General features: G+C 37.4%; 1 protein-coding gene across 1 annotated transcript; it reads left to right on the forward strand.

The window, feature by feature from the left end:
* The first annotated feature begins 3,998 nt into the window (after positions 1-3,998).
* Positions 3,999-43,239, forward strand: Tespa1 (thymocyte expressed, positive selection associated 1). Its single transcript, XM_078053369.1, has 12 exons — positions 3,999-4,155; positions 6,344-6,399; positions 14,327-14,534; positions 15,348-15,390; positions 21,307-21,356; positions 21,937-21,990; positions 22,728-22,764; positions 23,027-23,125; positions 24,694-24,902; positions 25,402-26,207; positions 27,264-27,363; positions 42,691-43,239. Exons 3-12 carry the CDS (start codon positions 14,372-14,374, stop codon positions 42,882-42,884), a joined length of 1,755 nt encoding a protein of 584 aa, XP_077909495.1. The 5' UTR covers positions 3,999-4,155; positions 6,344-6,399; positions 14,327-14,371; the 3' UTR covers positions 42,885-43,239.
* Positions 43,240-72,089: the final 28,850 nt, after the last annotated feature.

Raw genomic sequence — 72,089 nt, forward strand, 5'->3', positions numbered from 1 at the left:
TCTCCCCTAGGACTCTCACCACTCCCCACTTTTAAGCCTTTGGTACAGGGAGGAAACAGATTCACTAAAAACCCCACATCAGCAGTTTGGAGGAACAGAGTCCTTTATTTAAAAATGGGCATTTTCAAACCCCAGAATCTGCAAGCTGAATGGGAGCAGATGACCTGCATCTGGGCCTGCTCAGAGGGGCCCAGCTGCTCAGTAGAGCAGAGGCTCCGTGCCGCAGCCTCTCTATCCTGGGACAGCCTTTGTGGGCAGCTGTCCTGGCTCTGCCCCAGGTCTGGGCAACCTGCCAGCTGAGCTCTCAGTTCTGCCGCTTCAAAACAGCACCCAACCCCGTCCATCTGTTTGATGGGCACATCAGTGTTCAGAAACTGTTCAGACTTATCAGAGTTCTCAGGTTACATGTCTGAAGGATAATATCATTCAAAAGCGATTTTTACTTGGATTTGCAATGGGCAAGAGACTGTTAATATAATTTCTATTATTTTCACAATGATTTCTGTTATGGTTTGCATTTGAGGTGTCCCCAGAAAAGCTCATGTGTTAGGCAATGCAGGAATGTTCAGAAATGAAAATGCTTATAAGAGCTGTAACCTTGTCATTCATTGGATTAATTTATTTATTTGATGGACTTATAATTTGAATAGTACTAGGTGGTAACTGTAGGCAGTTGGGGCGTGGCTAGAGGAAGTAGGTCACTGGGGGCATGCCCTTGGGAATTTTATCTTGTCCCTGGCTCCTCCAAGGCCTGCACATACTCAATCACTCTTTCTCCGCTTCCTGGATGCCATAAGCTGAGCTTCTCTCTGCTACCCCCTTCCGCCATGGTGTTCTACCTCACCTCAGGCTCAAAGCAAGGGACCTCTGTGAACTGCTGAATCACATAGATAATAGAGAGGTCATTTGTTATCTCAGTTGGTATAGGAGTTTTCATTTTCTAACAAAGGGGAAGAAATAAGCAAAATCACATAAAAATCTTGTGAAATCCTGAAGTACACCTGGTACAAAAAGCACAAGTAGTGGGCTGGGCTGGAGCTCAGCGGTAGAGCGCTCGCCTCCTTTGTGTGAGGCCCTGGGTTCGATCCTCAGCACCACATAAATGAAATAAAGGTATCGTGTCCACCTACAACTAAAAAAATATTTTTTAAAAAAAGGACGAGTGGTTATGTTTTCATGAAGCACGTGGACACTATGATCATAGAAGTTTGTGGTGTGAAAGATACAGAGGAGAATAATGTTTTCAAAGGATGGAGGAAAAGGAAATGAGAAAGAGAGAGCTTACACAATGGAAGAAGAAAAACAAAACAGAGGAATACCCTAGGCCTTCGTCTCTACCTCAGAACCATATTCTCCATCCTTGTGTTATTGCAACTACTTACAGAAGAAGATGCTTCTTTTAAAAAAAAATCATAAATAACAATTTTATTTATTTAATTTTTTTTTAGTTGTAGATGGACACAATATCTTTATTTATTTACTTTTATGTGGTGCTGAGGATCGAACCTAATACCTCTCAGGTGTGAGGCAAGCACTCTATCATTGAGCTACATCCCCAGCCCTACAATTTTATTTTTTATTAACAAAATATCTCAACATTGCTTGTAAAATATAATATAATATACACAGCATGCTGGAAAAATTGAAAAACATATTTCAGCTGGGATTAATCAATCCCAGCTAGTCAGAGCTGGGGCTGAGGTGGGAGGATAGCAACTTTGAGGCCAGCCTAGGCAATTTGGTAAGACTCTGTCTCAAAATTAAAAATGGATAGGGATATATATATATATATATATATATGTGTGTGTGTGTGTGTGTGTGTGTGTGTGTGTGTGTGTGTGTATAATTTATTTATTTATATTCCAGGAGTCTTAAAAAAATAGCTGTGATTTGTTGAATATTTTCTTTGAAACAGGACTGAACTAAGAAGTGTATATCTCTTTATTCCTATAGCCTTGCAACTACTCATTTAGGTTTAACCTTCTCGATTTCGAAGCCAGGAACACTGAGACTTGGAGATATTATGTGTCCAGGATTAAAGAACCACTCAGAGCCAGTCTGACTCCAAAGCCTGTTCTCCTAACCATAAAATTATCAGTGTTGACAAAATGTTGACATTTTGGTCAGGACAACTATTCCTTGTGCTATATGACCCCATGCTTTAAAAGACAGCATCTTTTGTCTCCAGGCATTAAATACCAGTATCAGCTTTCCATCACTATGAAAATGAAAATTCCTTCACATAGTTCCATCCTCCCACCCATGGAGGTGGTACTCTCCATGACCAAAACCTATCAAAACAACCATTAAAAGAAAATAACATTGAGCCAGGCACAGTGGCTCATGCCTGTAATCCCAGCAGCTCAAGAGGCTGAAGCAGGAGCAAGGCAAGTTCAAAACCAGCCGCAGCATATTAGCAAGACCCTAAGCAACTCAACAAGTCCCTGTCTCTAAATAAAATGTAAATTAAAAAGGCCTAGGGTCGGCCCCGTGGCACATGCCTATAATCCCAACTGCTCAGGTGGCTGAGACAGGATGGTTGAGTTCAAAGACAACCTCAGATAAGCATTCAGGGAGACCCTGTCTCTAAATAAAATACAAATATAGGGCTTAAAATGTGGCTCAGTGGTAGAGTGCCCCTGAGTTCAATCCCTGGTACCCTCCCCCCCAAAAAAGGGCTGGGAGGTGGCTCAGTGGTTCAACTCCAGGTACAAAATACAACAACAATAATATTGAATTCCAGAAACTTAAGGTTAAAAAGAATTTTAAAAGTTCCATTAGTCTAGTTTTTAACAGTTAATTTTTACAGAAAAAAAAATAGTAAAAAGAGAACCAGAGAATGTCAGGTTTGTATTTATTTAACATCTACTATATACTAGAAAATTGTTTAGACATTTTCATCCCTATGTATAAAGGAATGTGGTCAGAGGATAGGTGAGAGTTTGAGAGAGAAAAAGAAACAGAATATAATTTTCATTTTCCTACATTATACTTCAGAAAATAATAGCTATAATACTTAATCTGCTGAGCAGAAATTTTATTTAGACTTCTTTCCACCATATTATAGCTATTCTGTGGATATTCAGCAATGTTGTCCTATTGGTGATTAGAAATGGGATTTGGGGACAAAGTAAAAAGAGATCCAACTATGAAAAAGAAAGATAAGAATGAAAAGAGAAAAGCAGCCCCATTTAGCATATTAAAGGAGTGCCTTGTCTAATACACTTTGTGATAAATATTTGTATACAAATAATGCAAAGAAAGTAATGGAACAAAGGCAGGAAAGAGATAAGAGCTATCAAACCAACAAAGAGGAAAAAGAGAAAGGCACATCCAGAATCACTGGAGAGGTGGGGGAGCCCTGGATGACAACACTGAGCCACCCAAGGGTGAAAGTAAGGATGGGAGAAACCTTTTGGAGATGAATTAGGCTTCCTGGAACTGAAAGTTAAGAACTGAAGACATCTCTAGGGTGCAATTTTCAAAATTCAGCTTCCAACATTCCTTAGGAAAGTAGTCATTTACTTAAAAAAAAGCAAAACTTCCAAGTGGTTTAAACATGAAAACAATGTGTTAACAAATTAGCACAGAAAAAAGTATCTTTTAATGGTACACAGAATTCGAAAACAAGCTTCTGGGGAATTTTTTAAAGAGTGGCAAAAACAGATAGGCTTTGGACCAGCTACAGCAGTAAGCATCCTGTCCCAGACAATTTTTGAGAAAGTTCTCCTTTTAGACACCTCTCCTGATAGGGACAGCCAGGGGTTCAAGCTCACATCTCTCCATGGACTGTGCCTTTTTTTCAACAGGAAAAGACTTTGCATGGCCTTGGGGAGAGCCAGGCAGCTCTCTGAGAGGAAGGGCTCCCTATGAGCCCAAGGACTACAGATGTTTTGCTCTTCAGTCTCTTGAGCCAAAGCAAAGGATGTGGCTGGGGTAGGAGGCGGGGACTGTGCGATGCTATGTAGTTGTGCTCTCTCATTTCCGCTTCCCCTTTTGAGCGGGCAGCAGCAGTTGAATGAGAATAGAGAGAAAGCACAGTCTACAACATGAGACTCTTTCGCGGACCTCACCTATGTCCCCACACCTGGGGAGGGCTCAGCCCAGCTGTGAGAACTGCTTTGCCTCAAAATCAACTCTCTACTAGCAGAGGGGGTAAGTACAGCATTAACCTCCATTTTAAGGTGCACTAATCTAGGATGATAACAGGAGATTGAAACAGGTCAGAGAAAAATCAAGCTGCCAAGAAAAGGGAAAATCAGGGAGAAAATCTCCCACTTCCCTGGCTTTAAACCTGCAAACTTTATCATCATGCTGGGCCCTCTTCCCTGTTACCAGAGAGGTTAATCATCTAGGGTCACAATACACGGGTTTCTTTGATGGCCTGAGTTAGTATTTGAGAATTTTTCATCTTTCTCACCTGAGTTCCTCTCTGCATCTTGCTGAATTTACTTTTGTGGTTATTTCAGTCTAATTCCAAATTTGAAAAGTTCCCCAGGAGACATCTCCCAGTCTCACTGAAGGTCCTGTTCTGGTGTCCATAACTCCAGCTATTGGGCACACCCGGCCTGACTGAACTCGACCTTCTACGGGCAAGACCTCTTCAGAAGCTGCAGAAGAAAGGTGCTGCCGGGTAAACTTCAGCAAGATACACCAGCACGATTTACACAGGCGGACAACACCAGGCCAAATGAACTGGGCGCTCAAGATAGTTCATGTCCTGTTTGGATTTGTTGACAGACTCCACATCTCAGAAATGGATATGTTGGTCTCTCAATGACCTCCATAATGCTGGGGTGGGGGGTGGGGGTGACCTTCAATACCACCTGTCTCAGTGGAAGCCAGGCTGAGGGCGTCACCACCTACATGACATTTGGGTAGGGTGGAGAAGTGGAAAGATCCTCTACAATGGGGTTTTCCCACACCCTACAGTGCCACCCAGCTCACCAGTGGGTGAAAAAGAAGAGGTGGGTCTCAGGGCAGAGCATGGTCAAGATAAAAGAGTCTCATAGAAGCAGTTTGATAGGATGATGAGGGTTTAGAAGAGATGTCCTGAAAAGCACTCGTGATTGTCTACCACAAATATCCCAGGTAGAGGGGCAACAATTCCTAAACAATTCAGCCCAGGGCCTAGGATCGGCCGCCGCAGGTTGGTGGCTTATGAAGTGTGTCCAAGCTTCAGGGCCACCAGTTGTTCAGCCTGGGTGGTTAGAGCCAGAGATCTGGTTTCTCCTATAACATGAAGCATTAGTGGGAAGGAGGAAACCGGGCTTATTGTCTGTCTCTACTGAGAACCTTAAGAGAGATCACAAACTGAAGATATAACCAAAGGGAAAGAGTGGGGTCTAACACGTGATTTCTTATTCACAGGTACCCCAGGCAGTATAGAGACTATTTATAACCATAGTAATAACACATTCTCATGACTCCTTTGATCCTCTGGCAGTTAAGATCGAATCCTGAGATTAGGCATAATCTGTGGCCACAGAGACCCAACAGTCATTTTCAGTTCAAGGTTAATGATTCAGATTCTAATAAACTACGCAGAAGAGGTTTGGTCTCTGCCTGTGTCACAACCACAAGCTTCACTCTAGGCTACAGTAAAGGGGGAAAAGATCAAATATGCATTTCCACTTGAAAACTGACAGCTGTTCTGTTTTCCACCTGAGACAAGGCCAAAGCGGCTAACCCAGTTCCACAGCGCTCTGCCCCACCCTGCATGGGCCTAATGCAGAACGGCTGGAACACAGATTTGGGTTGAGAATAAAGTTCAGGCAAACAAGCCAAGGGCTGAAAAGAAGAGCCTGTATCCTATGAAGGCGGGGAAAGAAACGGGGAAGAATAAAACTGAATACATGAGAGAAAGAGCTTCATCACCAAGAAGATGGGGCCAGATTAATGATATAAATTCACAGAGCTAATTCAACCATCAAGAAATCTGCTTATTCTTCTTCCTATCTTCTCTCCACCAAACTCTCTGAAAACCAGGCCAGATGAACCACTGGGTCTTCTTCTGGGAGTCTTTTTTAGCCCATCCAGATGGAAAAAAAAAAAAAAAAAAAGAATGGTGTCTCTCTCAATGAAAGTACAGGATTACTTTTCACAAATACAGAGCTTTAATATTTCCTGTAGTAGTTTGTAACCCTTTCATAAAACACCCACATTCTGAAAGTGGAAATAAGGAAGAACAGGAAGGAGAGAAAAAGAGGTCTTTGATGGTCTTTCTTCGGTATTTATTCAGCTAAAATAATTTGTGGGAAGGAGGGAAATTAGTTGCATTGCTTAGTTGGCATTGTTCTGGTTGCTCTTTACCAAATAACATCCTTCTTTTTCCCTGAATTAGACTAAAGCGCTCCTTTAGACCCTAGAAGTCTCGGAACACTCAAGTGCTCTACTCAGGTAAGTTTTGTTCTGATGATCTTTCAAATTAAAGTGACACGGAAGAGGGTTAGAAGCCAAGAAGATGTTTCTCATCTATGAAAGGGTGTGAGAGCCTGTTGCAGATTGGGGGCATGGAGACTGGGGACAGCCAACCTGGCTGGAGGCGGAGATCATCCTGACCACAGATGGAACTGTCAGCCGTTCTGGAATTCCCCACAGCTCTTTACAGTAGGGAAGTGCATCTCCGCTGTGGATGCAGAAGGTCTCTGGCCATTATGGAAACTCCACTTCCTTTTTCTCTCTTCCTACGCGTGTTCTCGCTCTCAGGGCCAATTCGTGGGCTCTGCTTGGGGCATTGATAGAATGCAGTCAGGGGAGGAGGGAGACCTACACCATCCAGGTCCCTGGGCAGAGGCCCAAAGCACTGGAGGCCTGGGCCTTTAGGACCAAGAATGGCACAAGGAAGGTTGTCAAGGGAAAGTGCACACATCTGGGCCACAGAACCTGTGAGTTTGAATCCTACTTATAACCATTTACCTTTGTGACTCCAGATAAGTCTTCTGTCTGTCTCTGTCTCTCTCCAGTTTCCTGTACCAGAAAACAAGCAAGCAAAGTTAGATGATCCCTCCCATCCCTTTGGCATTAGATAAGAACAAGGGGTTTTCCCCTGTTCATTGTTCCTCTCTGCCTGCCAGCAACACCCCTCTTTAGCCTTCTGGATTAGATACACTTAACTGCTCATCTCTCCCGCTTCCTTCTTTCCTTATCGCTAAAAATGTCCCAACTTTAGTGACTATCTTAGATGAAGACAGACTAAAAATAATCATAGCTATCATTATTATACATTGCCTGATTTTACCCTCCAATAACCAAAAAGAAAAAAAATAGGAAGAAATTGGCACATTATTGGTTTAATGTATGAAAATCTTAGGTATAGAGGGAACTAATAATTTTATCAAGGAAAATTTGTGTAAGTAGACAGAACTTTTTTTTTTTTTTTTGGCTGCTTACAGGGTTTGTTTTACTTCTATGCAAACACGTCTCCCCATTGCACATTCCCATCAGGGTTTCCCTGCTGGCTTCCTAATCTTCTTCCAGTTTCTGGTAGCTCCAGGGACCGTGGCTTATGGCAGCATACAGCGATCTCAGTCACCATCATTTCAAGTCATCTTCCCTCTGTGCTGAGTCTCTTCTTTCTTTATAAGGACAAACTCTACTCCAGTATAACCTCACCCAATGGCTATGACCCTATTTCAGATGCCAGGATTTAAGACTTAAAAATATCATTGTGGGGGCCGGGGGGAGACAGTTCAATCCATACCATTGTTACATGGTTAAATCAGCACATTTTAGAATAGATATTTCATTTGTGGGGTAAAAGGTGATGACTATCTTTTTACTGTAGCCCTGGACAGAGCTGCCTCAGAGCTGACCTGTACTCATTTCAACAGAAGCTGATTTAGATGCCCGCTTGCAGAAGTTTCAGATCTGTTTAGGAGAAAGGGCTGCAGCCAGGGTCTCTGGTGGAGTCCAGGCATTCTGTCTGGATCTGTGATAGTCAGGCGTCATGGTGCAGGGCATCAGAAGTTTCCAGAAATGGCTGCTTTTCCTATTCTCCCACTCATCATTCAAGCATCATGTTACTTTCACCAGGCTTTTGAAATCCTTCAGTTGCCTTTGGGCCTGTGGTGGGGGAGTATATGATGGCAGGGAACACATGGAGAAGGAAAACTGCTCACCTCATGGCGGTTTAAAACCAAATGTTTTCAAACATCTGACTTCCACTCTAGCCAAAGATGGAGTAGCCTGGACAGGATTAACCACCATGTCTTAAAAGAAAAGCAGAATTAGCTCTAGAATAAATGTAGTTCTAGTCCTTCCCAGAAAACCTTAAGATCCAAAACCCAAAGAATTGAACCATTTCTAGAGAACTTAATTGTGTACCAGAATAAACCTCATGAATGTTATGGTTTGGATAAGATTTAAGTGTGCACCCCTAAAGTTTATATGTTGGTCCCCCAATAGACAGAACTTTAATCCCTACTTTACTTCGATTCCAAGATCCAAGTTCTTTCTACAGTTTTTCTTCTTATGAGTTTCTAAATAAAACTCTGAACTTTAAAGAAAAAGCAGCATTGACTATTCTTACTGCGCCCCCACAAAAGCCCCATTTTGAGGCACCCATCAGCAGAGCTGATATTTGGCAGATGCAAATAGGTAGGTCCATGTATATTGAAATATTAAATGTGTCCATAGCAAATTATGATAAATACCCATTGCTCCAAGACTTCTGAGAGCTCATCAACTCAGTTATCCCCTTTATTCCCAAAAGATTTCCCAGCCTAGTTCCCAAAATTCAGTGCCACATCAGCCAGTCACTTACTTGGCCCACCAACAGGACTGTGACAGTTATCAACTCTGATTGTTCAGTGCCACCACATGACCATTGTTAAATGATCTGACTGCCACAACAACCAGAAAGCAGCTGGGTTCATACCTGCAATCCCAGCAACATGGGAGGCTGAGATAGGAGGATCACAAGTTCAAAAACTTAATGAGGCCCTAAGCGACTCAGCAAAACCCTTTCTCAAATAAAAAATAAAAAGGACTAGGGATATTGCTCAGGAAAAAAAAACTAAAGCAATAGAGAATTCTAGAATTTCTCCTTGAAAGTGGAACCTAACTAGGTCCTTGCAAAAATTTTTAAAAACTGCTTTATAAGCCTCACAAAGGATAAAAACTGCTTCATAATCTCTAGTAGGAGTCAAGAGGGAAAATTATACGAATAACACAAACAAAGCAAGTAATACTTACTTCACTAAAGATTATCACAAAGTCAAGTACAAATTACATTGGGTTTATGTTGCCTCTTCCATACGAGACTATAAGATGGAGAGTTTACACAGCCATGTAAAATACAGAATTTACTAAAACAGTTTCTCCTTTCCTTTATCCCTGATTACATCCACCACTGACACTTGGATGGTGACATTAGGCTATTTTCTTATTCTATAATTAGTGGAAAGACTGTGTACAGCACGGAATCAGGTCAACTTGAGTCTAAATCTCAGCTCTACAATCTCCTCCTAAATACGTGACCTTGGACAAGATAGGTCTCCTTCTGAGCTGCAGGTAATGATGATTAGCCCTAAAGTGTTTGTCAAGATCAAGTGAAGTAGTTTACAGGACAGATAAATATTAGACATTTCAGCTATTGTGAGTCCCCATTGCCTTGACTGTTGCATGTCAATGAATAGAAACTGAAAGTCAGATGGTGTCCTCAGTTCAGCAATAGTGACATACTGCTAAAGGTCTGCTTCTGCTGCTGCTGCGGTTTCTGCTTCTGATGATGATCCTTTGTTGGAAGTTCACAGCTCTTACACAGTTCCCAAATCCAAACCACTAGAGGCGATTTCTCTTGTCTTGCCTCCATTCTGAGTGCTACAATTTCCACTTTCACTATAGCATGCCCAGAACAGGGAGAATTCTCTCTTCCCCTAGTTGGTTGTAGTCAGATTGCAGAACTCTATAAACAGATTGTGGAAAAGGTTTCAGGGAACAAATCTCTAGAGAAATCGAGGGAAGTGTAGAGGACAAATGTAGAATATGATAGCAGAGGGAAAGGATAAGGCTTAGAGTAATTCATGCAAGAAGTAATGAACCCCAGGGTGAGGCTTCTTGGGTTAGTGGGGAAGTGGGAGAAAAGATACCTGCGGGCTTCAGATTTCTACCTTCATAGAAGAGGTTAAATACAAAAATATAATATAATCCAGAACCAAGAAGGTGATAGATTTCACCTTCAAAGGAATTTTTGACTATTCTTAGAATAATCAAAATAAATGGAAACTCGTTTTTGAAGATAGAATAATTTGTTAGCTTAAACTTTATAAATTTCATTAGACTTGAGGGATCTTTATGTTGTACCAACCAAGGACTGGGAAGACCATGCCCAAGCCTCTCTCTTCTTCACTATGAGGGAGGCAGCAGGTATACATAGGATCTGAGACCAGGAGGAAAATCAGGAGCACCTGTCCTATGATACACACCAGCTGAGGATCATTTTCTAACACCAACCTGATTCTTGCTTCTCTGCCCCTATAGCAATGACTGAGCCACACCCGCTGAAAAGCACTCCTATGTCAAGAGGTAGGGATTGGGGAAAGATGAGAAAGAGTGGGACATAATGACAAGAAAGGTAGCCCCTTGCTGTCATGTCGAGTATGACACAGTATGGCATGCATGCCAGTTGCTAGAGGTTGATCAGAGAAAGATGCTTTAAGTTGGCCTTTAAGAGGGAAATAGAAGGTGAATGGCACTGTGTAAGCTGAAACAATGAAGCAGAAAATCCAAGAAGTGCTGGGCGTTGGTGAGCAACCCCTGACTGAAACTCATTCCTCTGGAGTCCAGCTGGGCCTCCCTTGTCGGGCCCATCTCTTCCCTGGGTCAGTGAAATCTGCAAGTCTGGGATCCCCACAACTCAGTGTTCATTTAAAAGGAGATTTGTAAAGTGGGAAGTAACTCCAGAGACCACTGGATCATTTTCTATGTTTTAATGGGAAAAGTATATAAATGCATTTTTATAGATACCATTCCCTTAAATACTTCAAACTCAACTGGGATGTGTGAAAATAAATTCATCAATGCTGGCAGCCAGTGCTCTTTTCACTTTACATTGTGTTATAGGAATGTGCTTTTGATTAGCTTATTTGGAGGAAGTGTGTCTGTGCCCTTCTCCATATTGCAAGAGGCCCCAAGGACTTCAAAACTCCTATTTTGACATCCAAGTGTTTCTGTCTTTCAATTCTCTACAACAATAGTGATGTGCTTTTCTGATAACCATTGGTCACTTTCTCCAGATTTCCGCAAAGAATGCCCAGTTTCTTATCTCCCAGCAGTATAGCTTCCTCCTGTTACCATAAATAAGACAGTTCTGCTTTCCCCTGCCTCCCAACACTGCTGCTCTTATAGTATTTGTAGTTGTCTACAACCCAAGGGTGCCAAAGATTGGGGGAAATTAATTTAGTTCCCCACACCATGTCCAGTGCATCACAGTTGTGAAGACCCTGCATCTTTTCTCTCATACCCAAGACCACTGTTTCCCTTTCAAGTGAACAAATTATTCCCTTCTCACCAGAATTGCCTGGAATTTGGTAGTCCTTCTCAGTGGGCCATAGAGCATGCAACCTCTCTTGGTCTGTTTGTTGCCATTTATTCCTAAGTCTCTGTCTGGAACTCCCCATGAGCATTAAGGATTCTGTTTCCATAAGCATTTTATCTTAGGTCTTTACATAAATAAATCTATTATATATAGGCCATAAAGACAGATAGCAAATAGGAATAGGCATGCAAATACAACTTCTGTCCTCAATTATAGGAACTCCTAGGGCAAAAACAATTTATAAAAGAGCCTTTCCTTTTTCGCTTCAATTTTCAGTCCCCAATTTTTTTAATATTCTTAGTAAGCACATAGTGAAATCTTATTATCACGGTTTGAAGCTGCATGTGTCTGGGATGTCTCTAGAAAGCATTGAGTTCCCATGGAGAATGCTCAACTACTAAACACTCATTTAGTATTTATTAAACAACTACTATGTGTAAGATTCTGTGTAGGCATTAGAACACAGCAGTGAGCAATCTAAACAAATATCTCTGTCCTCTTGGAGCTCATATTCTAATCTGAAGGGTAAACAATCAATCAATCAATATATAAAGTACATTAGTGGTGATAACTAAGAAGGAAAGGGCCTTGGTGACAGGGTAGGTTGGGGAAAGCCCAGCTTGGCTTCCTGGGGGAAGTCAGTTAAGAGCTGGGATTTGCAGAGAGAGTGTGGCCAAGACTGAGGGAGAGGAAGAAGGAAGGGGACAAGAAAATTGGAGACTTAAAGGAATTGGAGAAGAAATTCACCTGTATGACTGTAAGGCAGTTTCAGACATCTTAGAGGAATATAAAATAGATTCATATCACAGAGGATGCTGAAGCCTTCTATCTATCATCTCAATTAGCGAGATGCCAGCACCACACTAGGCATTATGGGGATTTTGCTTTAACATGAGACATCCAGAAGTTTATAGTAGTAGAGACAGCAAATCTTAAAGCCATAATATCCTCACTGATAGACCGAGACCAGAGAAAAGGATTGAATTTTCCAAGGTTTTGCCATTAGCAAGGGGCAGAGTGTGAAAGTCAGCTACCCTGCCCTCCCTCTCTTCCTCTCCTTCTTTCCATTTTTTCCTTCCTGTCCTCCAGCCTTCCTTTTAAGTTCTTCTAAGCACCAAAAATGTTCTTCTCATGCACTGAAATGTCCCTATGATCACGTGACGTCCACTTCTTGCAGGGATTAAGGACAATAGGCAAGTCAGTCTTTGATATTTTCTTCTCTGGGCTGGCTGGAGCCAACCTATTAAATATTTTGGAGGTCAGGACTAGGAAAATGCACCGTGATCAAGGTTTTTCAGACTCTCTTGTTAAGTTCTTTCTGTTGGCAGCTTCATCCTTTCTTTATCGCCCAAGGACAGCAAGTCCTGTCTGCTACCCACCAGGTGGCTTCCCTCTGACACAAGCTTAATTCAATGATTTAATTTTCCCTAAAAGGCACAAAGGACCAGTTGCCCAGAGTAAACACAAAGCCTCATGGTGCTAACTGCTGTCTCCCCTGGGGGGAAAAATGCCTTGGACTGGACCTGACACAAAAGAATCTGGATCAGACAGCCATCATTCTGTATTATTTTTCTCTGGATATATTTTGTCTGCAGCAAGCAGAGGCATCTAAAACAATTTTATTGCCCCAGGAATACATTTTATGTTCAGGATGTTCTCTTCAAAAATAGCTATTTTAGTTCCTAAATCATTGACTGTCTCACTAATGATTTTGTTTTTAAGTCTTGAAAGAACAGAAGTCTCTGGAAACTGTTACTCTTATTTTTTTTCTTTTTCCTGACTCCAACAATTAAAAGTGTAGCTCTGAAGATAAAATAGTTCATGGCAGCTCAAGGAAATGGAGGCAAGACAGAGAGCCCTGGTCCCACAACTACTTCCTCGCTGAGGAGGGACACTAGTGGGGCTGGCCTGGAAGAGACAGAGGACAGAGCAGCCTCTCTCAGCCTATCTGGACAATTGAATGATTCTGCCTGTCTTTCTTCCTCTTTGAATCTGTGCCTAGAGCCGTCATTATGTATTTTTTAGAAGAATACAGAGGTGTTGATTAGGTAATGTTAAATGAAATCAATGCATTTGAATCAATTATTGCACTGATAAACTGGGTAAGTAACCCACAGTTATGCAGAAACACAAGTTGACAAATCAGAAAGTAATTATCTCAAAGGTGCGATCTGCTAATTGCTTTAAAATAGAATCTCCTTGTTTCTATCACAGCTTTGATTTTCCTGAGAAAAATCCTATGTGGACCCCTAATGTATCAAAAGGAAGCAAAACAGATCAAGAGAAATCAACAAAAAAAAATCCAGAATTACTGTAGGTGGGGTGACATTCGGGCTGTTGGGACCTTAGAAAAGCTGTTTGACTTCTGAAAACCGAAATTTTTTTTATATATCTGGATGAGGATAGAATTAAGAGAATTTCATGAATTGTAAATGTAAAGATATTTTGGTGTCAATGGAAGATTCTGGGAGACAAAATCCTTGAGGATTAAAGAAGACTGTTCTTTAATATCCATTTCAGTTACCATAAAAATACAAATACTTGAAGTCAGAAGAGCCTTCTCAATGTCCCTTAAATCCTGTGATGTTTGGAGCTTTTGGACTTACTGATTTCAAAGGCTTGCTCTGGTGTTTACATGTGACAGAGAATTTCTTTTTTGCATGGGGTAGAAGATGAGCAAGGCATCTCCTCCCTCCCCCTGCATGGGCAGAGATCAAGCTCCTCCCTGTGGAGATGGGAAGGAGTGGTTTCTGGACAGATGAGAAACATCGCTATTTCTACCCTCAGGAAAGCAATACCGTGCTGAGAGGCCCTGAAGTGTGAGCCTGGGCCATGGAGGCCTCTGTCCTGAGCCCCACGTCCTGGGAGAAACGGCGGGCCTGGCTCCGTCAGAGCCGAAACTGGCAGACCCAGGTCCTGGAAGAGGAAGCAGCAGCCGCCCTGCAGGATGTCCCAGATCCTGAGCCTTCCAGCCTGGATGATGTTTTCCAGGAAGGTAAGAGGCAGTTAGACATCACACAGACTCCCACATAGTCTGGTGGTAGGGAGAAGGTGACACAGGTCCACAGACAGGAGACATGGCCCCTTTGTTTAGACTAGGACCTCAGAGAGGCTCCTTTGAACAGATCTAAATGAGTTTAAGGGAAAGGGCATAAAGAAATACAAGATATAAATTATGCAAGAAAGAGGCAGTTATAAGATTAGAAAGGGGCACATTCTGCATCATCCTGAGAAGCTTCTGTGGGAAGCAGAGGTTAGGGGTAGTCTGTGAATGAAGGCTTTGGGAGGTTTTGACTTTGTCTATGTAACAGACTATGCTCAAGCTGTGCATGGACTCTTGACTGCAACTCTGTCACTAACAAGCTGTGTGACCTTTGAGTCACTTACCTGAGACGTGCTGGTCCAGTTGAAACAGTAGTTTCTTTCCTACATGCCTCTCAGAGCTTCTTGGAGGTTCAGATGAGACCACACAGAGGAAACAAAACTTCTGACTTAAATAAACCTATTCTTGCTTATTTGGTAGGAAATAAAAAGCACATCTTTTGAAAAAGAAGCCGTCCCTGTTCCCTGACCTCTTGGGCATTTCCCAGGTCCCAGGGGTGAAGGGATAACAGAACCAGAGAGAGAAGACATAATCACTACCTTCCTATAAGGGTATCCTCTCATATCATAAAGGAAAGTTTTATGGGGGAAAAAATGAATTGTGATGTGGCTTAAATGAGGTTAAACCTGTGGAATGGGTTGAGTTGCAGGGAAGAGGTCTGGTTCTCTTCAGGCCTCACAGTGATGTGATGTGTGACTTTTCTAGGGAATCCAATCCATAAGATTGAAGACTGGCTGCAGGACTGCGGGTGAGTGATGGACAAACCGTGGCCCGGGGTATGGTTGGGGGTCAGCTATGTTAATGGGCATGCTCCTCGGGAACTCGGAGAGGCCAAAGGGTTTGACCAGACTTGAGGTGATGAGGTTGACAGTGATTGACAGGGTGTTGAAAGGATTTGGCATCAGCTGCTAATCCAGGATGGGAAACAAATGCAACCCTGAAGTGAAGCTGAAGGCTTGTGAATTCAGGTGGATGTGAACTAAAAAATAGGCAGAAATGGGTATCTATGGGACATGGTGAGGCTGAGTTCCAGGCTCCCACTCCACTGCTTCCCCTTTCAGACTGGAGTCCCACACTGTGTGACAAAACAGGAGTTAGAAAGAGGATCAGTGCACTATTGTTCTGTCTCGGCTATAGATCAGGAGGAGGGCTCAGGGTAACTACTGTCATTCAAAGCAGTGAAGAGTTCAGGCCTTTCAAAGCAAAGTATGCCATCTCTTTGCTCAGAAATATTTGAATAGGAAACCCACACTCCTTCAGCCTCTACCGTCTTAGGTTCAATCTACCCAGACACAAAGTCGAAGCTAGTGACCTACTTAAGCCTGATCGCTTTTGTGAGAAAGAATTCTCAGAATGTATTAGCTCCTGCACATCCTTATTCTCCCTCCAGGAAGGCAGGAATGTCTCAAGCTTTATATAGACTTTAATCTAAATTCATCTATTAATGACATCAATAACCCACTCTTTATTCAGTAGGAAACAAATAGCACCAAATAATCCAAGGTTGACTAAAAATAGCCACATGCTTCTTCTCACAATCTGATTCCACGCACAACTATTTGTTTATGAATTAGACCTACAGGAAGAACAGTACCTTGACTCCTCTAATTCACAGTTGAAACGATACTAAGGGACCTTTCAACACAAGAATGAGAAGAGGGGAGCAGCTATGGGTCTAGTCCCTAGTGATTGAGAACTCTGCCCTAGAAGGCAATGTAAGGAGGATTTATTTTGTGCTTGTTTTTATAGTTTATAAAATGTGTTGTCCTTGTTATCCTAATTTTACTCACAGTTCATTGACTTCAAAGCCAACTAGTCATCCTCAACATAATGGAAGATAAAGGATGATGATAATAGGAATGTTTTGCAGGTTACTGGGTTTTAAAGTGCTGTACAGGTGTGAACAGGAGAAATCCTTGGCTCAGTTAGTGTCTTTATCTCATTAACTACTCTTGAGTCTTATCAATTTATGTGTGTATTTGGTAAATGTCCAGTTGTCTGACAAGGTGCCACATATTTTCAAATATGCTCCTTAATTTCAAATATACTACATTCTAGTTGAAATGAAAAAATTCACAGAAATACAAAATTGTAAGCTCAAGAAATAATATTTACCCATCTATGTTCTACAAAGATAAACTCTCATCCAAAACTTAAAAAAAGATGATCTGGTGAGTGAAAAGCCCCCAAGAGTCGAACCCAATTCTTGTGCTACTACCTGTGTAGCAAAGAGTAAGCAAATAAGTGAAATTCCATGGTAGATTCCTTCCCTATAAAGTATAACACTTGAATAATGAAGTGTCAAATAATAAAGTGTGAGGTTTAAATGAGATGATATATCGGTACATGCTTTGTACTCTAGAATGGTGTACAAATGGTCTGATTTAAAAGGATCTTGGCACTTGTAATTTCACAAAATCTATCTATTGGCCTACTGATCTATCTATCCTTCTATCTACCTCTATGTATTAGGAAAAATTATGACCAGAAATGATATACACCAACTATTGGAAAGTGGTTACCACTAGGAAGGGAAAGAGTAGATACAATGATAATCAATGAGACTTTAGTTAAATCTTTAATATTTTATTATTTTTATTTATTTAAGATTCTGTTATTGATTACTTAGCATTGTATTTCTTCCTGAAGCTAATATATGACATATGGTTCAATTGTGAAAGCCAGGTGGTAGGCACAGGGGTACCTGTCATAGTTCTTTTCTATGTTTTGAAAAACTTTCAATATTTAAACTCAAAAAGGCCATAAATCTATTGATGGCATTCTCACATTTGTCTCTGGAAGGGGATTTGTTAGATTTAGAAAACATTTCCAATTTTCTTATTTTCTAATTCTCTTTAGTACATATGTAATAGAGTCATGCACCTCTTATTGACACTTTAGTCAGTGACAAACTTCATGTACAACAGTAGTCCCCTAAGATTCTATCACCAAGTGACATCATAGCTGATCTGGGTTGTGTAAGTACACTGTATGATGTCTGCACACTGATGATATCATCTAATGGCATATTTCTCAGAACATATTCTTGTTCTGAGAAATAGGAAATGCATGATTGCACTTTTTAGTTGTAATGGGGAAATTAAAGAAATTGAAGGATGATAATGATGAGAATGATTGATGATGGTGAGAGAACACTTGGCCTTTGGTAAGTGGATAGGAAGAAGACAGGAAAAACACACTCTAAGCATGGCATTCTGAGGTGCCGTGGTCTTCAATTCTTAGGCAGCCAGGTCACAGATGCACCAGGTACGTACATTCACTATTTATCTGTCCACAAGGTTGCCCTGGAGGCACTTTGCAAATTTGATTCCAAGACCAAAAGTTTCCATTTTCTTTCCATTTTCAATACCAAATATCCTCTGATAGCAAGAAGGCTTTCTTTTCTCCAAGTTCTCTAAGAAAATCCACCACCTTCTTGGACAATTTAGTGTCAGTCTCTCAGTGCCACTGAAATCTAGTGGCACTCCTTTCTGCTACAGGATTAGAACATGCACATCTTTACAAATCATGGCTCTCCTGTTTTCTTTCTCCCCTTACACTGTTAAAGAATTTTCTGGGACATAAAAATCTTGCTCATGAATCATCAGGAGTAAGAGTTCAGAGCCCAGAAATCTTCATGAGGGCTTCGACTTAAATCTCTGCAGGCAGACATCTATGTAAACTGCTGGAAGGGGCTCAAAATAGCCACATGCTTCTTCTTACAATCGGATTCCACACACAACTATTTGTTTATGAATTGTACCTACAGGAAGAACAGTACTTTGGCTCCTCTAATTCACAGTTGAAATGATGCTAAGGGACCTTTCAACACAAGAATGAGAAGAGGAGAGCAGCTATGGATCTCGTCCCCAGTCATTGATTTTCTCATCTACACAATGACTTATGAATGTGTGGGACTTGGGTGTAGGCATGAAGTTTCAAATCATCATGCTCAGTAAGAAGGCATCAATAGATGCAGCTCATGTTCATACTCTGTGGTAGAATCCCCCCACCACACACACAGGAAAGCCCACTGCCCCAAGCCTGGTCTTGAGCTGGTCCCCAAAAAGAGAATACAAATGCAACTAGAGAAGAGAACTGTAGGATGAGAACCCAATAAAGACTGTGCCTACTGAATAGCAAATTTTATTGAAGTGTACATATCATCAGTTTTTGTTTGTTTATGTTTTGTTTTGCTTTGCTTTTGGGCCTACTGAGGATTGAACTCAGGAGTGCTTTACTACTGAGCTACATCCCCAGTCCTGTTTTTTTTTTTTTAAGACCAAGTCTTGCAATCCTCCTGCCTCCATCTCCAAAGCCACTGGGATTACAGTTGTGCACCACTGCACCCAGCACATGTTTGATTTCAATACAAATTATATTGAAGTATAATATACTTTATGGAAAATCAGTGAGCATTAAGTATAGAGCTCAGTGAATTTTCACAAAAGGAATGCAACCCAGAAACCTGAAGAAGACCATTATCAGCACTCCAAAAACCCTTTTTTGTCTCCCTCTATTTACTACCCCGCCTGCCAGGGTAATCAATATCTTGATTTATAATATTATAGACTAGTTTTAGAATTTTTAAACTTTATGTAATAGAACGTGCAATATATACTAATTTATCTGTTTATTTTGTTTAGCATTATACTTGTGATGTTTATCCATGCATTTACGTGTGGCAGTAGATCATTCTTTTTTATCCTTCAGCAGTATTAAATTACATAATTATCATTATAAGTTTTTCCATTTTACACTAAGCAGAGATTCTGGGGTTTCCTTTTTGGATTATTAATGACTAGAATGTGTGTGTGTGTGTGTGTGTGTGTGTGTGTGTGTGTGAGAGAGAGAGAGAGAGAGAGAGAGAGAGAGAGAGAATATGCACTGTCATTTCCATTGGGTACAACCTAGAAGTGGGTTAGTAGTCTGTTTTAATTGTAGTTCTGGTAATAGTATGCCCTAGGAATTTCATCTCTAATCCTAAAATCCAAAATGCTTCAAAATCTGAAATGTTTTGAGGGCTGACATGAAACCATTAGTGGAAAATTCCATATCTGACCTTATGGGATAGGTCACAGTCAAAATGTACTACACTAAAAATATCAAATAAAATTCCCTTTAGGCCATGTGTGCAGAGTGTATATAAAACATAAATGAGTTTCATGCTTAGAATTAGGCCCCATCCCCTAATATATCTCATTATGTATATCAAATATTCTAAAATTTTAAAAACCCAAATTCTGATCTAAAGCATTTTGGATAAAAGATTCTCAACCTATAGCGTATAGCAATAACACAAGCATAAAATACAATATAAATCTAATATTCTAGTATTAGATGACTATATTAGTTATCATAGCATTTTAGCACTCATAGTAAATATTAATGTTTATGAATTTTTTAAATATATACACACGTTTGTAGTATTACATTACAACACGTTTTTGTGTAATTATGTGAAAGGACAAAAGTATATATTTGTACTTCTAGTTGTACTATTAGAGTTACTTGTTCTTAATTAGCTTAAGCTTCAATACCTTTCAGTATTGAAGGTACAAGCAAAAGTTGTCTAGATATGTAATGATTTATCTTGTAAAATGTAAGTGCCACTTGATCTACGGATTTGATTAATTAATCCCATTCCTGTTGTTAAACATCCTGTCAAGTAATACTCCAAAAGCCTGAGAGGTATCTGAATTGCTGGAGATGGATAAAAGGGGAGGCTTGTTTAGGGCCAGCTCCAGTCTTTTTCCCTGCTAACTCATCATTCGAACCTTTTTCCTCTCTAGCCGCCACTTGAGATTACATTCAAAGCATCGTGCACAACTGCCGTTTTAAAAACTTTCAGGAAAGCAAACTCTAAAAATCTCACTACATATCAGTGCCTGAAGTGGACTTAGCTCATGATAAAATCTAGAGATCCAAGGCCTTTACACAGTATTTGAGAACACACTAGCAACAAGAGGCCAAGTCTGGAACCAGATGTGCTAGACCCAGTTCAAAGCTTTTTCACAGATTACTTCAATCACCTGTTTTGAAAGACAGCAAATTCCTTCCTTGTTTATAAAACTGAGTTGTTTCTTACCACCACTTATGCTGATTTCCGTTTGTTCTTCTGGTAGAGATGGTAAATGTTTGATAAGACCATATCTCAAAATCTTAAAAATAAGCAAGGTGCAGTTCTGCTGTTTCCTGAAAGACATGATACTCAGCAAGATGGTGGTTCCAAGAAAAAGGAGGTGTGGGTAGATAAGGTGATTTCCTAAAATCTTTAAGAAAAAAAAATGATGTTTGTATTTGTGATTTGGAAAATATGGCACCAAAACCCCTCTTCTATAAATGCATGTAGTTTTTCTTCTTTATTCCCTATTTTACATTTTACCTAAAGACGGAAGAATTATTCCAAACCTGGCTTTAAACAATGTCACCAGGACAATGGCAGTACCATCAAAATATAGTGCATTCCAATCCCAGCTCCTCATTGACACGTCTATAAATTTGTCCATCAAGTAACCACCGTCTTAGCTTTCTCCAAAAGAAAAGCAAATTAAGTACTGCTGACTCCCGTTGGAAAATCATATAAATATGTGGGATATCATTCAGGAAAAGTCCAATAAAAACTGTAGTGATTTCAACGTGTAAAATGATTTTTGGATTTTAGAGACTCTGAAGAGGGGCTTTGTGAAGAAGCAGGACAATCCATCTACAATGGTAAGTATGGACTCTGTTCTGCTCTACCTGAAGAGCAATACAGCTGTTGCGGGGGGTGGTATACACACATAACAATGCTTGCATATCTCTAAAATGTCTGCAAAACACCTTTTAGTTGTTACAAGGGAGTACAGAAGGCCCAAAAGAAAGTGCCAGCTCAGAGCCCACAAGCTCACCAACACTCAAAAATTATCTTCTGTTAGTGGTGCTCAGCCAAGGACCACTGCTATGGGAAAAGCGCTTTATAAAATGTGTGCATTTATATATGTGTGTGTCTGTGTGTGAGGGTGCACACCCTCATGTGTTTTCCGTTTGGCAAGGGACTGTGTGATATAAAAGACAGGTTAGTATAAGTGAGTGTATGTGTGATTCTGAATCAAAACATGAGTGAAATTCCCCAGGGTAGCTCTGGAAACATGTGGATGCCTAATGTCATATGCGGTTGTGCAAATCTAAGGATTTGTGTAGATGTTCAAATATGCAATTGTGTCTTTGTGTGTGTGTGTGTGTGTGTGTGTGCGCGTGTGGGTGTGGGTATTCCAGACTAATTTTACGTGACCCTCACCTGATTATTTGACAGAGTGTTACAGCCATGGGGCCAGTTTTGAGGATGACTTGACCCTTGGAGCAGAGGGTAAGTGACACAGTTCTCTGAGGTTGAGACAAGGGAAGAAGCTACAAATTGGATGAATTAAGGAAAGTATGGAAGGGGAAACTTCAGAAAGAAGCAGGCTCTCCCTGGGGTTCTTTCGGTAGAGAAAGAATGGTCTCATTATTCTCATGCAAAAACAGGAAGCGGGAATGCTCAGGCATATTTCCTCGCCAGCCTATCATGATTCCTAAAGGTCCCTCCCTGGAGCTTGCCTTTGACTCCTGGGAGATAACATAAAAATCAATGGAATATTTGTTGCCCACACATCTTTAAGACTGTTTTCTCTATAGAAAGCCTGAAGAAGACTGAGTCCTGTGTTTAAGAGAGATTGTTCTGCAGGAAGAAGGGACTTGAGTACAGCAAGAAGGCCCAACCACCTACCATTTCTCCTGGACCTATAGAGCGCCTTGTGGTGGGTCAGGAACAGGAGCCTTGAGAGCAGAATGACTGTCCACCTCAGGATGGGGGTTGGGGAGTTCTTACCTAGACATCAGTCATGGGTTAAAAGTTCAGAGGTCAGGTGTCTTCTGCCTTATCTGTCCCCCTTCTAAACTATGCTAAATAATCTTAAGGCCCACTAGGAGAAGAATTCTTGGGGTCCAGCTAGCCTGTAGCACTGGTGTAGGGGAATAGAAGGGCTGTTTTAAGTTCAGAGGAGCAACTCCAGTGATTTTCATTTTCCCTTTTAACATGTTCTTTGTCTTTCTGTTCCTGTCCAGCCACACTGCTGGCCGCCAATGGAAAACTCTTCCCCAGGTAAGTATTAGGGTCAGTCAGGGTAAATGATGTCTACTTTAGGAGACAGAAAACTAGAGTCAGACCAGAATCAAAGAAATTAACAACCGATTCATAATAGAGACTGAGATTTTCTAAGCAGCAATGAGGACATAGACTGCGTTTCTTCCACAAATAGTTCAAAGGCATCCAGCAGAGGGTGGATATACCCAGTGGGGGATGCTTGGTGCCAGGGTGCAGGCTGGCAATGAGGTTTATATGACATCAGCTTTGATCTCTGCAGGAGTTTTCTCCACACACCCAGGCCTGGACAGCTACTTGATCTTGGCTGTAGTTTGGCATCCAGCAGCATGACTGGTGGGACGAACAAGACTAGTTCAAGGTAAGTACTAAGTTCAGTAGGACTGGGAGGGTGAGGAAGATAAGAGGCAGAGGAGAAAGGACCTAAGTGCTATTTCCCTTTTTTCTGGAATGTCTCACTGGAGCTTTTATGCACTCTTGAAAAATATGACCATTTTTTGCTTTAAGAACAGTGGGGGATGCAGGGAACTGGATCCTATATATAAAATACAGGTATCTTCTCCCACCGAACATTCTACTCCAGGAGGTATAGTAATGTTACCGTCACAGTGCCAGCCAAGACCCACAGTAAGTACTCAATAAACAGTGTATTGATCCATCAACTAATTTGTTGATTGAATGAAGCAATAAAATATCAGTTAATGCTGGTCATTCAATCACTATAGAATTTAAAAAGCCGAAGCAGACAGACTGACTCTGAGGGGCTCAACTAGAGGGTGGACAAAACATATGCACAAACGTTAAACAAGAGGAAAGTGATGAAATATTGAAAATTGGAGTCAAATTTTTAATTCGAGACCTGGTTCTGAGACTTAAACTTTGTCACATGACTGTGTTTAGAGACTCATCCTCCCTGAGCTGTATAGCTTGAGCTATACCCAGTTCAACTCAATGAGAATGTCAGGAAAGAGGATTCAGGTGTCTGAATTATTTTTTTAAAGGCCCATATGCAGCCATGTCTGTGAATCACTCTCCAGTCATATGTCTGCAATTCACAAATAGGGACACTCAGGACCATGGAGATAAAATGAGCACTTAGCTAGTGAGCACAAGAGTAGATTCAGGATTCTAACTCTTCAGCTATGAATTAAGCAAGACCATCCCTATTTGGATCAAAAAACCCAGCATCATTTCTGAAATGAGTGATGATGTTTATCTAAAAACCTCAAATAATCCATAACTACACTGTCCCCATTGTCTGAAATGCATTTATTGACCACTGGTGTCACCAGCAGGACTCAGATTTGAATGTAGGTAGAGGTTGGTGCCAGAGAGAAAGAAAGAGAGAGTGAACACTTGATCTTCTGTGACCCAGGGCTTCTCTCCTGAAAATAGTGCTAGCAAGAGGTATATTTTCCATAATCAGGATTTGAATGCACCTACTGATTTGTTTTTGCCTCCAGAGTGAGAATAAAAGCAGGCCTATGTTTCTTAAGCACTCATCGTTTAACTCTTCCACATAACAACTACTAGGGCAAGTTGAGCAGCACGTTGCAAAGCAAAAGCCAGATATATCACAATATATCTAATTAATAATGCATAAGTAGTTCATAATGCAACCACATAATTTATTTGCATCTACACTGCTTTTCATTTTTCAAAATGTTTTCTTATTTATTTAAATTTTTTCAACTGTAATAAGTTGCTCACAGTACTGTGCTGAGATTTTATTCAGTTTTAGAACCAGATTGCAATTCCCATGTTTCAGACAGAGAATTTAGGTTCTAAGAAGTGAAAGCTTTTCTCAAAGTCACAGGGAAAGGTGGAGAAATGGCCAGAAAGAAATGTCTCCTGATACTTTTATTAGATATCCTAGATTTTCCTAGGTCTCAAAGTTGTTTCCTGTTTATCCAAACTCCCTCATTTCAGCATCTCAGAGATTCTGGACCAGGTGCAAGAAGATGCAGAAGATGTCCTGTTTAGTCTGGGCTTTGGCCAAGAGGACCACAAAGACACTTCTCGGATCCCTGCAAGATTTTTCACCAACCCCTCTCAGGCCAAGGGCATCGATTTCCAGCTCTTCCTGAAGGCTCAGGTGCGGAGGATTGAAATGGAGGACCCCTGCCTCATGTTAGCCAGTGAGTGTTACCATGGATGCGTGTTCCACTTCTCTGCCAGCCTCGGTTGTTCACAAAGGGGCCTCATGGCCCCAAATCCTACACTCTCTTGGTTAGATTCACTTGACCCTTTGTCTCTTCCATTTCCTCTTACATTGCTTAGGGAAGATGGATAACTTTGATGTTTGCTTCTTTCTCTTGAAGAAATAGTCTTCAAGAGATCTCAGACCACTATTGCTTTCTTTAGACTTTGTCTCGTTCAGCTGAATTAAATCAGTACAATGTCTGTAAATCTTAACCCATTTTCTATTTCCTATTTGGGATATCCTCTGAGTATAGAGACTCAAGAAAGTCCAGAAAGGGTACCCTGAGTATACAAAATCTAAAGGGGGAAAACACTAATGGGTAAATTGGTAGCTTTCTTTGAAGTTTGAGCTTTAGGAAGCCTTTTGAAGGGAGATATTTCAGAGAGAATTTGCTGATTGTGCTCCTGAATCACCATCTTTAACCCTTTACCCAGGCAGGTTCAAGCAGGTGCAAACGCTGGCTGTCACTGCTGATGCCTTCTTCTGTCTCTACTCCTACGTGTCTAAGACACCTGTCCAAAAATTCACACCATCCCATATGTTCTGGAATTGCAACCCAACGGATGTGCCATCCATCAGGATTCTGGCCCCAGAGTCTGAGCCCCACTCACCCAGAGAACGCCTCCGGAAAGCTATCTCCAAAATGTGCCTGTACACAGGTTCCCGGGATCGGTTGTCTCCACCCCGCAACACCCCCAAAAGAAACAGTTTGGACCAAGTGGTGTGGGAAGTCATGGACAGAGTGAGAGAAGAGAAGCTGGTTCTCCAGAAAGGCCCTGGGTTTGAGGAAGGTCCACAGGAAGAGACTGCCGGCCCTACAAGGGATTCACAGCTTCCTGCTTCCTCTCCATGCGTCTTCTACCCTAATGAGGAAACACAGCAACGGATGTCCACAGTTCTGGCATCATCACAAGATCTGGATTCTAACCCCAAGACATCCTGTTGCAATCATTATCTAACCAGAGGGAATCCACAATGGAGCACAAACTCTGCACAGGTAAGGAGAGAGCTGTGGGGTCTACAGGCTACCAATAAGGAAGCTCCTTCAGCCACGAATGAGATATTCTGGAAAAGAAAGAGCAAAGCAAGAAAGAGCCTATTTCAAAAGAGTTCCTTGGACAAGAAGGTTAAGTCATTGGACTTGTCAATCATCCAGCAAAAATGGAGGCAGAACCAAAACAGACCAGAACTGCACCGATCTCTAACCCAGCAGCCTCAACACACTTTGGACTCAGAGAAGGTAAGTGGGTTGGAGGTGAAAGAGAGAATGGCAGAGAAAATCTGTGGATTCTTACCCAGAAGGTGAGGGAGTCCTTCTGGGTAAGAAGGATAGAAGATCCAGGGTTTCTATTCTCCCTAGATGTGTCACTTCTTGAATTAAATTCAGAAACTTTTGAGAATGGATTAATATACAGGGAGAAAGAGAAACAGGCCTTGTTTCTTAAGATCATTCAGATTTCAAAGCTGCTTTTGTTATTCTTATCTGATCTGATCCCCATTGAAGGTTCTCATGAAACACACCTGCCCTTATCGTTTGCTGGGATCCTCATGAAAGTGCAAAAGGAAGTTAGGCATGCGCAAAGCTAGAAACTATTAACTAAAATATGTTCTCTCCTACCATAAGAAATGTGTAACCATTAAGACCTAAAAGTCCAGTTTCTAAATCTAGAAGTTTTATACTAAGGACTTCTGTGCTAGGAGAGGATAGTATGGGCAGAATGTCCCATAGCCTCTGATCTGTCCCCTTCCCTGCCTATATCTGGATATGTCCTACTGTATAAGAAGCTTTGCACATCCACGTGCATGTATATCCAAATGCCACAATCCCTTAACCACTCAGACCTGGGGTTGCATACACTAGCAAATAAGTCTCCTCCAAGAGAATAGACATGAGGCAAAACCAGTGCAGGTCCCTGGGGCCAGCTCAGGGCCACAGACTAGCAGATGGGTATATCATCTAAGTCTACCAACACTTCACCCTGTGGACCCTCTAAAACTGAGCACTCCTCTTACCTGGGTCTACAGGTATTACTGCCATTGATTGTATTCTTTAGAAAAAAATCTCTCAAATCCTTGTCACAGAGAGAGGCTGTGTTTATTTGCAATATCATTTGCATGTTTGTTGCCTCTCATCGAATGTAGAGCTCTACTCCTCTCCTATCTCCTATCCAAGATTCCTATCCAAATCTCCCAAACACTTAACCTCTTTCCCCCACAGGTAGGTGCCACCTTGCACCTTTTCTTGCCTCTGTGCCCCATTGGCTCTGACCATATTCTGCTGGGATCTTGGTTACAGGTTCAAAGCAACAGTGAGGAAGAGGAGGAGGAGAGCCACTGGCCCAGCAGACCCAGACACTCTGACCTCTACCAGACTTTCCCTTGCAAAAACTCAAGAAGTAAGTGAGCTTTTCTCTCCAGCAATGGTTTTCAAATTTGGCTACACATTGTAATCACCTGGGGAGATTTTTTTTAATATCCATGATGGAAGAGCCCCACGTGCTACAGTTCTCATTTCATTGGTATGGCATGGAAACCATGGCTGACTTGTTTTTAAGTTCCCCAGAGGAGGCTGGAAAATACTTTTCTAGATCAGTAGCACTCAGACTTTATCAGACATCAGAGTCACCTGGAGGGCTTGTTAAAATTAAAATACAAATGGCAGGTCCCCAACTCGCTGAGTTTCTGATTGAGTAGGATCCAACAGGGCCCAAGAATTTGCCTTTCTAACAAGTTTTCAGGTGATGCTGCTGCTTGTCTGGTGGTCAGTAATGGAGAGAGACTATCCCAGAGGAAATTCTGCATAATCTTAACATTTAAAATGCAGTACACAACCAATAGCATCAGCATCATCAGAAACACAGAATCTCAGTCTCCATCCCAGACTTACTGAGTCACAATTTTTTTTGCATTTAAAATGTTATTATTATAGAAAAGTTCAGACATATGTATAAGTAGAGAAAGTAATATAATAATGAATCCCTATGTACTCCTCCCTCACTCCCAACTGATATCAATTCATGTTTCCCCTATTACTCCCTTTTCTGATATTATTTTGAAGGAAATCCTGGTCGTCACATGATTTCTGCACACATGTCTAAAATATTTGGACTCTTCTCCTTATTTAAAACAAAACTGGGAAGCAATCAAGAAGTCTTTCAGTAAATGAATGGATAAATAACTGTGGTTACATTCAGACAAGGAAATAATTATTCAGCACTAAATGGAAGTGAACTATAAAGCTGTGAAAAAACATTGTGGAAACTATAAACATGGAGTGAAAAAGCCAATCTGAAAAAGCTTTATACTCTATTATTCCAACTATATGACATTCTTTTTTTTTTTTGCAATGTTCTCATATTTTATTCAGTGGACTCTATTCTGTCTCCATCCTGACTTTTTGTCTACTGTCAGCTTTTTAAAAAATTTGTTTTAATTAGTCATACATGACAGAAGAATGTACTTTGATATATCATATATAATGGAGTATAATTTCTCATTTTTCTGGTTATACATGATGTAGAATCCCATCAGCCAGAGTTATGTTATACAATTATATACATTATCACTATACACACTCACACACACACACACACACACACACACATACACACACACACATACACACGGTGATAATGTCTGATTCAATCTACTGTCAAGATCCTTAGGTTAGGTAATTCATTTACTCACTGAAGTTTAAGAACTATAGCTGTAGAAGTTGTCTAACAGGTAGAGACATCCTTGATGATCTGTATGACACCTGCTTGTGGCCATGTTCTAAACCAGCCCACCTCATAGGACTCAGGGCAGATTCCACAATGTATCTCACAGCTATGTTCATTTAGAGTCTGAGGGCATTTCTGCAGCTAGAGTCTGATAATCACAACTCTCCACTCCCTTCCTAGAGCAGGATAATGAACTTAACACACCTAGTTATTGCAGTTGAAATTTCTTTCCTCCAGAGATGAGTTTTTTTTCCACACTAACTCTTTCAGAGGTATTCCTTTTACCTTTGAACAGGTTTATTACCATACCCTAGGCAGAGACTGAATGCCCCCTCGCCCACAGAATAAATTAGCAAATGATGTTAAAAGGAAAAAAATGAATTTAATCACAGTTTGGCCAGAGATGGGAAGGTAGGGAACCTTCCCCTGCTCATCATATAGGAACATTAGAGTTTACAGGAATAAAAGCCAGGAAATATGTAGATTCAGCCAGGCTGCACTAGCCAAAGATATGTTACAATTCCAGTTTTTCAGTCCTTCCTGGCACCTGCCTAGAGTTTGGGGTCAGTTCTTCAGTTTCCACTCTCAGCATGAGCAAACTCAGTTGCAGAAAAAAATGATTTGGGGGAGATTGGGGCTTTTAATTTTAAAGGGATTCTGCTGTAGTCTGACTAGAAATTTATTATGTGAACTAAGAAAAAATTAATCTCTGATAGTTTTAACCTCCTCTGGACTACAGCCACACCAAAAAAAAAAAAAAAAGTGGCATGAGGGATCATGGAGTTTTTTTTTTTTTCCCTAGGATAGTAGGAATTAAAATTTTTCTTGGATTAAGTAAATGAATTTTGGTCAGAGATCCCTCTATTTTGGACATCTCGGTACTATCTACTGCACTTTCTGTCCCAATAGTTTTTGTTGCTGTTATTGTTAATACTCTAAACTCTCAATGATTTATGCCCAGACACACAAAGATCTTTGATTTTCTTTTGATGGTAATTCCCTGTGGGTTTAGGATCTGAATGAATCACTCTTCTTTCTCTTTTACCTATCATCTACACCTCTGGGTATGTAGGTGGTATGTATACACTTAGTCAGTTGCAAAAGAGGCAAATATTAGAAGGCAACAATGTGTTATATGTAGTATAAAAAGTTTAAGAAGGGGGCTGGGGTTGTGGCTCAGTGGTAGAGCGCTTGCCTTGCATATGTGAGGCACTGGGTTCGATCCTCAGTACCACATAAAAATAAATAAAGGTATTGTGTCCATCTACAACTAACTTAAAAAAAAAAAAGTTTAAGAGGCTTTCAGGTTCCAGTCTGGAATGTAAGGAGTTAGAAGTTACCCGTACATTTAAACAAGTAAAAAGCCCAACAGACAGAAAAACCTAATCATTCTTCTTAGGTTCATGAGAAAAGTGGTGTCACAGGGCAAATCATTGCTTCTGCTGCTGGAGAGATTGACGGGCTAATGCAGAGATTCATGATTTGCCACACTAGAAAACTCCCCAGCTGAAACCCCTCCAGGAACCAGTGGCAATTGCTTGAGGTTCGGCATGGACAGGGCTGAGAGGTGAAAACTCCAGGGGCACCCCACACTTGGGGAGTTTTGCCTCCAGGAACTCAACCAGGTTCTTACAGTAAATAAAACAAAGAAAAATCCCCTATGACTTCTGGCAGAAGAAGGAAGAAGGTTTGCCCTCAAGAAAAACTAATTAATCAAAGTATAAACTGTTGGGGTTTTATTAAAAACTAGCTGACCCTGGGGGGAAGGAAAGCACCTAACTCCTGTTCCCTGGAGACATCCTGTCCCACCAAAGTGGGGAGAAGAGGCAGAGACGCACATGTGGAATTCCTAGTCCAGAGGTACAACTAAGACTGTAGGAGACTTCCCCTCCCCCTCTTAGCTCACCACTACATTACTAAAGACCTAATTTTAGCATGGAGCCCATGTCTGGTTGTCAAGAAGAAATTATAGGATGTACTCAAAGGCAAAAAGAAAAAAAAAGGCACAGATTGAATAGATAATACAAACATCAGAACCCAAGTCAGACATGATTATCAGACTGGAAATTTTCAACAACTATGATTTTAATGCTAAGGACTCTAAAGATAAAGTAGACAGCAAGGAAGAATAGATGATCAATGTAAATAGAAGACGAAAATCCTGAAAAAGAATTTTAAAAATAAATGTTAGGGAACAGAAGCACTGTAACAAAAATAAAGAATGCCTTTGAGGGACTTCTTAATGGACTGCACATGGCTGAAAGAAGAATCCCGAGCTTGAAGGTATAGCAATAGCAACTATTAAAACTAAAAGCAAAGAGAAAAAAAAGACTGGGGAAAATAAAACAGAACAGAATATCTAAGAACAACTACAAAAGATATTACAGAACAACTACAAAAGATATTACATGTGGCATAATGAAAATTCTAGAAGAAGAGATAAAAGAACAGAAAAAAATATTTGAAACAATAATGAATATTTCTCCCAAATGAATGTCAGACACCAAATCACAGACCCAGGAGGCTCAGAGAACATTAAGCAGGATAAATGTAAAACAAAAATAAAAACAACTCTCCATATTAGTTTTTGAAGTACAAAATGTCAAAACTAAAAAAAATAAATAAATACTTCAAGAAGCTAGGGGAGGACCATAGACAATACACCTTACTTATAGAGATGTAAAGATAAGAACCACATCCAACTTCTCAGAAACCATGCAAGCAAGAAGCGTGTGGTGTGAAATATTTAAAATGTTGAGAGAAAAATAAATAAAAACAGCAATATAGAATCCCATTCCCTGCAAAATTGTTCTCCAAAAGGGAAAAGGAAATAAAAACATCTCGGACAAATATAAATTTGGTGCTAATAGACCTTCCCTGTAAGAAATGCTAAAGAAATTCTTTAGAGAGAAGGAAAAAGACAAAGGTCAGAAATTCAAATCTACATAGGGGAATATCATCAGAGAAAGAATAACTGGAGGTAGAATAAAAAGCTTTCATTTTTTTGTATTCTTGATTCATCTAACAGATAATGGTTTATTCAAAGTAATAATCTAATAGTGTGTATTATATATATATTACATGTAAGTGAAATGAATGACAGAAATTGTACAAGGGGCAGCAGAGAAGAATTAGGATTATTTTATTATAATGAGGTACTTACACTACCCTTTAAGTAATAGAGTATTTCTTGAATGGAGTTGGATTCATTACAAATTTATATCATAAAATCTAGGGAAACTGCTATAAAGTGAAAAAATGAGATATAACTCACGCCAAAAAGAAAAAAAATGGAATGATATAAAATGCTAAATTAGAAACAAAGGAAGCTGGGAATGGTGGCACACACCCAACATGCACAAAGCCCTAGGTTCAATCACCACAAAAGAAGAAGGGGGAGGCGGGCAGGGAGGAGAAGAAAGAAAAGAAGAAGGAGGCAAAGAAGGAGAAAAAGATCAACAACCTTAACAGACACCTCATCAAAGATAAATAGAAAATAAGGATATGACAAAATGCTCCACATCATATGTCACCAGGGAAATGCAAATCAACACAGTGAGATGCCCCATACATCTGTTATAATGACCAAAATCTGGAGCACTTACCCCACTTAATGAGGTGAGGACATGGAACAGTAATAACTCTTCATTTGTTGCTGATGGAAACAAAAAATTGTATAGCCACCCTGGAAGACAGCTTGGCAGTTTCTTAAAAATCTAAACAGACTTTTACCTGTTCCCCCCAAGAATGAAGACTTAATGTACACACAAAAACCTGCACATGGATGTTGGTAGCATCTTCATTCATAATTACCAAAACCTGAAAGCAACCAAGAAGTCCTTCAGTAGATGAATGGATTAAGAAACTGGTACATCAGACAGCTGAATCTTATTTAGTATTAAGGAGAAATAAGTTATTAAGGAGGAGACTTAAGTATATATCACTAAATGAAAGAAGTCATTCTGAAAAGCCCACATGCTGTATGATCCCATTTTTAAGACATTCTGGAAAATAAATTATTATGAGACAGTAAAAAGGGGACAGAGGGGAGGGAGTGATGAACAGACAGAGCACAGAGGACATCTATGTCTGTGAAATTACTCTGAGCTGTACTACAGTGGTGGATACATATCATCATACATTTGTCCACACCCACAGAGGTCAGCTCCCAGAGTGGACCCTAATATAAACTTTGGACTCTGGGGGATGATGTTGACACCTCTGGTTATTGGTGACGAGTTCTGCTTCCTCATATGTTGAAGTATAACATTAGAGAAGCACGCCAAGGCAAGCATATAAAGCAGGGTTTATTTAAAAAGGGGTAACGTAGATTTCTCCCAGGAGAGAGAAGGGGGCCATAGCTGGTATCCTGGTATCTCAAGAAGTGAGGTGTTCTGCCCTTTTATATGTCCTAGGCTTCCTTTGTTCTCCTGCCCTCTTCCCCTTATCTCTCTCCTTCCTCCATAGGCCCAAGAATGTTAGGTGGGACAGCCAAAAGGTGGGAAACAGGTGAGCTGAAGGGGGAAGGGGAGGACAGAGCAGCCCAGCACACATTGAGGAACAACCTTATAGTTCCCTGTAGGGAGGGGCAATTCCTGGGACAGGTTACCTTGGCAACAGGTTGGAGCAGGGGCAAGTTTTTGATAAAAGTGAAGGAAGGGCTCTGAAGGAATTAACATTTCAGTACCTCAGAGAGAAGTCTCTAACATCTAGGACTCACTCAAATTAGCCTCCTGGATCAGACCTGATTCGATTTACCTATCTATACTGACTGCCTGTCTAATTCTGACTTCAATGTGACAATGCAGGTTCATCAGTCAAAAAAAATGTACATCTCCTGTGGGAGTTGTTGACAACGGGGAGAACTGCACCTTTGTGGAGGCAGAGTATACACAGGACATCTCAGTCCCTCTGCTCAACTTTGCAGTGAACATAAAACTTCTCTAAAAAATAAATGTACTTTATAAAAAGAGTTTATGATGTGCAGTCAAGTTACGTACTCTATACTAATTCAGTGATCTTGGGAAAATCACTTCAGTTTGGTCCTATGTAATAGGAGAATAATGACAGTTTCTATGTATGCACAAGTACCTGTATATGGACTATACATTCACTGCACTTTAAACCCCTATAAGGAGTATGTGAAGGAAATGTAACATATTGGAATAAATATAATGATGTTGCTGATTGTACTGAATTTTATAAAAGTAATCATGGGCATAAAATACTTTGGTCAGTAGTTCTCAGTCCTGATGAGCTTTTTTAAAAACAAATAACTATTCCATGAGGTTGACCCAGTAGAATTAAATACAAATCTGTTAGGTCAAGATCTGGGCCTGGCTGTTGGTTCTTTTGAAGCTTTGCTCATGTGCTTCTTACCTATTGTTACTTAACAGCCCCCAGAACTGTAGTGTGTTAAAGGAAACATTGTTTTCTGGATTGACTAATAGGTTGGTTTCTTTCTTCCTTTCTTTCTTTCTTTTTTTTTTTTTCTTCCTCTCACTTGGATTCATTTACACAGTTGCAGCATTTGGCCAGTGTCTGGATTGGAAAGTCAAGTGGGCTCACCCATATGTGTGGGATCCTAAATGTCAGTTAGATGCTCTCTCCATGGGATGTGTTATCTTTCAGTATCTAGCCTGTGTTTCTTTTTTTTATTTTATTTATTTATTTATTTATTCATTCATTCATTCTAATTAGGTATATATGACAGCAGAATGCATTTTGATTCATTGTACACAAATGCAGCACAACTTGAAATTTACATATAAGAAACACAGATTTTCTAGCCTGTGTTTCTTACATGCAAATTTGACCCCCCCAAAAATGAAGCTGCAATGATTCTTTTGAAAGTTGTACTAAATTCCTTCTTCTATAAAGTATTAGTCAAGGCAAATAACAAACCCAATCTAGATTCAAAGGGATGGAAAATACGTATGCTACTTGGTTTTTGTTTTATTTTCTTCCTTGGTACTGGAAATGCATCCCAGGGTCTTGCACATGCTAGGCAAGTGCTCTACCATTGAGTTATATCCCCAGGACTTTTCATTTTATTTTGAGACAGAGCCTCACTAAGTTGCCCAGGCAGGCCTCGAACTCGCTATCCTCCTGCTTCAGCCTCCTGAGTAGATGGGATTATAGATTTTTTCCAACATTTTCATTACCTAACGTTTTTCTAGTATCGTATTTTTTCTTTTTCTTTTCTGCAGTGCTGAGGAGCAAACCTAGGGCTTTGCACATGAAACAGGCACTCTATCACTGAGCCACATTTCCAGCCCCAGACACTACTTTTTAATGGAATAACAAAGTCATATTGTACAAGGGCATATGGAATGGATTGGCTGTTGTGACCATCTTGATAAGCAGTCTAGCAATGACAATAAGAACTATCAGTTTAATTAAAGGGCTTTATTCTTCACATATTAAAGACTCTCGGAAAGTAAGCTCTCATTTTAAAGCTCATTCAAACTTAGACATGGCATACAAATTTTGAAAAGGAAATTAACTCCCAGACCCATCAAATTCAAATAAAAATGTGTACTACCTACCCCATGGCTAGGTTACCAAACCATACCAAGAACTGAATTTACTTGCAAATGCAGAGCTTTGCATAAGTGTTGTTTGTCCAGCAGATGTCAGCATCACACAAAAAAATGCCAAGATGGTCATCAAAGCAGACCCTGAGCAGGACATGTGTGAGTACCTCCGGAGCAATCCATGCAACACCCAGAGCACCAGTTCCCCTCATAAACCTGTCCCCACTCCGACTAAATTTCTAAGAATATTAGAATTGACTTATGAGAGAATTATACATTTCAAGTAAAATACTAGATTTAATTTTCTGCCAAGGTAATGAGATTTCATCTCTGCAGAGATTATTGTTAAAGTGCTATGTTTCACTTATTCTCAGGCACACAGTTTTCCACATTTTAACATGCTTGGAATCAGAATTTGTCTTACAATTGATAGTGTCAGACAATTGAATTATCTTTTTTCCTCCTTACATGGAATATAAAATAAGTATGAGCCTTACAAAAGGCAGTTCACCAGATTCAACGAAATATAGTAACTTTAGAAGTGAAATTCACTTAGTATCTCAAGTAAATGAGCAAACGATTTGGTAGCTTTCCTTCCTAATATTACCTAGGAGAATGAGAAATCTATTTTAACACAGTCTTTGGCTGAGTCTTTGAATCCCAATGGTTCCCAGGCCTCTGCAGTGTTCTGTGTGTGTGTCTGCCATCTTCCCACAAAGATGAAAACTGTCTTGCTCAACCCAGTTCCTCTATCATCCCACAATATGGTGGGATAGTTATGAAAACATCTCAGCAGCTGCCCTAATTAGCACCTCTGTGTTAAATGTACAAGAGGGAAATTCACTCACCAACTCCAAAGGCAGAACTGCAGAGGCAGAGCTCGATGGGACGGTTTCTCAGATATGGTCACAACATCCCATCCGTTCCATATGCCCTTGTACAATATGACTTTGACACTCCATTAAAAAGTAGCATCTGGGGCTGGGAAGAAGCAGCCCTGCATCTGCCTCTTCAGGAGTCTGCAATTATCTGCTAAAAATTAATGATTTCCTGTGATAGTGCCAGTCCCAGTAATTGATGTATGACTTGCAATCAGCTGTAGGAGGGTATGAGCTTGGGTAGGAAATGGTAGCAGCCTTAAACTGGCCACTGTGTTCGATTGGACAAAAGATACCCAGTGACTGCCCAAAGATACCCAGGTTGGGAGGAGAATGGGGGTTAGAATCCAGACCTACTGAGCTTGCCATATAAGAAATCAAGGGACTTCATCTTCTAAGAAGGAATTCCTTTTTTCTTATTCATCTACATAAAGTAAATGCCTTTTTTATAATCAGCACAAGGACTGCTTTTCTGTTAAAAGAGGACCTGATCCCCAGCCAGCCTCTCTACCTTCTCATTTAGTCCTTGCCAAGGAAGAGGACTTAATCTTCCTCCAAGTTCCTGAGACTCCTCAAGATTCTCATCATTCCTCCTATTCTCCACCCTGCCCAAGAATTTCACATTCCAGCCCTTTCTATTGATGCCCTATGGCTAAAATGTAAACTATCTGTTCTTTACCACATAAAAAAGAAACAGGGCAAAGGAACATGTTGAGTTAATTGTTGTTCTGTTTCTTTTACCAGATCTGAGGCATATATATATATATTTTTTTTCAGGCCAATATATATATATATATATATATATATATATATATATATATATATATATATATGTACATTCTATTCATGAAGAAGCCATATCTAGAGGTGGGAGGTTTCAACTATCAGCTCTGCTAGTAATAGTGGGAAGAGACAAGAGGGATTAGCTGGGAAGGCTGGTGCAGAGCACAGGATAAAGAAGGAAACTAGTCTTTGATAGCCACAAATAGCAGATAACGCAAAGCACTATTTTTAGCTAGGCATGGTAGTGCACATCTGCAATACCAGCTATTTGGGAGTGAGGCAGAAGGATCACAAGTTCAAGGCCAACCTGAACAACTTAGCAACACCATCTCAAAATCAAAATTTTTAAAAATCTTCTTCTGTCCCAGAAAGTCTCTCCACAAAGGTGTAAGAGAAATAAAGCAGTTTTGTTTTTGAGTAAGCATTAAATTAGAATATGATGTACACCACAGAAATTCTACTGAAGAAATTGGGGGAAGAAAGGAATCTCTCCCTTTTATATAACCAAGTAGATACAACTCATTGCATACATATTGTCTAAATAAATAATAGCAGATCCTCAAGTAAGAAGATTTCACAGTATCATTTGTAACACATGATTCACCCCAGATTCACCCAGTAATTGGGGTGGCCATCTGTGTTAGCTAAATGGCTTATTCCAAATAAATAAATAAATAAATAAACCTCTCTTATCTAAGACAGGAGATGGTTTTGGAAGTAGGAGGAACTTGAATAAGTTAGGCTTCTACGCTCCCACAGAGTCTAAGAGACAGAGCTGCTGTCTTCCCATTTCAAAGAGAGACTTCCAAGACATTTGCCCATTTTAAAATCAGGTAATTTGTTTGTTTGAGGTTTTTAAGCTATGGAAGTTGAAGAAGTTTCTTATTTATTTTTGAATAGTTGTTTCTCTAAGGTAGATATACAAATGGCCAGCAGGCACATCAAAAAGGGCTCAGCTTCACTAATCAACAGGGAAATGCAAATCAAAATCACAATAAAATAGGATGGCTAATATTATTTCTTAAAAAGAGGAGAGTTAACAAGGATGTGGAGCAATTGGAACTCCTGTATATTGTTGAAGGGAAGATAATAGGGTGCCATTGCTACAAGAAATAGTATGAAGATCCCTCAAAAATTAAAAGTAAAACTGCTAAAGAATCCAACCATCCCTTTTCTGGGCATTTATCCAAAAAAATTAAAGTCAAGATCTTAAACAGATATTAACACTTGTAGGTTTATTTCAGATTGGTCACAATGATCAATTGTGAAAACAAGCTACATATCAATAGAAAAATGAACGAATTTAAAAAGTGTGGCATATATAAAATGAAATATTATTCATTAAAAAGGAGGGGAGTATTAAAAAGGAGGGGAATCCCGTGATATGTGATGACATAGATGAACCCTATAGACATCAAGCTGAGTGAAATAAGTCACAGAAAGACAGATACTGTTTGATACCACCTGTATGAGCTGTATAAAATACTCAAATACATAGAAACAGAGTAGCATGGTGCTCCCCAGCAGCTGGGGAATAGTGATGGTCAAGAGTTGCTATTCAACTGACATTAAATTTCAATTACGCAGGATGATGACAGTCTGGTCATCTATTACTCAACATTGTCTGCAATTAACAACAATATATTATATAGTTAAAATTTCATTAAGAGGGTAGATATCATGTTAAATGTTTTTACCACAGTAAAAACAGAAAGAGTTTGATATTCCTGGGTTGTATAAAAGAGGCACAAGACTGTTTAGCCTTTGAAAAGATTTGCATACATTTCAAAGACATAGAGAAAGAATTTATGAGTATTCAGAAGAAGCTGTTCCAAGAAAATGAGGAGTAGGTATCTTTCCCTTTTTGCATCAGGAGAAAAAAAATTACTTTAAATTTTTATTTTATTTCTTATTTTTAATTTTTTACACCTCTGTGTATTCTCTTATTTCTTCCTCTGCTTTACCTGTATCTCCTGGCTCATTTTTCGGTAGGCTGCAGAAGGCAGAAGGATAATCTCTATGTACATTGCATGATGCCCATTTTCTGAGCTGTAGTTTGAAAGCCAACACAATGTCCAAAGCTGTCAAGCCATACAACTTCAGGTGTCAACATGCAATGCAATGCATGCATTGCTCCTGAAGATGTGCAGAGCAAGCGCCCTGGCTCCATCCTTCCTACCTTACACAGCCTTTCTGGTAAAAAGAGCCTCTAGTTCTTTTAGAGATACTATCTTTCAGATAGCACTTTCAGAGATATTATCCTGTGTAAATCTTATCATCATACAGAGAGTTACAAGTATTTGTATTTGAAAAGATTCAGAAAAGGAAAACGACTTGGCAAGATTGTGCAACCAGTTAGTAGACAAGTCAGAACTGAACTCAAAGCTCCTGACTCCATGTGAGTGCTCTTTCCATCCAAGCACAGGGCCTTGATTGTGCAGGGTATTCCTGGTATCAGAGCAAGCCTCTCTACCTGTACTTGGATCTGAATGTTATTAACTGTGAGCCCTGACTGTGCCCTAAAAGCTGAGAGCAATGTCCTCACTACCTTTATCACTACTGGATCTTGACTTGTAAATGTCAAGAAGAGTGTCACACAGGTTGAGCAGAAATAGCCACAGGATACTTTGAACTTATAGTGTAGGAATAATATGACAGGAAAATCAACAGTTACTTTTTATTAAATCCCATGGGACACAGAGTTCACTTCCAGGAAGATGGCTTTTCTAGGTGAGTCTGGGCAGGTGAGTAAAGCCTGAGCTGGGGAGAAGTAGAAAAGGAAACAAAAAACTGTTGATTCAGGCAGAGAAGAAAACATGTTCTAAGGCAGAAAGGAAGAGAATATCTCAGGCTCTTCAGAAGCTATACCCCTTGTACCTACTGGGGAAAAATTCAAAATCAAGAATAAGAAAGATAATTAGAAATCAGATTTTTGAAACAAAATCTTATATTTTAATTGTTTTTTATTTAGTCTGAGAAGATATGAAGTTACTGGAAATTTTACAAAGGAAGTCAATGATTAGATTTGTCTTGGAAATATAATTCTGGCAGAGATAGGGGGATGAACTGAGTAGGGAGCCATGAAGTAAGGGGAAAAATTTCAGAACCTACCACAGAACCTTGAGGAGAATGTGATGATTAGAAGTAAGGTAGGAGCATTGGGGAAGGAGGAAGGAAGAGGGAACTCCTAGATATTTGAAACAGAAAATGGCTGTCTTAATCTGTGCGGCTGTAACAAATGCTTGAGACCAAGTTGTTTATTCATCCATTCATTCATTATGGTGCTAGGAATTGAACCCAGGACCTCACAAATACTAGGCAAAGACTCTACTCCCAAGCTACATCCCCAGCCCCCAAGCTGGATAATTTATAAAAAATTTATAAATAATTTCTCCTGGTTCTAGAAGCTGGGAGATCCAAGATCAAGGCACCAGCAGGCTGGGTGTCTGTAAAAATCTCTTGCATGGCTCCTCACAGAGCAGAAGGGACAGAAGAACAAAAGGGTCCTAAACTGGTTTCCTCCAGTCCTATATAAAACTAATTCATTGATGGGGGTAGAGGCCTCATGACTTAATCACTTCCCAAAGGGTCCCATCTCTCAATACCACCACAATGGGAGACTAACTTTCAACATGAATTTTGGAAGGGACACATGCACACCATAGCAATGGCCAAACCTAGGGCCAAATAAACTTGTGTTTAGGTAGGAAGAAAGGATGAGGGAAAGAAAAAACAAAACAGGTTGACTTCCAGGTGTCATCTCAGATGACTAAGTGGATATTAATGTCCTTTTATCAGGAACACAAGACAGCAGAAATAACAAGTTGGGAGGCAAATATTTTAGGTATAATTTCCAAAAAGGTATTCAGAGATTTTATTCAATTCATTCATTAATAAGGGTACCAATAAAGTATTTGAGCTGATTCAAAGTGTATTTGATAAGATACTTTGTATATAAAGACAACCTAATAAAATACCAAGTTAGATATATAACTGTTTAATATTTAATAACATTGTAAATTATAATCTCTAGAATTATTGATGGCACTGGACAAAAATTATTTGTATTTCTACCCAACATAAATCTGTAATATAAGCTCCGACCCTACAGAGTTGTAAAATAATCCCATAAATAGAAAGTCAAGACTAACACTGTCCTGATACACTTTTTTTTTTGCTATTGTCAAGTTTAAAACAACTTGATGCATTCGGATTTAGACACAGTAAACCTGAAGTACTTCTAAAATAATACAACAGAGGAGTCCACTTGGCAACTAGATAAATGCATTTAAGGATAGAGATTTCTTTAATTCAAGGCTTAATTATAATAAGTGATGACCTAAGAAAAAATAGTTCATACAGAAAAAGTATGAGAGTCAGACACTAAAGCCAAAAAGAAACCTTAGAATATTTATGGATCAATCAAGAAAAAACAAAAGGAGCATCCAAATTGATCAGAAACATAAAGTTGCAAGTAGAAGTCAAGTGAAATTTGGTCCCAGAAGGAGGGTATAGTCTTCAGTAATGTGTCATAAGACATCCAGTAAGGAAGGAGAATGCAAAGATACCAATGCATTTACAACTCGATAGTGACTTGCAACCTTGATGAGAGTATTTTTATTTGTGTGGCAGGGCTTTAAAATATTGATGTGAAAAGCAAATAGGAAATGATGAAAAGAAAGTAGATACAGGACTCAAGAGACTCCAGGGAATGTTTGCTGCTGCTGTTCTGAGAGAGGAAATGTTTATCACATACATTTGCTTGAGGGGAAAGAATCAATAGAATGGTCTTGACCAAGGCTTAGGACGGAAGGGGAGAATGAAGGTGGAGGTCACTGGAAACTGGGATGAGTTGAGATCTGAAGCACTCTTAGGGTTTAATTATGAAATGGTAGTACAGATCTTTGAGATTAGAGAAAAAGAAAAATGATAGGTGTGAGCACCATTATATTGGTCATCCAGAGAGGAAGTGAAAGAACTTTCTACCTATTGGTTTCTCTCTTTTCCCCACGGGAGCATGACTGAAGAGGCAGGAGATTGGAGAAGGGTAGTAAATATTTGAGAATGTCACATGGAGAAATGGCAAGAGAAATATTTATTAATAGAAACATATAACCAGGCATGATGGTGCATACCAGCTGTGCAGGAGGATGAGCCAGAGGGTTGCAAGTTCAAGGCTAGCCTGGGCAACTTAGCAAGACCATATCTCAAAATAAAATACATTTTAAAAAGGTTGAGATCGTAGCACAGTGATAGAGTGCTTGCCAAGCATGTGCAAGGCCTTGAGTTCAATCCCCAGCAAAAGAAAGAAAGAAAGGAGAGAGGGAGGGAGGGAGGGAAAATGTATAAGTGAATAATGTTAGGTTCAGCTCATGATGTAAAATGTAAATTGAAAATAGTTTTGTGATTTTGTCCATCAGTGCTCCGCAATCCAAAATAGATGATAAAATATAAGAATAAAAGTAGAAACATACACTTAAATATAATCATTTAAATGCAGCATAAAACAAAAGAATAAACATATGCTTTTATAAGCATAAAATAATATACTTTCAAGTACAAACATATACTTTTGTAAGTATTACAATTAATAAGGGGTTGATTCTTCCAGAAATCTCATTTCATGGTGAGAAGAGCAGAAACCCTAAGTCTCATAATCTTTTGCTACTGCTTCTAATAACCTTAAATATGACTTATGATGTTGAGAAATATTTCCTCAAGTGGGGCATGAAAATACCTACCAGCCTCAGTACACTCAGTCGTCTCACAGATGCACCATGTGTTTCTTTTCAATCTCACTGCAGGCTTTCTCCACCACCACAGCAGCACATGCTCCGACAACAGTGGCTTCTCAGAAGAGCCTAACTCGCACCTCTTCTTGCCCTCAACATCCAGCCGCTGCTCCCTGGCACTCCAAACCCCTGAATTCAGCAGGGGGAAGACAAGTTGGAGCACCAGAAAGGAGACCACACTGAGAGATTGGGATTCTGCATCCTGATGCTGTGGCAGACTTCATGCTCAGAGAAGAACCCCAGGCACATAACTTCATTGCTCTGCACGTTGGTTTTTCTACTTGATAGGTTTTAGCTACATGACATGGACAGTGATAAACTGAACAAAGACATAATTTTCTCCCAAACTCTGACATTGCTGAAGGCAGAAGATTTAAGGATGACTAAGTTCGGGGCATAAGGTTTGCTGGTGGAATGTTCTCAAAGGGTTCAAGCTAAGAGAAGAAGGAGAAATCCCACCTTCTGGTTTTAAAACCTTGATACAAAGCACAGTGGAATTCCCTGTGGACTTCACTTATCCCTATGTCCTAATTAACTTCCATAAAATTTTCCACAACCCCAGAGTCCTATTTTTCTTCATGAGGACTTATCAGATGAGATCTATCTGGCACCTCCCCCTTGAATCCAGCTCCTCCCTCTATCTAAAATTTTGTATCTTCCTAGGAAAAAAGAAGAGTTGGATTCTGGGTTCTTACTCTAGGCCATTGCAAAAAAAAAAAAAAAATCGCAAATTTTCTGCTGGCAGAAAACAATCAGAATAAAAATATTTCTTAATTGTGTTTTTTAAAGGTAGACTGTTGTGAGTTGCTTTGGAGGGAATATGTTTCAGCCACAAAAAGACTTGAGCACAGACAGGGTTGTGCCAGGTCGTGTGTGGTATAGAGCACTTTGAACACATTCTTCTTCCAAGAATATTCTAGTAGAATGGAGTGGCAAGACACATGTTTTCAGTAATATTTTACTTCATTGCTCAATAAGTTGCAAGAAAGCAAAGTGCAGAAAAGAATTTGAGGGAATTTGAAGGAAATCATGAGAACTAAAGTTAAAAAAATCACAGACATGTATGGGCAGAAGATTTATTTTATTCTAAGACCACTGCCATCAATAGTGGGGAGAGCACAGACTAAGTCTGAATACCTGGTGATGAGAGAAAAATTCTGAGATGTCCTAAATTTAATTATAAAGGGGAGGATGGAAGAGGGAAGGGGAAAGGGAGCTAATTAGTTAACCTTGGTCCAAACAACAACAACAAAAAACAGTCCACATTTCAAAGGATGTTAAAATCTTTACTCAGAACCCCAGGTAACCATCCCCTAGGCAAAATAGCATCCTGCTTACAGCCATTCTCAACCAATCAATCCAGAAGCAACAACTAATGGACTATCCTCCTACCCCCAAACTCGACCTGTTTCATGTTATCAGGCCTCTTTTCTTTATAGCCAATGAAGGTTCAATGTAAACAACCCATACTTTTCTTCCCCAATTTTTCCTTAAAAAAATCCTCTTAAGTAGCCTGTTGTTGATTACAGAACTCATTCTTTTCTGGTCCTTTTCTGGCTAGCATCTTTCACAGTTCAATCAACACTTCTAGTTTAGAGATTCCCTAAATTTTGGTTTAATTCTATGTAGCCAGACACAGCACTTAAAGGGCTGGAGAATTTTTAAGTGCTGAACTAAATAATAATAATAATAAGTAAGGTCAATTAGTTAACACTAATTGACCTTACTTATTCAAAGGAAAAATAAACTTTCTTCTAGCTTCATGAGAGAAGATAGTTCTACAGCTCAGAGGGATACTCCATCAAGCTCCCACTCAAGGCTCCTACCGAATCTGGGAGATTGGGGCACAATCTTCCTTGATGCTTACCTTTCAAAGAGAAGGTTCTAGGGTCCTAGAAAAAGACATTTGGTGTTGTCAAGCTGAAAAGAGGCTAGGATATTTGCAACTCAAAAGGACAGAGAAAGGACTTAGCAATACATTTTCCAAAGTAAATACTCAAAGAGAGGTCAGGAGCCTAGAATCCAGAAAGAAATCTCTTTCCTCAAGTGGCAAGACTAAGTGAAAACTCTGTTAAAAAAAATTTAAAAATTTTTAAAAAACTCTAAGGTTGTCTTTGTCACAAACAAGAATAGAAGGATCTGAGATTATTTCATATAAAGAAGACAGGAGAATAAAGTCTAAGTGATCCCATCTTGTTGAACAAAAGATTTGGGGCAGTGGAGTGAGGTAATCCCTACTTCCAGTTTCCATCCAGAATCTACCCACTAGATACAGGAGTGGATAGCTGAAGGCACGCAGGGAGATGTCTTTCTGGCTATGGGAGGGCCTTCTGGAGGCAAAGTATTGTTACCAGGCTGATTGCCACTCAAAATGACCAAAATTCAAGAAACAGGAATTGTTGGAAAGTTTTGGCTGACCCTGAGGAGACAGAGGGGCTCACTTCAAAGCTTTACCCTAGGGAGTCTCAGGGGCATGACAGGATTTTATAGGGAAGAGAAATAAGACAGGCTCCAGGCTGGGCCAGTCCTTCATCAGTTAGGGTAGGTGTCTTCTCCAGAACATTTCAACTCCCTGGGCCCACCCAGCTCTAGCATTTTCTTTTCAAACAGACATATTACTGTTCTGCAACTCAATTCATATGGTTGTGTAAATTGATGACACAGTAAATGCTGCTTGCATAGAACCATCCAAGTGAGGCTTCTCTTCGGCTAAAGAACAACTTCAAGGGAGCCTCTGGTTATAGTATGGCCAGGATAATTTACTCTGTTCCCTAGAAGTTTTCTTAGTTCCCAGGCTACACAACCCATGAGATGTAAATGATGAATCCTTACAGGCAACACAAGGGAGGGGGAAAAAAAACAATGTGTCTTGCCCCCCACCTCTCCACCCTTCCTACTACCAAGCAGATTCTGGAGAATTGAGGTGATCAGAATCCTTGGCAGAAGGCTCTGTTGTTAGACTGAGAAGCAAAGACTGCCCTGCTTCTCTGTTGCCACATCTCTCTGGGATCCTCCTTGCCCCTTTGGTGACCAAGGATGACCAGGCTTCCCTGTCAGCCTCCTCAGCCCTCAGGTAATGGGACATAGGAGTCAGAGAGTGTGGGGGCTCATGGTCCCCAGGCCAATTGCAGTTCCCACCTTTCTCCAATGTCAGAGCTCATGAAAAGAGCTGTGTGGCAAAAAGGAGCTGAGTTGATGGAAGAGCGACTAGATTGGTCAGGTAGGATGGGTTAGTCTCCTGGAGAGTCATCAGCTGTGTAAGTGGAGTAAAGCCTTGGCAGGCTCCATAATGCCTCCAGTTCCAAACTGTGTGTTTGTAAACAAGCCCTCTGCTCCTTCAGTGCAACCATGTTGCCACACTCTTATGAACCTCATAGGGCATGTAACAAGGACTTAGAGGCTACTTTTGCTAAATATATTGACTTTTCTCTTGGGCCTGCAGATGTAAAAAACCTAGTAACTCTGTCTCCATTTTGCATTTGACTCCTTTACTCTGAGTCACCTCAGATGGCAGGAACAACAGGTCTCATTGATAAACACTTTGGGATGAATCAAAACTACCCCCAGGCAACTTTCTTATCACTTCAGATGACCAATCCTGAGACAATGATCAACCAGACACAATTTGACCAAGACTGGTTACTACACATATTTCTGGTTCCCCCCTCTCCCAACCCTTGTCTATACTGTCTGAAAGTTCTTGTCAGCAACCCCAAAGAAAGACTAGAAATGCTGGTCCCCTTTGTCTTCCCAGGATGGCCATACCTATTAAAGTTACTTTTCTGCTTTCCACATTACATTTTTTTAAAAAAACTGAGTCTCAAGATAAATACCCGTAAGTCATTGGAATGCAGAACATATTACTTGTGAGCAACCCAGCCTGTGTCCTTGTGCCCATGTCCCTGCCAGTAGCTTGCCAGTAGCTAGCTGATAGAAAAGCAACAAAACCACAAAATTACCACAAGAAATCCTGAGGAATCACTCCTTTAAAGAACATGCACATTGAAGCCTTTGGAGACCTAGAAATGACCCCAGCCTCATTATAAATAGTAAGACCCACATTCTTGAGTAGAAATTTAAGATGCTAATGAGACATGAAATGTAGAAAGTAGCATGATTAGAATATGCCAGGGCAATGTGCAAGGAAAACTGGCATGAAATTGCATAACCCCACCCTGACTCCATCTGCAAGCTACTCTCCCTCTGTAAATGTTAAAACCACAGGCCAAGATGAGGCGACTCACTCTCTGAGGATATAGATGAATTTATATGTGAATATATAAATAAAATGTTAATATATATTAATTATCCATATATATTTTTTTTATAAAAATGTTTTTATGGTTAGTGATCCTGTCAAAGACTAATTTGTAGGATAAGAGTTAAGGTATGAACATATATATATACATACATAAGATTTATATATATATATATATATATATATATATATATATGAAAACCTATTCATATATATTAATTTATATATTCATACCCTAGCTCTAAACCTAACTGTAACCATACACTTAGCACTTAACCTATCTGTGTATAAAACCATATATATTTATATATGTATCTGTTTATATGTATATTTACATGAATATTCATATATATTTTGACACATGTATTTATGTATTCACATATAAATTCATGTATATATTCATATAAATTTATTTATATATTCATATCCCATCTTTAAACCAAACTGTAATCACATAACTATCACTAAAACTAACCATATATAAAACTGTATTTATTTATATAAGATTCCATATATATTTTCACAGATTTATTCATTTATATATTCATACCCTATTTCTCAACCAAACTGTAACCATACACCTAATATATAACATGTATATGTAAAATCATATATATTTATATAGGTTTCATGTACATTTCCACATACATATTTGTTTAAATATTCTTATATATGAATATAAATGTTCATATCCTAACCCTAATCCTAAACCTACACTAAATTTAGTTCTAACCCTGACACTACTCCAAATTATAAAACTATTTTTATTTAAAAATACATATGCAAAGTATATTTATACAAATATAAAAATATCTTATATATACATATGCTTATATGAATATTGAAATGTATTATATATATTCACATAAAAATTCACATATATTCGTATATATTCATTTATATATCCATACCCTATCTTTAAAACAAACTGTAATCATATAACTAAACTGAAACCTATCCTTATATAAAATCATACATATGTATACAGGTTTTCATATATATTTAAACATATATTCCTATATATATATTCTTATGTACGGATATATATGTTCATTCTCTAATCCTAACCCTAACCCTAACCCTAACCCTAAACCTAGTCCCAATCTAACACTACCAACAATAAAAGTATTTCTATATAAAACCATATATATTCATATGAATATTCATATTTTATATATTCATATATTTAGTACATATTCATATAAATATGTTTATATATATTTATTAAATATTCAAACCCTATCTCTGAACTAAATGGTAACCATACACCTAACATTTAACTTATCTGTATATAAAACCAAATATATTTATATAAGTTTTCATATATATTTTTACATATATTCTTATATATATACATACATATGTATGTATATGTTCATACCCTAATCCTAACCCTAACACTAGTACTAACATTACCCAACCCTAAAAATATTTTTATATAAAACCATATATATTTATGTGAAAATTCCTATAAAACTTGACATACATATTTATATATTTAAATATAGACTCATATATATTCATTTATATATTCATATCCTATCTCTTAACCACACCATAAGCATACATTTAACATATAAACTATCTCTACTTAAAATCATATATATTTATCTAGGTTTTCATATATATATATATATATATATATATATATATATATATATATATATGTGCACACACACACACACATGTATTTGTAGATATATTATTCTGCACGGATTACATATGTTCATAATTTAACTCTAATCCTATCTGTAAACTTAGTCCTAACCCTGACACAATCTTTAGCCATAAAGCTAATTTTATATAAATCCTTATATGCTTATATAAATATACATATTTATTTTGATGTATATATTTATATATTCACATATAAATCAATGAATATATTTATATATTCATTTATATAAATTTACTTCATTTTAAACCAAACTGTATCATATAACTAAATTTAAACCTATCCATATATATAACCATATATATCTATATAGGTTTTAATATATTTTTACATATATATTCTTATATAAAATCTTATGTATGAACAGGTATGTTCATACACTAGTCCTAACTGTAACTCTAATTCTTTCCCTAAACTTATTCCTAACCCTGACACTACCCCTAATCATAAAACAATTTTATACAAACCCATATATATATATTAGTATTCGTATACATTTTGATGTATATATTTTTGTATTCACATGTAAATTCACACATATATTTATATATATTCTTTTATATATCCATACCCTATATTTTAACCAAACCATAATCATATAACTAAACTTAAATTTATCCATACATAAACCCTATATATGTACTAGGTTTTCATATATATTTTCACATATATATTCCTATATATATTCTTTTTTAACTGAAATTATCAGATGATTTTATTTAGCATGCCAATACAATTTATCCTGATAATAAATTAATATGTACATTTATAAAAAAATGTTTGGTGTCTCCAAGAAAAATGCTTGTTAATGTATAAAATATATGCAGAATCCTTTTAGCAGCCAACTTAATTTTCAAACTCAGAAGTGTGGTTACATCAAAGTATTGATAAAAACTGGAGTTTTTATTCCCTGTAATTCATGATTTGGCCAGTTTTGAATTTATCAAGGTTTCAATCACCCTTTTAATGCCAGCAAGTTCTCACACCTGAAATGAGACTGACAGCTGAAAACCTCCTGATCCCATATTTAACTGTACAGGTGAGGAATCCACTGTCCTGGCCTCAGATGCCAGAGCTAATCAGACAGAGACTGGGTTAAATCAGTTCTCAGAATGCTCCACAAATGTCATATATATATTCATACATATGGATCTATATGTTGATACCCTAACCCTAACCTTAGTCCTAACCCTAATACAAACCCTATAAAACACCATAAAACTATTTTTATACAAATTATATATATTTATAGGAATATTCCTATATATCTTACATAATCAAATATATATTTATATATTCACAAATATCTATTTATATATTCATATTCTATCTCTAAACCAAACGGTAACCATCACCTAGCACTTAAACTATCCATATATAAAACCACATAACCTATCTGTATATTAAACCATATATTTTTATATAGATTATATATATACACACTTATATGTTCTTTTTAAATATTTTTTAGTTGTAGAAGGACACGATACCTTTTTATTCATTTTTATGTGGCACTGAGGATCTAATCCAGTGCCTCCCATGTGCGAGGTAAGCACTCTACCACTGAGCTACAACCCCAGCCCTTCACTTGAATATTCTACATATATTCTTATACATGGATGTATATGTTCATACCCTAACTCTAACCCTAAACTTAGTCCTAATCCTGACACTACCTCTAACCACAAAATTATTTTTACATAAATCCTTATATATTTATAAGAATATTCATATATATTTTGATTTTTATATTTATATATTCTCATATAAATTCACATATATATTCATTTCCATATTTATACTCTATCTTTAAATCAAACAGTAATCATATAACTAACCTTGAACATCTCCATATATTAAATTATATATAGGTATATTAGTTTTCATATATATTTTCACATATATATGCCTATATGTATTTTTTAATGAATATATATGCTCATACACTGACCCTACCCCTAAACATAGTCCTATCCTAATATTGCCCCAATCATGTAACTATTTATATGTAAACCATATATAGTCCTAAATCTAACACTACTTTTAACCATAAAACTATATATAAAACCATATATGTTTTATAAATATGTATATATATTTTACTGTTTATATTATATATTCACATATAAGTTTACTTATAAATCATATAAATTCATATATATTCATTTATTTATTAATACCCTATCTTTAAACCTAATGGTAACCATACCCCTAACTCTAAAACTATTCTGAAGGTAAAAAATTATATATAATTATAGGTTTTCATATAAATTTTTACATACATATCCATGTATATGTTCATATACATATGGATATATATGTTGATAACCTCACCTTAACCCTAACACTACAATAAACTTAGCCTAACCCTGTAACTAGCCTTTACCTGTACAACTACTTGTAGGTTAAATCATACATATATTTATATGAATATTTATAAATATTTGACATAGATTTATATATTCAAATATATTTATATATATTTACCTATATATTCATATATAACAATATAGATAAAAATATATGTGTGAAAATATGTGAGAAAAACCTATATAAACAACATTACCCCTATATATATGTGGTTTTATACACAGATAAGTTAATTGTTAGGCTATGGTTAGAGATGGTTGTATGATAGGGTATGATATATATAATGTCTATTAATATATATTTGAATATACAAATATATATGTGAGAATATATGTGAATATTTATTTAATATAAACTTATATTTAATATACATGTTTTATACAAAAATAATTTTGTAATTAAGGGTAACATTAGAGTTTGAATTAAATTTAGGGGTAAGTTTATAACTTAGGTTAGGGTATGAACATGCATATCTATTTATAAGAATATGTATTGGCATATATATTTTAAAAATATACATGAAAACCTAAATAAATATGTTTTCATATATGGATAGGTTTATGGTTAGGTGTATCATTAGGGTTCAGTTTAGAAATAAAGTATGAATATATATAAATACATATCCATATTTATTTGAATATATATGTCAAATACATATGACTATTCATACAAATATGTATGGTATTATAAAAAATGCTTTCATAGTTGTAGTGTTAGGATTATACTAAATTTAAGAGTATGTTTAGGATTAGGATTAGGGTTGAATATATATATTCATACATAAGAATATGTATGTAAAATATATATAAAAACCTATATAAATATAAATGATTTTATATATGATTACAGCTGGGTGTGAAGTTATGAATATATAAAAATATATATGAAAATGTGGATGAATTTATATGTGAATATATAAATAAATATGTCAAAATATGTGTGAATATTCATAAAAATATAGAGAGATTTATATATAAATACTTTATGGATAGGGAAAGTGTCAGGGTTAGAACTAAGTTTATGAGTAATGTTAGGATTTGGGTTAGAGTATGAACATATATATAAATATATAAGAATATAGATGTGCAAATATATATGAAAAATTATTTAAGTATATAAGATTTTATATGTAGATAGATTTAGGGTTGGGGTATGGTTAAAGTTTTGTTTAATGATAAGGGATAAATATATGTAAACTTATATTTGAATATTTAAATCTATAGATTAAATATATATGGATATTCACATAAATATGTTTTATATGAAATAGTTTTATGGTTAACAATAGGGTTTGGAGTAAATCTAGGGGTAATGTTGTTTGAGGATTAGGGTATAAATATATATATCCATATATAAGAATATACATAAACATATATATGAAAAACAAAATAAATATTTATGGTTTATATATAGATAGATTTAGGATTAGGTATATGAGTACAGGTTGGATTGTAGGTAGAATATGAACATATATGAATTATGTATAAATTTATATGTGAATAAATATATACATGTGAAAATATACTTGAATATTTATATAAATATCTATGGCTTCCAAAGTCTGGAAGATTCATACCTCAAAGAGGCAGTATATCAATTAGCAAGTTTCCTAAAGCCAACGCTCAAAGAAAAAGGAGGTTCAGGACCAAAATCAGGAAAAAGTCTAAAGTTTAGTCAAGTTGGAGGAGGATGTTAAGGTTATCTTGTTCAATAATAATAATATTTACTTCATAATACTTCTGAGCACTAAATGTGTTATTCTGTGTAAAGAGCAAAAAGGAGTTTCTTATATGTATATTAAGCAACGGGGAAGAGTTTTCAATTATTGTCATAAATGATTTCTCAGATTTCTTCTGTTACTGAAAGTCATTGACTAGATAAAAGCATAAGAGTGTCTTATAAACTATAATATATATATATATATATATAATATATGTATATATACATATATATGCAATTATATTTCTTTTTACAAGTTTAAGTCATTGATATTCTCTTTTCATATCCTAGCACTCTCCAAATTTACCTGTAAAATCAATTTTTATACTACAATCAAAATCTTTTTTTTATTGGTTATGAACTCCCATTTTTACCACGTGTACAGATGGCAGGATCACACTGGTTACACATCCACTTTATACATACTGCCATACTAGTGTCTGTTGTATTCTAAATCTTACCAATGGTTTGTTGGTTCCCTCTTAAAAGGGGGAGCCCCTTGAGCAAAATCTTTTTTCATTTAGCATTGCAAAGTCAAGAAGAAGAAGAAGGAGGAGGAGGAGGAGGAGGAGGAGAAGGAGGAGGAAGAGGAGGAGAAGAAGAAGAAGGGAAAAGAAACCAAAGCTGAACACCAAAAGCACAAGTTTATTCAGTGGCCAAAGAATGGAGAAGCAGGAGTCGAGCTTACAAATCAGCTTCTCACCTTGTTGGAGAGCGGGGAGACATGGATACAGAGTAAAAACAATGAAGGGGAGAAATAGGCTTATAAAGGGAAGGCACATTCATTCTTTTTTTAGAATAGGCAGAGATTTTTTGAGAACTTGGTGTCTCCTCTTTTTGCTTCTTTTATCACATTCTTTCTGATCCTCGTTATGGCAATTTCTACCTGTCATGGCACTGGGGGTGGTGTCATCTAGCATGCAGAAGGATTAAAATGGAGTTGGGTTCTACTAGAAGTAGTTTAGATGGCCATCTTAGACTCAGTTGGTTCCAAGTGGTCTGGTTGCAGAGGACGCTTCACCTCCTAAATTTCCTGTCCTTAGAGAAAGACAGTTAGGAGTCGAGCAAGAGCTCAACCAGGCTATGTAGTTTTTATACTGGGTAACAAACGTATCAATATTTTAAGAAAAAAAAATATGTGTTGTTCAGCTTTTTCCCCTGTTTCCTTTCATCAGGTTGACTGAGGATGCAGTGAGTGTCATAAAGCTGCCTTCTGATCTTGGCACCTGCAGGAGGAATAGAGGAAGGCACGAGGATGGAGAGCCAAGAAACTTTGCTTCTTGTCTTGCCATGGCTCTAACCTGCTCCCTGACCTGGACAAGTCTCTTTCCAGCTCTCAGTCTGTACTTTCACTCACTTCCAACTTGACCGGCAGCAGCCCTACCTTCCTTTCCTGTGCCTCTTTTTTCTCCGTAGAACTTTTCTCCATTCAACATTCTGTGTTACCTATTTGTTTACTGTTTATTTCTCCTTTACAGAATGAAAGCACCACGAGGGAAAGTACTTTTGTCTGTTTTGCCCACTACTGTCTCCTCAGGGTCTAGAAGAGTGGCAGATGCATGAGTCACTCTGTGACTAAATAAATGAAGGAAAGGAATGACAATCTCAAATTGGCCAGATTTAATGGTTTGACTCTTGATTTAGTCATGAGGTATTTTATCATTGGATTTCATTCTACCTTGTATTATCCTTCCTCAAATGAATTGTAATAAAATTTTGTCACCATCCCATGAATTCAACAATAGCAACAAGGATTCAGGGTAGATCCAAAGGCTTTTGCATTAATAAAAATAAACTCTGTTAACTCCTGGTAGAAATCATTCTTGATTGGTTCTATTTAAATGAAGATTATTTTCTAATGTATATTAAAATTACTAGAAGGTAAGCACTGGGGCCTTTCATTTTATCTATAAGGTATGAGATTTAAAAATTGGAAGTAGGGTCTCAGTGGTGGCCTGAAGGACCAGTATTAGGAAAGTCTGAGATGCACTCCCTCTCCTGGAGGATCCTTCAGAAAGAAGAAAGAACATTGTCCTTCCAGGCAGGAAATGATTCTGCCCAGTTGCAAAAAAAAAGATGTGTGAGATGATTTTTCCCCCCTAAGTTTTTGTATTGCCAAAAGTGCCTTTAAAATAGATTGGACTGTTTCAATCCAGTGGGAACAGGAATGACTCAGCTCTAGAAAGAGCAGACTGAGTAGAAATTGGTTATGTGTCTAAACCATGTTGCTACCTGCTAAGAATGGGGAAGAGCTGTGCTCCCCAGCCAAAGAATGAGAGGAGAGAAATGAGCAAAGAGTTCAGCATATTGATGATCAGACTGGATCCAAGGGGATCAGTATATCATCAGTATTATTACTGTCAGTAATAATCATAAAGCATTGTGACAATGACTACTGAGAAAAATGCTAAAATGTTCTTCTTTGGAACTCCTGCAAAAAAAAAAATTCTACATAGAATTCAAAGGGCTGTGAGCTCAGAAAAACCTCAAAAATTTATGGCAACTGAGAAACATGACGAAAGAGCAAATATGTTTGTAGGAAGGGAGATATATTAAGGGTGAAAATGGTTGATTAATCCCAGATTATCAAGTTTCCAGCTCCTATTGAAGTCTCTTTAGGACTTTCTTTTTACAAAAAAAAAAAATTGATTGAAACCCCCTCTCCCTCAATGTAACTGTTCCCCTTTAGGGTGCCTGTAAAGGAGCTGAAATATGAAAGAGAATTCTAACTGGTGAAAGTGAGAACCACGGTGTTATAATTTAGATATGAGGTGTCTCCGAAAAGCTCATGTGTGAAACAAAGCAAGAGAGTTTAGAAGTGAAATGGTTGGGTACGAGAGTCTTTTAACTAATCAGTGCATTAATCCCCTGATAGGGATTAACTGGTTGATAACTATAGGCAGGTAGGGTAAAGCTGAGGGAGGGAGGTCCCTGGGGGCATGCCTTTGGGGTGTATATTTTGTCCAAGGTAAGTGGAACTCTCTCTCTCTCTGCATCCTGGTACCATGTTCCTAGTTGCTATCCTCTGCCACACACTTCTGCCAAGACGTCCTGCCTCACCTCAGGTCCCTAGGAATGGAGACAGCTGTTAATGGACTGAGACCTCTGAAACCATGAGCCCCTCTAATTGTTCTTGTCAGGTCTTTTGTTCATAGCAGGAAAAAAAATGACCAAAACACACAAGTTGTCTACATTACACAGGGGCAAGATCAAGAGTCAGGGTCTTCTGCTGAGGCAAACTGTACCTTAGTAAGTGTTGGTACTTCTGGAAAGGGAAAACTCAACTATGTCCTATCTAAACTCACATTGGGGCTCCTCAATCTACCTGTATTCATCCAGAACCTAGACATAAATGATCATTATACTTAATGCTAATTTTTACTGTTGTTACATATAGTAATTTATTGTTACTAATGCAAAAAGAAAATTTAAGACAAATCACCTATCATGTCCTATTCTATATGCTACATAATAATTTTTTATTGCCTTGTGTTAGTACAAGATTGTACTAGTAGGAATTCTTTTAACTTTATATTAAGGAGAAAAACTATCTAAAATGATAATAGAAATTTAATATTTTTTGTATACCTAGAAAGATGAGAGGTAAGAGCCTTAGAGACAATGCTATTTCTATCAAAATTAGCATGTTTCAAGATATTATAGTTTTTCCTCATTTACAATTATTTTTACAAAGTCAAGAATAAAAATAATAGCTTTTACTTTTTAAGTAAACACTTTGTTATGAGAAGGAGAGACTCAGACTAGGCAGAGAAACAAAACTGTCTTCAGGTGAGGCTTGAACTGACAGCTTAAAGAATGGGAACTAATCAACTTTTTCTTGCCTGTTTTTTTTGCTCCTGCTTCTTTGACAATTGTTCAGTTTTCAGCAATTTTCTCTTGTCTGCCACTCAGTCCTGGGCTAAAGTTTTCCTCAATTACATATGATCCCACAAGTCAATTTCCCCTCTTTTTTGTTTGGTACAAAGCCTTGGGCTTCAGTTAAATTAATTCAACCTGGTTGGTGGCCACTCCCACTCATTCTTCCCTCCATCCCTGAACAATGGCTGTGACTGGGGATTTGAGATTCACTGATTATATTTCAGCTGCATATTTCTGCCTGAAGCCCTGGGTAGGTTCCGTTTACTCTGAAATGCAAGGAGCTACTTAAGGAAAAGATGGATATTGAAATATAAATCGGAGTGGTCCTAAAAAGAAAAAGGGGACTCCATGCCTAACAGCTGAACTAGCAAATATTTCAAGATTCTTCATGAGCTTCGGAGTGTTTTCCTAACACATAATGAGATCCTCCCCAAAACACTACAGATAGGTCTTCTCAGTTTCATTTTTTTTCTATAAAACGAAAATGAACTTAGAAATATGTGACATATCTAAAACCCACAAGAGAGATCAGAAAAATCCCACATTCAATTAACCATATTTATGAGTGGATCATCCAAAATGACCTTCCCTTAGCAGAAGTATCTGATGACATTTTGATAGGTGAAGGTAATGGATAAGAAAATCATTTGAATTTTAGACACTTTTTTTGGAAAGAAAAGAGTAACTTTAGGATTGCTAAATTTTTTAATGGAGCACAATACAATGTTTCTTTTTGTCTGTAATTTAAACTTTTCTTTGTCCATTTTTTTGTAGTGCTAAGGATTGAACCCAGAGCCTATGCATGCTAGGTAAGCACTGTACACTGAGTTTATACCTCCAGCCTTCAATATTGCTTCTTGCTTTCACAAATTTATGTCTCCAACAATATCATGGCTGATCAGGGGAAGGTTGATATAACTGTGCTGGGTGGTTAGGTTAGTATTTGCACAGATAAGTTAGTTCACCCAGAGATATTCAGATGCTGAATCTCATTATGAAGTGAGAGGGGTTTGTAGGTGTGGGTGTGTATGTATACATGCACACACACAGGCATGCATTTTAGTGATGATGAAATTTACATAGTTATGAAACATGTTTTAGTTTAATAAAATCTATGAGTTCAGGAATAAATAGAGATTTGGATATCAATAATTTGAAGTAATACTCTCAGGGAACTGCAAGTGGTCAAATGCTTGCAGAGAGAAGAGAAAACTTTTACTCTTCCTTCTTTATAGTCTCATTTTTGAATCATATACAATCCTCAGCCCAAGGACTATTTGCAGGTTACTAGGCTTTAACAAACTTTTTCTGCAAAAAATATAGGTACACTTGTACAATATTTTTACCCACTTTTTAGGCTAGCAATATGAATGTCTTTCAGAACCATCTTACTTGCCATAAAATATAACATCTGACAAGATGTTCAGCTACAGTCCTGAACTAGAATGAGAACAATTCAAGCATTTGGATTAGTAGATAATAAACTGTGATTCAGTTGATTGAAAGCAAGAATGATAGAGAGGAGAGGGATATGGAGGAAACATGACTTCTTGATCTCTCTAGTCAAATACTATAGAAGAGATTTTAAATGGTGAAGGAAATAGAAGTCTCAACACACAAGTAATAGGAATTTACAGTTTTTCATCTACTTCAAGGATAAACAATATGACTAAGACCCTGTGTATAACAAAGAAGCTTTTATGGTAAACATGTCAAGTCATTTTGTAACTACAAAGGAGAACCTTAATTATCATATATCATATCATAATTGGATATAACTTTAATGATGAAGAAATAGATCTCATTTGTTCAATTTTCAACTATGCCCCAAATATAAGTAGCATAAAGACAAATAAGACAATCCTTAACTTCAAGGAGGCCCAAACTAACAGAAAAGACAAAATATAATAGCATGATGGGTAGTCAGAGAACTAGATGATGTAGTCTAGATGAGGACTAGGATTGGGATTAGACAAAGTTTGCATGAGGGCATAGTGAAGAATTGACATTTGAGCTTGCTTAAGCAAAGTAACCAGTTATACACTAGATTGAGAGACAAAAATATAAGTCAAAGGAAAAACAAGGACAGACAGAACATGAAAACCATAGTGTTGCCAGGGAATTGAAATTAAGTTGTCTAAAGTACAATGCTATCTGGTTAATAAGGATATTAACTACTTTACCATGTAACAGTCAGTAAAATAGAAGGGAGACCCATAGGATAGAGAAGGAGACCAGGGACAGGGTGGAGAAAAGGAAAAGAAGAGGTACTGGAGAATGAAATTGACCTAATTATGTTTTGTGCATGTGTGTTACAATAAACCCCACTATTATAACACATCAATTAAAAAACTTTTAGAAAACAGTCATAGTGCTTGCACTTTATATGCAAAATTCTATTTTTCTATCACAAACTTCAAGAAACATTGTCATTTTAATAGTTATTTTCTTAAAATTTAAATATTTATATCTGTATGCATTTGTTTTTAACACTTTTTGTGAGCTATGAGACACAGACCCAAGATCATAAACACAAGTGTGTACTTCAACACGTTACAAAGTGAACACCAGCATCAAGTAGTAAAACATTCCCAGTATCATGGAGGTGCTCTTGGTTGGGCTCCTCCATAGTCTCAACGCCCACTCTCCCATCTAAATTCGACCAACTGTCCTGACTTTTATGGTAACTCTTTTCTTTGTTGTGTGGCTATCCAAGAAGTCATCACTAAACTATAAAGTTTAGCTTTGTTTGGTTTTGAATCTTATGCAATTGGAAACTTCCAGCACATACCTTTTTTTGTCTATCTTCTTTCATTGAACTGTAATATCCATGTTGTTGTATGAAATGCAGTTTTTCACTGCTGTTTGCTATTTCATCTTATGAGACACCAAAATTTACTTATTCAGTCTACTACTGCTGATGTTTGGATTGTTTTTAATGCTCTACAAGTATAAACCATGCTGTTATGATCTGATGCATATTTCATTAGATTAGCTGTTTTGGAGTGGGAATTACTGGGTCATAATTTATATTTTCAGTTTTAGTAGAAGATGATAGCAGAACAGGACACCACCTGCACATCATTACATCCTTGCCAACCGTGTGATGGTCATCTATTTAGCCACTTTAACAGGTTGCAGTAGTACTTATGTAAGTTTGAATTTCCATTTCTCTGATTACTAGTGAGATGAGGCATTTTCTCATACTTACTAGTCATTTGACTCTCCTCTTTGTAACTGCATGGTCAAAACTTGCCCATTTTTAAAAACTAAATTGGTTTTGATTTTGTTTTTAATTTATTTGTTTTCTTAATCAATGAAAAGAAAAGTTTAACATTTCAGGTTGAAGAGTGATGTTTATTATAGCTCTTCTTTTTTCCATATTTTTATTGATGCATTACAGTTATACCTACTGATAGAGTTTGTTGTTACATATTTATACATGCACAGAATACACAAAATAAAAAGATAATTTAGCCAATACTACTCCCCTGCATATTATAACTACTCTTTTTAGAAATTCTTTATCTGATTAAGAACTTTTTCTTCCACTTCCAGTTTGTTAAGAGTGGTTATCATGAATGAATGTTGACATTTACCAAATGCTTTCTCTGTATTCATTGAGATGTCCATGTCCTTTAGTCAGTGAAAATCAACTACATTGATCACTTTGCAAATTTCATAATTATTTTTTAGACTAAATCCAACTTGGTCATAGGTATATTATCTCTTTTTCAAATTAATTAATTTTAATTAGGTATATATGACAGCAGAATGCATTTTAATCATTGTACACAATTGCAGCACAATTTTTCATTTCTCAAGTTTTACACCATATAGCACCACAACATATGTGCAGTCATACATGTACCTAGGCTAATAATGTCTATCTCATTCTACCACCTTTTCCACCCCCATGCCCACTCCTTTTCCTACCCTCCCTTGCCTTTGACCAATCAAAGTTCTTCCATTTTTCCCATGCCCCACCCCACATTATGGATCAGCATCCACTTATCAGAGAGAAAATTCAGCCTTTGATTTTTTAGGATTGGCTTAATCACTTAGCATGATATTCTACAACCCCATAGATATACCTGCAAATGTCATAATTTTATTCTCTTTTAATGCTGAGTAATATTCCATTATGTATATATACCCACAGTTTCTTTATTCATTCTTCTATTGAAGGGCACCTAGATTGGTTCAGCTATTGTGAATTGAGCTGCTATGAACATTGATGTGACTGCATTACTGTAGTATGCTGATTTTAAGTCCTTTGGGTATAGACTGAGGAGTGGGATACCTAGGTCAAATGGTGGTTCCATTCCAATTTTTCTAATCTTCATACTGCTTTCCAGATTGGTTGCACCAATTTGCAGTCCCACCAGCAATGTATGAGTGTGCCTTTTTCCCAAAATCTTTGCCAACAATTATTGTTGCTATTATCTCTTATTTTTAAATATTTATTTTAAGGGAAGGTGACTTACATAGAGGAAAATGTACAAGTCATTAGTTTACCTGTCAATAATTTTAATTAAGCTAATGTTTGCATGTAACCACCAGGAAGATCAGAAAATAGAACATGACCATCTCCTCACAAATGATCCAGTTATCCCTTCCTCTCCTCCAGCTCAAAAGTAATCTCTGTTGTGATTTAAAAGTCCTCTATGGACTTTAAAAATTTTTAAATATAGTTAAAGCATGCAGTGTGTATTATTGTATTTGTTTATCGTACTCCATATGTTTTATTGAATTCAGCCACATTAATTTTTAAGGATGCAGCTTGTGCATTTACACTGCTGCCTATGATGAATAGGCCAAATTTTATTTACCCAATAATTTGTAATTTTCTAATTTAAGGCTATCACAAATAATGTTGCAATGGACATTGTCGTACCTATTCCTTGGTGAAGATGTACATACATTTAGGTTGAGTAAATAACCTGTATTGGAATCGCTGCATCATGCAGTCTGAGCGTGTTGGACTGTAATAGGTATTTCACAACTGTTTCCTGTTTCCAGAGCATGGTGCCAATTAACAGCTGTATGAGCAGCATACAAATTTCTGTTGCTTTACATTCTTGTCCCCACCTTTGTTTTCCGTTGTTTTCGATTCTAGTCACTTTGGTTAGTATGTAGTGGTATGAAATTGTGGTTATAATTTGCATTTTTCAGTGATTCAGAAAAGCTAAGCAACTTTTTATATGTTTATATATTTTACTAGTTTGAGTTGAGACAGCTGTATTTTTCACATTGATTTGGAGGACCAATATACACAAACACACACATACAGGCAAACTGTATATGAGTTCTTTGTCAATTATATGTTGCAAATATTTGCTTCCCTTCCATAGTTACCTTTCATGCTCTTTATCCTGTCTAGTAAATTTAAGTTCTTTCATGTTAATGCATTCTAAATTGCTGATCTTTTCCTTTATAGTTTGATGTCCTTGAAAAATCTTTTTCTACTCCAAGGTTAGGAAGTATTTTCTTCTTTTAAGCTTTATTATTTACCAGAACATTACTGTTCTAACTTCCCCAGTTATGTCTACATTCCACCAGAAATTGTCAGTAATGGTATGGGATAGGAAGCAAGATTCTTTTTTTCTTTATTGTCAGTATAGATATTTACTAATTCATTATCATTTATTAAAAAGACCATCCTCTTATCATAGCTTTGCATTGCTACCTTTGTCATAAATCAATGGCTTCTAAACGTGGAATGCTCAGAGATTTTCTGTTATGTTCTAGGTCCATCTGTCTTTCCTTCATTAACACATTGCTATTTTAATTAAATATAGATAATGGGTAGAATAGGTCTTCCCACATTTTCCTTATTCACTAATAAGTTTTTCATTTCACACACACATACACACACACACACAGAAATTTAAGATATCACACAAATGTTATGTCAACATGTTTTTCCATATTTTCATTAGTATATTATAATTTTACATAATGGTAGGGTTCATTGTTAATATTTGTATGTGGACATGTTTAATAATACAAACTTTTCCAATTCCTGAACTTGCTGTAATTTTTGTGAACTTTAATTTATATAATCAGAAAAATTAATGTTTGTGTATTAATTCTAATAGTTAAAAAATTATTTTGAATTGTCAATGTTTACAATCCCACAACCTGAAAATAAGTAACAATTTTATTTCTTCTTTTCCATTTAATATAGTTTATTTTTCTTACTTTATTATAAGGTACTTCTAGTATGATGTAGTATTAAATCTAGTATTATATAATAAATGAAGTGATAGTAGGAATCTTTATCTTGTTTGATTTTTGTTTCATAATTTTAGATTTATTCTATCAGATTTTGGATATGCCCTTGTATTTATAGTATGGAGTTTTATTTATCATAAACTTCTGCGACCTGTGCAGCATCAACATTGAGTAGAGGCAACAGGAGATGGAGAAAAACACAGAGACAAAGAAAAGGAAGACATTTTGAAGCAAAGTTGGGGCCAAGTGGGACAGGGCCTTCTAATGAGGAATAGTGACCCACGACTAGCTCTTGTGTTTATTATACAGGGTCTTATAATCAGGAAGTTTAATGAAAGAAGCATTGTAAATTGTTCAAGGCTTGTGAGTTATTAAGAAGCTACATTGTCCACTAAAACATAAACAGAGCTAGAAACATTTTTGCTGCTATCCTACTGTTACAGTGCTAGGAACATCCTGCTATTATCCTGCTGAACCCAGGAAGCCCATTATACTAGAACATCTGATAACTATTAGCATCAGAGCAGAGTGTTCCTTGCCTTTTGGCAAGGAATTTTTCCCAGGCTTGGCTTTTCTGATACCACAGCATCAGCCAATGACCCCAGGCTCATCTACTCTCCACAATAAACCAGTTATTTCATATGCTTTTTCTGCATGTCTATAGATTGTCATATGATTTTCAGCTGGTAATATAAACAGAACTACAATTGATTTTTGAATATTAAATCCTAAGTAGTTAAATTTTGCTTGATATATATGTCTCACCCTTTTTAAAATTGTATTGTATCTCTAATATTTTGTAATGTATGTGTAATATTTAATTCACTTTTTAGCAAAATTTTATTTTTTCTTCATTGTAATGTCCTGCTAGCTATTATAAGAAACTTACACTGATCTTAAAATTGAATTGAGAAACATTTCCCTTTTTCTTGTCTGAAAGAATTTGTGTGATATAGTTGATATTTCTTAAATTTTGGATTAATTTAGAGACGAAGTCATCTGATCCTATATTTTCTTTGTGGAAAATTTCAAATAATGGATTAATTTTCATTAATATTTTAAAGAAATGCTTAGTGTATTAGCCCATTTTCATTTGCTATAAGGATACCTGAGGCTGGATAACATTATGGAAAAGAAGTCTAATTTAGCTCACAGTTTTGAATGTTTAAGTGTGTGGCACTGGTGCAGGCCCAGCTCTGGTGAAGAGCTTCTGCCCATACCAGGGCATGAGGATGGCAACCCTGCAGGAAGGAGCATGTGAGAGAGGGACAGAGTTCAGGCAAGATGGGAAGCTGGGAGGATACCAACTTGTCCTTTTGTAACAAGCCTCACAGGAGAACTAACCAGAGGTCCCTCAAGAACTACCTTAATCTCTTCCAAGGACAGCACCCCTAATGACCTCAGTGTCTGCCTCTCCACACTGCCACACTGGAACCAAACTTCTAACACAAATGAACCCATGGAAAACACACTTAAACCGTATCCAAACCATGGAACTTAGCTTTCTAATTTCTTCTTGTGTTAGTTTTAGTAAATTATGTTTTTCTGAAATCTGTCCATTTCTTCTAATTGTCAAATATGTATGTAAAAATTATTTCTAATAGCTTCTTGTTGTCTTTTTAGTAATTGAGGGAAAAAACCTCTAGTGGTATACCCCTTTTCATCCTTGATATTAATTACTTATCTCAGTTTTAAAATCAGTTGGTGGTTAAAAAAAAACTTATAACAAGGTGAAATTCAGTAATATATTAAAAAGATAATATATCCTGACGAAGTGAATTTCATCCCAAAGATATAAGGCTGGTTCAACATTCAAAAAGTCAGTTAATCAGTGTAATGCACTATATTAAACTAAAACAAAAACAATATCATTTCAACAGATACAGAAAAGCATTTCTAAAACTTCTGTATGCATGCAGGATAAAAGCTCTCAGAAATTCAGTCTTGAAGGGACATTTTTATTTTAATAAAAGACAGTTTAAAAGCCTATACCTAACATCATATTTAATGATAAGAGACTGAGTACTTTCATCTAAGATGAGAAGCAAGCAAAAATGTTCTTTTACTACTTCTTTTCAACATCTTACTGGAAGTTTAAAACAATGCAATAAAATTTTTTAAGTTATGAAATGCAAATTGTTTGGAAAGGAAGAATAAAATTGTCCATATTTACAAATAGCATGCCTATCTAAACAGAACATTCCAAAGAATCTATTTTTAAAGTTCCTGAATAATAAATGAATTTAGCAATAAAATAGGATGTGAGGCCAATATACAAAAGTCAACCATATTTTTATTAGCCAACAAGGAAAAATTATAATTTAAATTTTTAAATGAAGGAATTCTTGTTAATAATATACATGCTCCTATATTTAGAGGTAAATAAACACCTTACTTGAAATTTATCATGAAAATAAAATGGATTGATCCTCAGGTGAAGGGATGGCTAATTATGTGATAAATCAAATAAAATGCTAATCATAGTGTTTAAGTGATAAATTTTCACTTACAAAATATTTTCAGGTTTTCTGTATATTTTTAATTTTCATGATAAACTATAAAAATACTCCTTCAGCAATGACATGATTTTTAATATCATACCAAGATTTTAAAAAGTCTCTTTTTGATGTGAGATCATACTTCAGCTATAAACCATATTTATTTGACAGGGGTAAAACAAAATAACATAAATTTCACTTTTTTCCTGTGAAACCAATTGACCAGAACAATGGTTTTTTTTTATATAAAAGAGAATATAGAACAAAATTAAATAAATGTGTATTTTTAACTTAGGCATTAAGTGATGGTCAATACAAATCAGGAATAAGTATTCTTCTAAGAAATAACTGCCATCCTATCTGTAATGCAGGATGAGATCCATAATTTTTTGTCACCCGTGAGATGTTACTCTTTTGAAAAAAAAAAAAAGATGTGATCTTGGGTGCTGAGTTACGTTCCCTTCATTTGTAAATATGCATTCAAGTGGAATTGCTACACTTGGGTTGGTCTTTTTATTGAGAGTAAATTTGTCTTGTTAGCCAGTCTTGTTAATTATGTATATGTTCTTTCCTTCACACAAGATATTGTTGATGAGCCTAGTGAAGAATAACCAAAATGGTTAGAGAAAGACAGTCATAGGCCAAGAGGATCATTCTGCATACTAGTAATAAACCATCTTCTTTTGATTTTTCCTGTGGAATCTTATATGAAATGTGATCCCAAATATCCATGTTCTGGAGCCATTCTGAGTTTTTATTTACTTACTTATTTTTAAACCTCATTGTCATCTTACCTCTGCTTAAATTCTTTATTCCCCAGCAAGAGTATGTTCCTTGCTTGGAAATTGATATTGAAATATGTTCTGAAGGTATTTTAACTTTTACAGGAAAGGGGTAGTAGGAAAAATGTGTTTTCCCTCTTGAGCAGTCTCTGAAAGGAACCATAATAATCAATCAGTTCACCTTGAGATGGATGCTGCACATTCCTCAGAGCATCTATTTGCCAGACTCAAATCTTTTCTTTCTCTGTCCACATAAATCCTTTATCTCATTCCACGAGACTCCAAGCTAAGCCATGAGTCATTAATCATGTGATAGCCAGAAGCAGGAACTCTGCTCTGTGTGTCTGCTGGAGTCAGAGCAACCTGTTCACATAATTTTTTTAGTTCATATAGATATACATGATGTTGGGATTCATTCTGGTATAATTATGAGCATGAAATACAATTTGCTCCAATTCAGTTCCTAGTAATTCCTTTTTCCCTCCCCTTCTCTCTCCCCCTCTTCCCTTTCCTCTGCTCTATTGATCTTACTTCTATTTATTTATAGTGGTTTAATTAGTGCATTATGAATATGAACATAAAGGTGAAATTCATTACGGTATATTCATATATGTACATAGGAAAGTTTATTCAGATCCATTCCATCATTCTTCCCTTTTCCCATCCCTTCTGCCTCCTCATCAATCCCCTTCCTTTACTCCACTGATCTCTCTTCTATTTTCATATTTATTTACACACACACACACACACACACACACACTCTTTTCTTTTTTTCCTTCTTTTGATCTAGTTTCCACATAGGAGAGGAAATATTCAACCCTTGTACAACTACATTGAAAAGTCATATGGGTATTCCTCAAAAAGTCTAGGAATAAAACCACCATATGATTCAGCTATCCCACTCATTGCTACATATCCAAAAGATCTAAAATCAGTAGCAAATGGGAAAGACAATAGAATGAATCAGACTGAAATTTCCTATGTTCTTATATGAAAACATGACCAGTTAACTCCACATCATCATGTATAACCACAAAAATGGGAAGTTATACTCCACATATTTATGATATGTCAAAATCCATTCTACTGTCATGTATAACTAAAAAGAAAAAATCGAAAAATCAAAACAATAAAATCGGTAGCCTACTACGGAGATGCAGCCGTATCAATGTCTATAGCAGCACAATTCACAATAGCCACGCTATGGAACCAACCTAGGTGCCCATTGAGAGATGAATGGAAAGAAACTGTGGTGTATATACACAATGAAATATTACTAAACCATAAAGATGAATTAAATGGTGGCATTTGCTGGTAAATGAATGGAACTCGAGAACATCATACTAAGTGAAATAAGGCCTTAGCAATCTGTACCTGTGTATGAGACATGATACTTCCAACAGATGGAGTAGTCCAACATTATAGTCAGGTGAATCACATGACAATGATTTCTCTTGGCTTGTTTTTGGTTTGGGGATCTTTTGTTTTGTTTTGTTGTTTTTTGCAGTGCTGGGGATTGAACCCAGGGCCTTCCTCATGCTAGGCAAGTACTCCACACTGAGCAACATCCCCAGTCCTTTTTTAATTTTGAGACAGGGTCTTCTCACTAAGTTGCCCATGCTGATCTTGAACTTGTGATCTTTTTTACCTCAGGCTCTGGAGTAACTGGGACTTCAGGTGGGCACCATTGCATCCAGCGAGGTGACAACAATTTCTGATGTCCCCAAATCAGAAACACATTTTCCCAAAACTGTTTACTTAAATTACCGTTAACTGATTCATAAGAAAATCCAGAGCCTACCAAGGACTGTATTCACGCTAAAAATTACTATTTTTGAGCAAGTTTCTTTCATTTTAGAAGATATTTTGTGACATAGCCCTGGTCAAAAACTCAAATAGCTTCACTGAAGTCAAAAACTACGTTTTTCTTGCCAGAAATGACTTTTGTATTTTTTTCTCAAAGAGATTTGGTTGAAGTGTATGCTCTTTACTTCATTTAATGTTGTAGCAGTTTGATGTCCATAGACTAGAGGGCACATGAGGCATATCACAGAAAATGGAATAGAGATCAGGATCTTTTGTACTACAGCTGGAGATTTACTTTTTTTTTATGGTGGTGCTGGGGATTGAACCCAAGGCCCTATGCATGAGAGGCAAGCACTCTACCAATTGAGCTATATCCCCAGTCCTGGAGATTTACTTTTAACAATAATTTGGCATTACCTAGTAAAAATATTTCACAAGTCTGAATGTTGAAAGTTCTCATAAGACTCCACATTGTACCTATGTAAGTAATCAGTAAGCCGTACTCAAAGAAGGCTTTTATTTAAAGGCAAAAGAATATATCACAGCAAAAGAAAGAAAACTAGGCAAGCATTGGGGTCCAAATGATATCATGAGCAAACTCCTCAGGCTTCCTAGTTGTGCTTTATCTCCTAAATGAACCATCCTGCTATGGTAGAAGTTCCTGGGGGGAGGTAGAAAGCGGGAGTCCTCTATGCCCCTATGTCATTTGGTCAAACTAGGCTGGCTAATCAATTGTTCCAGGTTAAATAAATAAATAAATAATCTTATTCTTGACGCTTCCAGGGGAGTTTGGATTTTGTACATTTCATTTTGAATCCTTCTGTCCCTTATCTCAGCCAAGAGTCCAAGCTAGACATCTACCTAGACAACCAGGGATAGAGATAGATATTTCTCAAAGAATCTGTAAATTAACTCTAGCCTGCACAACTAGTAATGATATAGATGTGCCTATCCTATGAGCAAAATCACCTGTTTTTTTTGTATAAGAAGGTTCTCAGCATTATTATTAATGTCAGAAAACCTTATTAAGCTGGGCAAGGCCTTGAATTCCAGTAACGCAGGAGGCTGATATAGGAATATTGCAAATTTGAGGCCAGGCCAGCAATTTAGCAAGACTCTATCACAAAATTAAAAATTTTAAAAGGTGTCAATGGTAGAGTACTCCTGGGTTCAATCCCCAGTATTGCAAAAAGAAAGAAAGAGAAGAAGGAAAACCTTATTAATTCCCACCAGTAACAGAAGAGACAAATAAATTACGAGGTTTTAACATAGAGTATACAAGAACATGAACATAAATGAACTATAGCTGCTTTCATTAGGATGGACAAATCATAAATTATAACACCAAGTTTAAAATGGAAGTAACAGAGTTTACAGAGGACTTCCTGATAGAAGTCACATTAGATAAACAGGGGAAGGATTTTACCTAGATTTTGTTGCTATTGATAGGTTCTAAGTACATGAGGCAATCACTGCTTGATTGACTTGATTTACACATAGTTGTAAATAGATTTTCTTTTTTTGTTGTTGTTGATTGGGTTATTTGTTTTTTTTATTGTTTAATTTTTTAAGTTCTTTGTATACTCTGGAGATTAGGGCTCTATCTGAAGTGTGAGGGGTAAAAATTTGTTCCCAGGATGTAGGCTCCCTATTTACTTCTCTTATTGTTTCTCTTGCTGAGAAAAAACTTTTTAGTTTGAGTAAGTCTCATTTGTTGATTCTTTTTTAATTTTTTTTATTTTTTTATTCACTTATTTATATGTGGTGCAGAGAATCAAACCCAGCACCTCCCACATGCTATGCACACACTTTACCCCTGAGCCACAACCCCAACACCCAAAGCATTTAAATTTTGAGAGTCGTGAGTGAGTGAAGGAAAAGGAGATCTATAGCAAGAGTCAGAGGCATTCAGACAATTTTTAACATTTCTTACTCTCCAAAATAAACACACAGTCTAGGTCAACCTGCTTTTCCGCCTTTAATATTTAGGCCTGTTTATTCCTTCATTCTCAGACTTGGGGGTCTGCTATTATCATACTATCCCCATTGCTACTAGTAACTAAATCCCAAAATGGTAATCAGAAGTATCAAAGCTGTATTTTCCAAATTAAAAATTGGGACATGTGTTCCAACATATGTCAGAATATTTGCAAGAGTGATAAGTAAAAGTATTTAAAAGGAGAGTTTTCTCTGAACGCTCTGACCATAGAATTGCCTTTCATTTTCTGAGTCACTTGTGTTTGGAAGGCATCTAGAGACTAGGTTCCTGGTAACCTGAGGTCAGATCTGACTTTTGTGGAGGACGCGGTCTTCCAGCCACCAGGACATTTAACATGAACATCTGCATTGGTGGCTTCTCATTAAAATTTTTCAAATCTGGCAACACTGACTGCAGAGACCAGGATGTGCCAGTCTTGGACCTGGATGGCTGCCATCCTCACACAGGAGGGTGCCACACTCCTCAGTACTCTCTATATGTGTACTTGTGAGCTCAGATAGCCCAGGATGCTCCAGGTTCCCTGGGCTCATCCTCAGAGAAGGGAACTGGCTGTGTGCCTCTTTTTTTAAAATTTTTTTTATTTAATTTTTTAAATTTATTTAATTTTATTTTTTTATTGGTTGTTCAAAACATTACAAAGCTCTTGACATATCATATTTCATACATTAGATTCAAGTGGGTTATGAACTCCCATTTTTACCCCAAATACAGATTGCAGAATCACGTCGGTTACACATCCACAATTTTACATAATGCCCTATTAGTAAATGTTGTATTCTGCTCCCTTTACTATCCTCTACTATCCCCCTCTCCTCCCCTCCCACCTTCTCTCTCTACCCCATCTACTGTAATTCATTTCTCTCCTTGTTTATTTTCCCATTCCCCTCACAACCTCTTATATGTAATTTTGTATAACAGTGAGGGTCTCCCTCCATTTCCATGCAATTTCCCTTTTGTCTCCCTTTCCTTCCCACCTCATGTCTCTGTTTAATGTTCATCTTTTTCTCCTGCGTAAATAGATTTTCAAGTGGATAATTATTGGCTAAGACTGATGAAAACATATTGTGGACAAAAGAAAAATATACAATTCAAAAGTAAATTTTTAGTGTTAAGAAAGTTAGCTGGTAATTCTATGAACTTCATGAATGGAGAAAGTAGAGAATAGAACTTCAAACACATCAGGTAAGAACAAGAAAACTGATTTAATTAATCACAGAAAATCAAAGAAAGGGTACATGTGGAGGGAATAGTTTTGATTTGAATAATGGAAATATTTTCTGAGACTACACAGAATAAATGGGTGTCAGTGTAGGATACATGTTTCATATTTGTAAAAGATCAATAATATTTGATATTGAATTGAATAATCTAATTTTCATTATTTAAAAGTAAAAAACATTAGAAAGTTTAAAAATTACCTCACTGCTATAATGCATCCAAGGCTTCACCTGTATGTATATTTGAGGACATTTTCCCTTTAACATGCACAAATCGGTCAGACCCTTTCTCAAGAACCAAGAAATAGAACAGCATCATCATAAAAGTAGCATAAATAATGCTAAATAAAATTAATTATATTGACTAAAGATGGACCATCTGCCAAAGACATTGCACAGTTTGGGAAGTGATCCGAATGGAATAATACAGCTAGAAACCCTTGGCATGCATTACTCAGAACCAGATTCATTACCTTTCTAAATGTCCTGATGCCAAAGTCTCTGGAAAAATTTTTTAGTTGTTGACCCTCTACTGTTTCTTTTGGACACCGGTTGTTATTTGTTCCCACTCAGCTTTTGAATAGACAGGCCCTGATGTGGGTTATTAATCATAGATGTCTGTTTAAATTGGAGCTTATGAGCTAGCCATGCATTCCAAGCTTGTTCTTTGGAGCTGTGTAGGATGAGACTCATCTGCTTTTTCAAATCTACCTGCCTCACAACTTTTCCAATTGATTTTAATTAAGCTTTCACCAGTTCATTTTTATAGCCAATTCCTTATGAAGCTAAGTCGAATCTTTTCTTAGCAGGAATTTGTGGCCATTGAATGGGTTCCCTGGGCAATCCTGGGCATGCTTCTTTACCAGAAATCATTTCCATTGATACTAGGTTAATTTCAACTCCACCAACAATTTCAACTAATATAACCTAGACTATAATACCTCCAGAGAGTGGAGAGGTAAAAATCACAT

The sequence above is a fragment of the Ictidomys tridecemlineatus genome, chromosome 6 (assembly GCF_052094955.1).
Source record: "Ictidomys tridecemlineatus isolate mIctTri1 chromosome 6, mIctTri1.hap1, whole genome shotgun sequence".
NCBI classification, from domain to species: domain Eukaryota; kingdom Metazoa; phylum Chordata; class Mammalia; order Rodentia; family Sciuridae; genus Ictidomys; species Ictidomys tridecemlineatus.

Excerpts from the sequence above, each read along its gene's own strand:
- Tespa1 (XM_078053369.1), top strand. The coding sequence starts at position 14,372 with ATGGAGGCCTCTGTCCTGAGCCCCACGTCCTGGGAGAAACGGCGGGCC. Across the intron at positions 21,991-22,727 it reads CTTGACCCTTGGAGCAGAGG|CCACACTGCTGGCCGCCAAT; the intron begins GTAAGTGACACA and ends GTTCCTGTCCAG. Across the intron at positions 24,903-25,401 it reads CCCCTGCCTCATGTTAGCCA|GCAGGTTCAAGCAGGTGCAA; the intron begins GTGAGTGTTACC and ends CCCTTTACCCAG.